This window comes from Adiantum capillus-veneris, chromosome 21 (genome assembly GCF_014529385.1).
Source record: "Adiantum capillus-veneris isolate H3 chromosome 21, ASM1452938v2, whole genome shotgun sequence".
NCBI lineage: Eukaryota > Viridiplantae > Streptophyta > Polypodiopsida > Polypodiales > Pteridaceae > Adiantum > Adiantum capillus-veneris.
In genome coordinates, this window is record NC_140951.1 from 38,292,345 (window position 1) to 38,364,433 (window position 72,089).

The 72,089-nt window shown below is 41.0% G+C and overlaps 1 protein-coding gene across 1 annotated transcript; it reads right to left on the minus strand.

Annotated features, from left to right (window-relative positions):
- Positions 1-25,923: 25,923 nt before the first annotated feature.
- On the minus strand, positions 25,924-54,242 carry LOC147430806 (uncharacterized). Its single transcript, XM_086493367.1, has 2 exons — positions 52,023-54,242; positions 25,924-26,834 (listed from the first exon to the last, which is right to left on the minus strand). The coding sequence occupies exons 1-2, from the start codon at positions 52,461-52,463 to the stop codon at positions 26,778-26,780; spliced, it is 498 nt and encodes a 165-aa protein (XP_086349493.1). The 5' UTR covers positions 52,464-54,242; the 3' UTR covers positions 25,924-26,777.
- Positions 54,243-72,089: the final 17,847 nt, after the last annotated feature.

The window sequence follows — 72,089 nt, forward strand, 5'->3', positions numbered from 1 at the left end:
GAACTTTTTCCTCGCTTTGCTATTTCGCCTACGGGGTGTCACTCGGTCGCGAGCCGCTTGGAAGGTTGAAACTTCCAATGCTTGTTTGTTACTAATGTTTGTTGTTTGTTGTGCAACAATCATTCCTATTCCTTTTGAAGATGGCAAGGACCAAGAAGAACAATCGTCACCCCGTCACCCCTTGCGCGATCTTTGTATGTGTGAACTTTTTCCTCGCTTTGCTATTTCGCCTACGGGGTGTCACTCGGTCGCGAGCCGCTTGGAAGGTGGAAACTTCCAATGCTTGTTTGTTACTAATGTTTGTTGTTTGTTGTGCAGCAATCATTCCTATTCCTTTTGAAGATGGCAAGGACCAAGAAGAACAATCGTCACCCTGTCACCCCTTGCGCGATCTTTGTATGTGTGAACTTTTTCCTCGCTTTGCTATTTCGCCTACGGGGTGTCACTCGGTCGCGAGCCGCTTGGAAGGTGGAAACTTCCAATGCTATGGTTATCCCGCACGGGGTGTCATAATAGGAAAAAAATGTTTGTTGTTTGTTACTAATGTTTGTTGTTTGTTGTGCAACAATCATTCCTATTCCTTTTGAAGATGGCAAGGACCAAGAAGACTGCAAGGAAAGTTGATGAGCCTCTATCCAAAGATGAAGAAGAGATTCCTAAGCCTAGCAAAGCTTCAGCTAGTACTTTACCAAACCAACCATCCACTTCTAAAGATCCTGGCAAACCAACCTCTGCTGGCACAAAGAAGACCAAATCTCAGAGGAAGGATTCTTCTCTACCCGACCCTAAAACAAGCAAAAGGAAAGATACACATTAGAGGAAAGCTTCCAAGCCTGTGCAGCTTAAGCCTCTCCTTACAAAGAGAAAGTTCAAGCAGGGGGTCAAATGTCTAAGAGAGATAAGGAAGGCCATAAAGGCCATCAATCTTGCAATTCCCAAACTGCCCTTCCAGAGACTGTGCAGACAAGTTGTAAAGGAGTATAAGATTTCCATGAGGTGGACTAGTACTGCATTGGCATGTATCCAGGAGGCTTCTGAGGACTTTATGATTGAGATTTTCCAAGATGCCTATATTTGTGCAGCTCATGCCCATAGGGTTACTCTGATGGACAAAGACATGATCACTCTTAGGAGGCTGACATACAGGTTTTCAAAAATTTTGGAGCCTGTCCCTATGCATGATATAAAGGCATTCAATATTCTCAACATTCCTCCATGGAGGAAGCCCAAGGAGCCTGAAGTAGGAGTTTTTGATATTACTGAAGAAGAGGAAAAGGAAAGGAAAAAGAGAGCCAAGTAAGACAAGGAAATTGCAGAGAGAAAGGAGCTTGACCTGTTGGAACCTCAGCCAGTGCCCCTCTTGAGGAGTGTAAATCCTACTGGTTTTGTTGTCACTCTATTCAGTGGGGAGGATCCTAGGGAGGATTACAATTCACTTGACTCTGAGACCTTGGAAATTCTCAAGGACTGGACCAAGGAGATGAATTCTCCACTCCTTATCACATGCCTTAGGTTGTTTTTGTTTTCCTTTGTATTTTTGTTTATAGCAAGAACTCTTTATATAACAAGAACTCTTTACCAGGTTAATGATGCATTCATATGAGCCAGACCTTCAACAAAAGGTGGAGATTTTAGACCCTGCTATCTCCCAATTTCTCAGGACAGAGACAAACATTAGAGAGCTCACAAAGTGGTTGACTCATGTGGACTTGGAAATCTGTGAATTTTTCTTGATTCCTTATCATGAGAGGTAAGTTTTCTACCTACACCTTGTGAAGAGAATTTGCTAATTCACGTTAGAAGGCTAACTGAGGCTTGTTTTTATAGCTCACATTGGAGTTTAATTGCAATTGATATTGTGAAAAGAAAATGCTACTTTGTCAATTCTCTTGCTGGAGTACATGGTCAAGCAAAATTGTAAGTATAGCAGCAGTCACATTTTGTAAACCATAAGCACATACTTTTAGTAAAGTAGAACTTCATTTATAAAGAATTTTGGATAGTGCTACTATAAGATTTATAGATGCTGAATGACATCCATTTTGTAGTGGTGAAGGTTGGAATTCTTTATGCTTTGTTCACTTCAATGGATTATCCTCAAAGATTTTTTCCCAAAAATACATGTAATGAATTGCATGTTCCAATCCAGCCTGAAAGCCATTCATGTGGATGGAGGGTATTGACAAATGCCAAGCTCCTCTTGGACTTCATATACTGCAATGACAATCAGGATATAGAAGTATAGCATATTTCATATTTGCCAGCTGTATTTTTTCTCATTTTATTGTTCCTAAAACTTGCTTTCTATTGCCTTGTATAGATCAACAGAGAGTGCTATGGTTGACAAGAGCAAGGATTATCAAGTATATGATTGAAGCAAATGGAGAACTGCAAGAGGTATTTGAAGATGATGATGTTGAAGAGAAGGGGAAAGCAAAGCTGGAAGATGAAGAAGAGAGTGGTGAGCAGGAAAAGGCAAGTGAAGAGATGGATGATAAGAGAAAGAGGAAGCAGCCTTCAAGCCCTCCAGTCAAGCCCACTTCAAAAAGAAAATCTCCCAGGACAAAAGAGCCCACTTCAAAAAGAAAATCTCCTGCAAAAGCACCAACCCCATTAAGGAAGTCCCCTAGGGACAGGAAAACTCCTGCCAAAAAACTATTCTAGCTTATTGTAGCCCACTTGTATCAAGCTTCTCAGTTCTCTATTGTATCCAATTGTCTATTCTATAGCCCACTTGTAACCAATTGGCCCTTGTATGGACCCTTGTATGTAAGTGCAAATATTTGAAATTGAATACTTGTTTTAAGACTCTGTTACAAAATCAAATCATTGGATGTTTGAAAAAGTTGCATTTCAATAACAAAATAAAGATCCTTTTAAATCATGTGATACAAAATAAGATCCTTGTAGGTCATGTGATACAAAATAAGATCCTCGCAGGGCATGTGTTACAAAATTGCCTTGAAGGATGTTTAAGGCACCAAATGTACAATGCCATCCAAGATGTCCTTGCACTGTAGCCTGTTTTCATTCCTTTTTGATACCTACAAAAACAGTCAAAGTTAAATAAAGAACCAATAAGAGAACAAGAGACTTTTAGGCATAATAGTTACCTTTCTACCATTTACTTGAAAGCAGAATGTTGTGGGCAGTTCAATTTCATCATTTTGCAGGTCCAATCTCAATTGTTGTAAGCTACACATGCCTCTTATCTTTACAATTGACAGATGCTCATTGTTTACCCATATATCAATGTCTTCTATTGGGCTGTCAATGAAGTCCTCCATGTCTTGATCAAGTGGAGTTAGCTGACCACCAACATAGTGCCATCTTCAGTAATAAAATGACATAATGAAGTTTTGTGTCCCTATCATGTATTTGCAAGCAATTGAGCCAGCTTGCACATAACAAGTGATTCCATTCACTGTTTTGGTGTTCCAACCCTCATCCACAAATTCAAGTACATTTGCTGAGTCTAAAGTCTTCACTGAAAACATTGTTCTAGATTTTCTGACTTCAGCATTAGAGAACAAGTCTATAGAAACTACAATGGCATGAATATAGAAATTCTACTCTGTCCATTTTGATCAGTCGTGTTGTAAGTGATAATGGCTTCAATAGAAGTTCTTGGCCGTTTTGATCGTGATGAAGATTCCATGGTGAAAAAAGAAATGAGCAGAGAAGTCTAGTCTGAGTTCAAGAGAAGAATAAGCAGAATGTGCAAAAAACGGTTCAAAACTGGAAAAGATCATGAGATATAATCCAAACGTTGTTTTATGATGGCAACGTGCAAAATGAAAACAATATAATATGAGAAGTACGTCTTTCTAAAAGCTACAGCTATTAAATGCCTTTGCACTTTTACTTGTTTACATTGCTATTTACCAGCTCATAGTTGCGGTAAAGATAGACTATTTGCTTTTTTTGTGAGTTTTCAAAAATAGAGGTTCCGTAACGGAAGCTCTTCAACCATTGGTTGAGACCACTCTCTCTCTACACGCTAAAAGGCACAAAAATGACCTCAAAATTCCCCTAATGCTTGTCCGTTTGCTTGTGGATGATACGGGGCTGATTTCCTATGGATTACCATGAATTCATCTAGAAGGATCTTTATCACTTCATTTATAAAATGTGTGCCTCGATCACTCACAATTTCTATTGGCAATCCATATCGTACAAAGACGTATTCATATAGAAATTGTGCCGTGGTCCTGGCATCTGCTTTTTGAGTTGCCTTTGCTTCGACCCACTTTGTTAGATAGTCTGTAGCCACAACGATGTATTGTGCATGAGTCTTATATGCAGGAGGTGAAATGGGTCAGACATAATCAATCCCCCATTTTGCAAAAGCTCTTGCCCCCATCATTGGTCTAAGCGGCATATCATCTCTTTTAAGTGGTACTTTGGTCCGCTGACAGTCATCGCACCGTTTAACGTATTCCTCAGCGTCCATATGTAATGTTGGCCACCATATTCTTGCGGCTAAGACAAGTTTTGCTGTCTTATCACCGGAGAAATGGCCTCCACCTACTCCTCCATGAGCTTGCTCTAGTATTATCACATACTCAGTCTCTGATGCGCAAATCCTAAGCTGGTTGTCTTTACCTCTCTTATAGAGTTGATCTCCTATTAAAGCGTAATCTCTAGCTTCTGTCTCTACAGATTTCTGACGAGCTTTTGACGTTCCTTCTGGGAAAGTTCTATTTGTGAGATATTCAACAATATACTGACTCCATTCTGGAGCGATCATTATCTGATATAATGTCGAATACTCTGCTGGCGGTTTTGATGAACATACAATACATACAGTGACATATTCATGTACGCTTTCTTTCATTCCTGGCCAATAGACTCCCAATTGTAACAAATTGCTATATGTCTTCCTTCTTGAACAATGAAATGCACATTCTTGAACATGTGCTTCGCGTAGATATATATTATATTCCTCAGGATTGATGCATAGTCGTAAAACATGATCATTTCCCAATTGATACAACCTTCCTGCAACCAATTGAAGATTCTTGGATTGCTGAATAGCAATATGTTTCTGGTTGTATTCTCTTCTATCAAACTCTCCTCCATAGGTTAATAGGTTAACGACATTTTGAGACCACTTCGGTATCATTTCTATGTTGAACAAGTACGCGTCTGGCATGTCGTCATCTACTCCTATAGGGTCTTCTCCATTCGTCAATCGCGAAAGATGATCAGCTCTAAGATGTGTTTTTCCTTTCTTTACTACTACCGTGAAGTCGAATTCCAGTAAGATAATGAACCATCTCACTATTCTCCCGGTATTGCATGGTTTATTCACTAGGTAGAGCAAGGCTTGGTGATCCGTAAAAAACACAAACTTGTTGGCTAGAAGATAATGCCGAAATTTCTTCACAGCATATATCATTCCTAATCCTTCTCGCTCTGTTGTGGTGTAATTCTTCTCTGCATTGTTGAGCTGTCGACTGGCATAACAGATAGGAAAATCCATGTTTCCTTCTTCTGGCTGAGCCAGAATGCATCCTATTGCATATGCCGAAGCATCTATATGCACATGGAATATCTTCTCCCAATCTGGTGATTTCAAGACTGGAGCAGTAATGAGTGCCTCTTTCAATTTCTTGAATGATTCCTCACACTCCTCTGTCCATTCAAAGTTCACTATTAGGCTGTAAAGTGGTTGGCCTATTATAGCGTACATGTAAATGAATCGTCTATAATATCCGCAATGTCCCATAAAGCTCTGTACTTGTTTCGCATTGGTTGGTCTAGGTATATCCACTATAACTTTTATCTTCTCTAAATCCGTGGATATTCCGTTTTGTGAGACAATATGTCCCAGAATTCTGCCCTGTCGGACCATAAACACACATTTCTCAGGATTGAGACAAATGCGATATGTCCTACATTTCTCAAATACTTTTCTTAGGTGTTCTAGATGCTCATCTCTCAGAAGAGAATGTACACATAAGTCATCCATGTATATTTCTAGAAACAACCTTAAGTATTCTTTGAAAGCATGCGTCATCAGCCTCTGGAAGGTTGCTGGAGCATTGGTTAGACCAAAAGGCATAACCCGATAAGCATAAATTCCCCACTCCGTTGCAAAAGCTGTTTTATGTTGATCTTCCAGTGCTATGGCTAGCTGGTTATATCCTGAAAAACCATCAAGAAAAGAGTATGTTGTTTTCCCTGATACACGCTCTAGAACATGATCAGTTATTGGCAGGGGATAATTGTCCCTGATTGTTGCAGCATTCACTTTCTTTAAGTTGACACACACTCGGAGTTTTCCGTTCTTCTTGGGTACTACCACAATCGGAGATACCCAATCGGTGTGTTCAATCTCGTATATGAATTCAGCTTCCATTAGCTTATCTATCTCTTCTTTGATTCGCTTAGCAAATGTATCATTATATGTGTATGGTCTCTGTCTGCTAGGCTTTGCGTCTTGTTTCAGTGGGATTGTGTGTTGGCATATCGATGGGTCAACTCCCTTTAAGTCCTTATAAGACCATGCAAACACATCCCTATACTCTCTGAGAAGACTCAAAAGTCTCTCTTCCTCGCCTGGAGACAAATCTGTGGCTATGTACACCGGTCTAGGTGTCTCACCTCGAGCTGCTAAATCAACTTTTTTTGCATCCTCCGGTCCGTCATAAGATTCGTTCTCCCTTCTCTCTCGAATAGGTTGGGTTAATACCACCTTCCTATCCTCTGTTGTGAATTTCCTATAGTGAGAGGGAACATCCATGTTCCCTTGATTTTGGCGTTTTCGTCCTCTCCACTCTCAATTTCTGTCGTCCAAACTTCTTTCAGAGTTTTCTTGAGCTCTCTGTACTTGTTTCTACATTCTAACTTGGACTCCGTGTGTTCTCTGTTGCGCTTGTTCTTTTCTGATTTTTCTGTTTCTGTTTTCGTTCCATTCCTTTGTACTTGATTTCTTGAGCCTTTTTTGTCGTTTCGTAAGCTCTTTTGATCATTGCCTCTCATCCTTCCAGAAATCTTGTCCTTAACACAATCTTCCGCCTTTACTAGCATTAGGAATTGATTTTTTCCTCTTATTCTAGGCATCGGATTGGTTCTAACCCCCTTTGTTTTTCTCTTTGCTCTATAGCGTTTCTGGCGTGGTTTAGTTTGGTTCGGAAAATCATAAAATCTGACATCCGTTATAGTTTCTTCGTTTCCGCTTGAACTGTCCGTTGACTCGTTGTCTGCTTCATTTCCCCACTCTGGATGATCGGGAATGTCGTGAAACACCTCTTCTTCATCTTCCTTTTCCAGTGTATCGTTCTTTTCAGTTTCTTTTTCGAGTACAGTTCTCAACATGAAGTACGGAACCACGTCGTACCCGTCCTTGTCGCAAAATTTTGTTGTGGGACCATCCGGAATTGCACAAACAACTAGGGTTGCTAGAATGTGTGTCCATTCTAATGGTTCAAGCGTGTCCTCTGGAAAGGGTTCTCCTACATAAGCTTCGTCTTCGATAGCCCTTTCTAAAACACATTCTTCTCGCCTCAGACTTCCACATTTCGAGGCTCCACACATCCATAACTCCTTGGGCTTACCTAACCAAGCTGAAAATTCGGATCCCGCCAAAGTAGCTGAATCAAACTCCTCTACCGGTGTTCGGTTCACATCTTTGTAGCTATGGTCTCTCAGGTTCACACGTGTAGTGGTTTCTATATTTCTCAGGTATATGTGATCGTAACCCCAATCTTGGACCATTTTCAACTGTCTCATGAATGGTCTTCCCAATATGATATCATAGTTATTCTCCTTGCCAAAATCGACAATAGCAAAAGTATGTTCGTATTCAATGCCGCAAGAAGTCACTACGACTTTCTTTAATAACCCCATAGGTTTCTCCATGTGTCCATCTGCTAATTGGAGTTTCAACCTAGTCTTCCTTATTGCTGGTTTCCCCCATTTTTTCCAGACTTCTTTTGTAGCAATGGCTACCCCAGCTCCGCTGTCTAGTATTGCCATCGTGTTCACTCCTTGGAATTCAACTGGTAAGGTTGTATTCCCCTCTTCACCTTCGCAATACTCTCCGACCTTGTTTAAGGGTACAGGCTTAGCATTCTTTTGTGGTTTGCTCAGCTCTTGTATACCCTCTTGCAGTCTCGATGTTGGGTCTTTTATCCCAAATTTCTCCAAGCATTTTCCTACAGTGGTCCACATATGTGGTCTTAGCCTCAAAAGCTCAGCTAGAGTGATAGTGCATGTCACTGGTGTTGACAAGATCTCTATCAATCCTTGCGAGTCCATGACTTTTTCTGATGAGATTCTTCGTGAGGGAAGTGCTCTAGTCTCGGATTTTGCTTCATACTCTCCTAAGTATGAAGGTAAGGTATTCAGTGAGTGAGGTTTGCTTTCCATTGTTCTAACAGAGCCCCCATCTCCACAGTAAGATTGCAGATCCAAGTCCACTTGAGATCCTGCCTCAAATTCCACTATGGGAGGATTCCTGATGTTCTTTTCCCAATTTGTCTGATTAGCTTGGCAACTTAGCTTGTTTGCAAAGTTTGCCTCTCTCACTTGTTTTCAAAATTCATTGTAATCCTCATGTCTTCCGTAAGACCTCTGTATGACTGGATGAAAACTCTCTATCTCCTGATCGGTTGTGTTCAATACTATGCGGTCATCCTTGTGCGTATTTTCAGGCTTTTGTGCACTGGGAGTCTTTTCAGCTACCCGTGAAACGACAGTCTCTTGCTGAATTGGGTTTTCCATTCCACAATTCATTGTTTCTTTTGGTGGTTCTAATAAGGCTTGTGCAGTCTCGATCATTCTCTGGCACATTTCAAGTCTCTGCTTTTCTAATTCCGCGTTTGGGTATGTCATCCACCTCTGTTCTTGTGTTTGGTTGTTCTTTAACCTAGCTTCGTAAGCTCTCATCAGTGCGTCCAATGGTTCGTGTACTTTGTCGACTAGCACTGATCCCCCTGAGCTTAAGCTCGTTGTTTCTTTGATACTCTTTTGTTTCGTTCTTTCAGGGCTCATCTCTCGTTTCCCATTTTGACTCTCAAGTTTTTATAATCTATCTTTAGTTCGCTTTAGTTCCTCAGCTAGAATAGCGTCTTCACGTTCTTTTCTCAACTTCATGCGTGCTTTTCTAGCTTTCCATGTGTTTCTCTGACTCCGCGGTCCTTGACTAACCACTTCAGCCGCTAACTTTCCATTCTCAGGTTCTCTAGTGGTTTTCTTAGCTTGAGCTCTAGTAACAACTTGCGTTGGTATCAGAGTTTCATTTTCAGACCCACTGCTGGTAGGAATAGTTTCTAGCATATTCAATGTCGTCTTTTGCACTTTGTTTGGATTCTTTGAACAATCCTCAATGAAGTGAGTAACCCCACACTCAGTGCAATAAGCGTTAATTCTAATGATTTCCGTATGTGGACAAACATTCATCAGATGGTCACCTCCACACTTGTAACAGGGTCCTAGTGCTGGTCTTGGTCCCATTTGATTCGTCCTTTGTGGATAGGATGTTCTTTGTCCTGTTAACCCTCCATGAGCTATGAACATCAATGTTCTTGCGTCCAAATTGTATCTCTCTTCATCAGAAGCACTTGTAACTGTTGGTATTCCAACATTCCCAATCATGCCCCATGGTTCTGGTTGTTTGGGTTCTTCTGGTGGGTAATACACAGTTGGAGACATGTGTGCAACAGATTCTTCATAATAGGCTTGAACAGGCACTATGGCTTGTTCTTCCTGATTCTCTAAGGTTGGTGCATATCTAATGCCCACTGGTCTTGCTCATGGTAAAGGTGGTTGTTGTCCCAATACTGGTTGCGGTCTTTCTATCCCCATAGGTCCTGGTACATTTCCCGTTGGGTATCGAGGTACTGGATGTACTTGAGGTGGTGCTAATTGAGCAGGAGGTGCATACTGACGCTCCCTTACATACCCTTTGTTGTAATAGCACTCCTCTGTTGGATGGTTTGTCCATTTTTGTTCAATAGCACACCATTTCAGTGGTTTTGGCAATGGTTTTTGGTATGGTGCCATCCTTTTTAGAGCCTCTTCTATCATTTGCTCTACATTTGGCATGGTTGTTGTTTGAACATTCTTTTTAGTGGTAGTCTCGCTCACTACGGAGGAAGAGCTACTGGATGCAAAATCTGTATCCGCTGACACCTCTCCATAAACCGTACAGTTATCCACTAAGTACAATGCCTCTCTCGTTACTTGCTCGAAACTTGTACAAGCTTTCAAGTGCAAGTCCTTCTTGAGAGTGTCGTTTCTCAGTCCCTCAATAAAGAGAACAGATAGTCTGTCATCTTGTGGTCGTTCACGTACTGGACATCTCTCAATGTATTGTTTGAAGCGAAGTGAAGCTTCCTTCACTTTTTCGTGTTCTCTCTGTTTAAAAGCATATATTTGTGAGACCGTATTGTGCTTAATCCCTCTTTTTGAGAATTCCTCAGCAAACTCTCTTAGCAAATGGTCAATGTCATGGAATCCCCCTATGTTCAGTGGTTGAAACCATGTCAATGCCGTACCTTCTAGAGTAAGACCAAATCCCTTGTATTGTGTATGGAAATCGGTTATCTGCTCAGCTCTTAAGACTTGCTTAAAGAGTGACACATGTGCATACGGATCTCCCGAACCACACTTGCTTGCTCCCCTTGTTTTGGTTGGTTATTCTGGAGATTCCTGCCCATTCTCAAATTCATCAATTCCCCTAAAGGACTTTAACTTTTCCGTCTCGGCAATTTGTTTTCCCAAGTTTTTGTGGTCAGAATTGATCCAAACTGACTGATACTTGGTCAATTGTTTAATCTTGTCAGTTGGACAACTTCTGTTTCATCAAGTGAGAATTTTGTTGCAGTTATGCTGAAAAAGACATTATACGCGTATGATGTCTTTTTTCACAGATTTGGACTATTTTGGTTATGCTCACTCTCAGTAGCCCCCTTATGCTCTTTCCACTCACAAAATTCAGTTTGAACTCTGTTTGAGCAAGTTATGGCTAATTTAGGCTTTTCTTGGCAATTTTCCGCTTTTGACTTGTTTTGGGTCAATTGTGATCCAAATGGGATGAAACTTGAAATATAACCTCTAGACAGCTATTACAATGGATCTGTGTTGGCAAAGTATCAAAATATGTCCAAAATTAGGTAAAAGACATCATACGCGTATGATGTCTTTTTCATCAATTTGGGTCAAGACTTGATATTTATGCTTTCTACAGTGTTTGTAACAATCTTGTCAGGTCAGATATCAAAAATAAGCAGTGGATGTGCTAAAAGACATTATACGCGTATGATGTCTTTTTTCACAGATTTGGACTATTCTTGGTTTTAAGCCTTCTCCAATGTTCATAATTGAGCTTCAAGTGTTTTTGTCAGGTTTGAATGTAAAAACAAGATCTGAATCCAAAATTTCCTATTCTTTGCGTTTCTTGGACTCCGACTTGTCTTTTTGGGTTTCTTTGAGTGTTAATGCTCTTGTTTTAAGTTGAAATAAGGGCATAACTCCCCTTTTGAACACTCTGGTAAAGTCAAAATTTCTGTTTTGGTCTCTGTTTGGTCATTTAGACATCATACGTGTATGATGTCTAAAGTTGCAAATTTCCAGTTTTTTGGCACAGAATCCTTCCTAAAGCTTTCTCAAATGCTCAGCAACTCCCAGATACACAGAAAATTTCTCTGACTTTTGTTTATTGCAAGTTTCACTACTAACTCGACGGTTTAGTGATCTAACATGCAATCAACCATATCAAGCAAATACTCCAATGATTACTAGCTCTAGATCAGGATCAAATGAAGTCCTACCTAAGCTATTCCTAATTATAAAATGGGTTTGGTAATTGTGATTTTAAAGAGATCCACTGCCACTCACGGACTAGCAAATTCTTCTTCTATCAACAACTACTCAACACCAACAAAACAACAAACAAATCTAAGCTAAACTAAAAATACTGTCAACACGGAAGACCCAGGAATACCCCACTTCTTAGTATCTCTCGAGATCTTCGGAGTCCACCACTCCTAGATCTTTTCTAACTAAAGTATACAAAGTAGTTTATACGACTCACCTCGTAGGATTAGTCTAAGGTCACCTACTTAGGGCTCTCGTCCCCGGCAACGGCGCCAAATGTTAAGGCGGTTACGCCGCTAGCGGAAGCTAAATAGCGAGAACTCAACCAACAACAGAATTTGTCAGACGAGGACAGAGCTTGACCCGCAGGCGCATGGAAACAACTAGGTGGGTGTCAAATCACCTACTCGACCTTCTAATGACAATCACTACTAAGGAAATCAAATCTAAGTTCTAAAATACGCAAGTGACTGAAATCCGTACTACGAACGAATGCTATACAAAACAGGATCTAGAATCATTGAATCGATCTCAAACTCAAGGGGAAGTCTATACACTAGGTAAGAACAACACCCTAAAGACTTGAACTGCAAAATCAACCTATAATCACTCCGTGCGGTAAACGCGTATGAAGACAGGCCGAAAAATACAGGTGACCGAAACTTGACCCCGATGGTAGTAATGCGTAGCTCTACTCGTTGTGGTTCTATAGATATGCTGCACGCTCCATTCCGACACACGAGTTGGAAGAAAACTCACACCGAAGCTCGTAGGAACTTACCACACATAGAAGCCGATAGCGCGCACTCTTGGTATCTGTGCGTAGCTCTCGCCGTTGCTAACACAATGACGGTGTCGCTTCTCCAATGGCGGCTCCGTAGCTCGCGTAGCAAGTAGATAAGACTCTCTCTCTCTCTCACTCTCTCTCAGACACAGTCACGACGCTCAAAAACTCACTTTGATTAATAATCTAAATCCCCCTTAGGTTACAAAAACTTTGGCTTATATACCTCAGCCTTGGAGGTGAGAACATCTCTAACTAATTACATCAGCAAGTGAAATTACTTCGGAATTACAAGCTGGAAACTCAATTGAGTCCCGTTACTTAATGAATGGCTCAAATCAAAATTAATGTCGGAAAGACATTTATTACAATCAATGGTTACAAAAATGATGAGTGTGAGCAAAAATGTGGGTGTGATCCTCTGCTGGCTCAACAAGTATTGGGATGTTTGCAATAGTAAGCTACTAGGTACTTGTAACTAAGCTCGGATGTAACCCTTTGTCCCTCAAGACTCGGCCTGAGCTCAAGGCTGATTTGCATATCTATTGGTGACTTTATAATACAATCACTCACAATTGTGAGTTTTGCAAGAAAAAAAAAAGGGTGCACTTCATTTATAAGACATTCTTATTTGAAACAAGGTGAAAATTCATTATGGCCTACATAAGGCTATGAGAAGAATTTAATAATAAAAGGTTTCTTTGTGAGAGAAAACAGGAAAGTGACACTAATTTTTTAAAACATTTGTTATCACAATAAAATATTATGTTTCTTAAAAAATAATAACAATAAACTATTTAAACTACAAAATATTCCAAAAGCAAAAAAAATTATGTTTGAAAAACCACTTGGAAGCATTGTAGCAAATTGAGAAGAAAAAAGAGGACGAGAAAGAGTGTACAATGCGATCCAATATTCAATGGCCCTCTTTAAAGTCGAGAGAGGTACACAGATTTCAACACCTCTCACAAACACCTAAAAAAAACATTAAGAAAGAAAGGTTTTTGCTATGTGACACTAATCTATAAACTTTATCCAATGGTCCACAATTGCACCAAAAATCCAACACTTTACTAAGGACTCCTTATGTAGTCCAATAACTTGTGATTTTGGAATAACTTGTGTCTAAGAGTGCACTTCATTTATAAGACATCCTTAATTGTGTGTGTGTGTGTGTGTGTGTGTGTGTGTGTGTGTGTGTGAGAGAGAGAGAGAGAGAGAGAGAGAGAGAGAGAGAGAGAGAGAGAGAAAGAGAATATCATACAAAAATACACAACTGAAAGGGTCACGACGGATTTCAAAAACAATAAGAAAGTGATAAATTTGTTAGGTTGAATTAAAATAGTATCAGTTTTGGGAAAGGATTGCCTCAGCTTAGTCTTGAGCCGATTGAAAATCGAGACTAGCTAGCTGCAAACCATGGTGAACGGAAGAAAAACCGATGAAATATGTGAGAAAGACGTCCAAAAACTTTGCAAATCTCAAAATTTTTGCTAGTATTTCCGGTTTTCTTCTTTGTGATGAGGAGGAAACTTGACCAACAGCCGCTTAATAAAAGAGACTTTCTCGAACGTTAACACTGATTTGAATCAAGTTATAGAATGCAAGAAATGTAAAACCATTGAAGTTGTGAAATGAAAGGTGAAATAAAAAGAATTAATTAATATATATGTGTGTGTAGAATTTATTAAAATTATGCAAAGTGAAGCTTTACTTTAGCATTCTAAAACAATAGAATGAAACAAGGTGAAGAATCACGGTGGCTTGCACAAGGTTAAATGATTGTGGAATGAAAATATTGAAGGTGTTGATAGGGAATCAAGATGTATGTAGAGGAGTGATCTGACCAATACATGAAATTTATTCCTGTTTCATAGGTGGAGATTGTGGAGGTAGTCCAGATGTGGTCCAAGGATGATCCATGGATAGTTGTAACATCTGTTATTAATTGTTTGATGCCCCATTTGTTTAGTGTGGAGGACAAAGAATTGTATGAATTGTTTTGAGCATCAATGTCAATGTTGAAGTCACCCAAGATAATGATTGGAATTGATGCCTCACAATTTTGGAGAATTAGAGATAATGCATCAACCAAATTTGATAGGGGTGTTGCAGGGGAACTATAAAGAGAAGCGACCTCAATGATTATGGTATTTGTGATCCTAATATTTGCATGCAATATCTCTACTCCTGGACGAGAGATATGGCTAGATTTCAAGTGGCAAAAATTTTGTCAATGGAGTAGCGAGACACCCATATTTACATTAAATTGGTGTTGCAAGTAGCCTGGTATGGCATGTGGCAAGTTAGTTGCTAGTCGTGTTTCTTGCAAGCAGAGCACGTGTGATGCCATTAGCGTGGAATTTTCCATAATTTTTTTAATGTGTTTATTAAAAGACACAACATTTAGAGATTGAATGATGATATGTGTGTTTGAGTAATCTTCCAATGTCTTTTGGGTGGAGATCCACTTGGCTTGTACTACTTGTAAGCTATTTAATTCTTCCAGCACGGTTTGGTCAACCTTGATATGGGAAGGTTGTATTCTTTCAAGTAGGTGAAGGTTTGAAGGGTCTCGGAACGTGATAGTGCTGTGTATGTAAGGCCATGTTCGTATGTGTTTGGGATTGAAAGCTAGTGTTTGCAATGTGAGGCCTCGTGAACAGTGAATTGTTCGTGCACTAGCTGGTTGTAGTGGGAATTTTGATCGTGACATTGTATTCAAGTAATTTTTACCAATTTGAAACTCACACACCACATGTTCTATTGGAGTCTATTCTCTTGGAATGCTGGATGAGTATAATGTTTGATTTTTGTAGCGTTTTTTCTTTCCAATGACTAGGTTTGCAATCAACCCAGAGTATTGTTTTTTTATTGTTTTTGTGAAATTCTTAGACTCACCTTCTACGCCATTAACCAATCCATCGAGAATGTCCAAGTTTCCTGCACATAGCTCGACAACCATGCCTGTTTTTAGGCTTAGATGGAGTGCAGCCCTCCAGTCAATTTGGGATGTGCTGGAATATTTATTGTTTTGTTGCATAAGGTGTTTCTTTTATTGATGGCAATGAAAGTGTGTGGTTCTCCCTCTATTTGGTTGAATACTTGGAGGTTGTGGGTGTCCTTGTCTTTATTGCAGTAAAATAGATGAGAAACTTGGTGGCTGTTTGGAACAGGTCTATAGTAGTTTTTGTTAAGGTATCCTAAATCAAGATCACTATGTTGCCCAACTTGAAGTCTATTAAGGATTTTTATGAATGTTGGATTGCTTTGTCGCATAGCTATTGTGAGTTCGTAGCACTTTGGATATGTATGCCAATATGAAGGGCACACAATTTCTAATAGTGTAAACTTTTTTGCAAAGATCCATGTATCCTTTACATGGCTCGCTTGGCATAGATCGCCACAAAGAATGACATCCAATCCACCAAATGGTTTATCATGGACTCGTTTGATTGCACTCAAGCGTGAATCAGCTATGGAGAACACGCTAGATCCACACTTCATAAAAAACTACAACTTTTAGATCTTTGTATATAAGGAGGAAAAGTGCATCCAATTTTTCGGCACTTAAACTTGTTTGTGAAGATGCAACTAGGGACAAGTGAAGAGCAGAGTGGATAGTTGTTCCACCGATATTGAAAGCTGCCTTTCCTGTGTAAGCCATTAGCAGTGCCGTTGGGAAATCTGGATTTGGTGGCATTTTATGGTTATAGAATCTTTGTAGTCCTTCTACTAGTAACAACAACGTGAACGTTTTTCCTGTTCCCTCTCCTCCTGTGAGGAACAAATGTACTGCTTTGTTAGGATGAATTCGTTTTTGGAGCATTACATCATCGAGTATGTGGCATTGTTGGGGGTTAACACTAGGTTGGTAACCTAACAGGACATAAAAGTGTCCTTTCAGGGTTTTGAAAAAAACCTCCAAAACCATAGTAGATCCACTCATTTTGTAAAATCCTTTCATGAGGTTATATTTCAAGGACTACTACACATGGAAAAAATAAGAAACTTGCGAAATTTCTCATCTTTTGGTCACACCAAGCCTCCAAAGTTGATGGACCAGTACATTTTCATCAAAACAGTCATTTCTTACGTTTTGTTGCATAAAAATAAGATTAGAGATTTTTGTAGGACTTGAGATAAATTCCCTAGTTAACTTCAATGGGTTGGTGATCAGAACATATGATTGCTTCTCACTCACTATTTTTTGTTTTGCCAAAAGAAATAGGTACAAAAAAGTTGATTTTTTATCATTCTGCAAACCTATCATGAAAGTTTCTATAGCCATGCTCAATACAAATAATATATGCATGTTTTCTTAGTTCCCTATTGTCCTTTAGGTTCATAATTAGACATGGAGCATGTCAAAAGAATAATACATCTCTTACCAAGGGGAATCTTGGGAACAAAGATGAAGTGCCAAATACAGCAAACATGAAAAAACTGGGTTCAACATTATGAGTTGTAGAATCCCATAGAAACTATTCAATATCTAGCCAAATTTGATCCTTATGACTAGATATGGTTACTACCTACAAAATGCTTGTAGTTGTCACAATAAAATAACAATATTGAAAAAGCTATACTAGATATACTAGAATGTTTCGTTTTCTTCTATAATTGAAAAAATCAACCATCGTTGTCTACTATGAAAAATAGGGTATTAGGTGCCCCAAAACTCAAGGAATATTAGCTTTATGTTACAATATGCAACATAGAAAATCAAAACTGCATTTGGATATCATGAAAGCCACCAAAAAAATCATAGAAGAGCTAAAATTGGCTAAAAAACAGGATTTGACAATTTTTGTAATTTGGTCATAACTTACAACTTTAACATTTATTTCTCCCTAGAAGCATCAGGACATGTTGAGGACTACTAAAGATAGTTCTCTAGCATTATAGACCTCACAAACATGAATTCTAGAGTGGTATAGTTGCAAAAAGTTGAAAAAAGCCAAAAACAGGACCCGTTTTTTCACATAGTTTAGGTTGTGAAATGTTGTGCAAGGACAAGGTTAAAGATGGAATTGATATTCCAAAAAAATGTCGAGTTTTTTTCAGCTCATGAGACAACTTTCTAGACAGATAGCACCTCAAAATCCATTTTGAAACTCTTGACATAATTCAAGGAAAATGGTCACTTAACAGGACATAAATGTGTCCTAGGACATAAAAGTGTCCCATTACCAACCTAGTGTTAAGTTTCTCAATGCTTGCATAGTAGTCATCATTTTTCATTGCGAGGTACTTAAATTTGTGCAAAAGCATTTGCGTTTTAGAGTGTTGTGGCATGTTTAAGTCATTGAGAATATCTACTTGATCTGATTCTTGTGGATCGTTATTTGTTGAGTTAGTTGTGGTTGGGGAGAGAATGTGTTGTTTTGTTAGTTTTTCTATTGGCGTGCTATCTTTATTGAACTTTTTTTCGTTTGGTTTTATGATTTGTGAATATTCATCATATGTGTTCCTCCATGAAGAATATTCTTTTAGACGTTGGTCCTCATTTGTGATCCAAGGGAGGCATAGCAAGCATTGTTCTCTGTAGTACTCTTTTGGGATTTTGAGAATATTATATTTTACAAATCGTATGGTCTTACCATTACTTAGTGTTTTGTATGTTTTTCCATCTTGTTTTATTGTTGATGCGTATTCAGCCAAGCATAGATGGTGGAGGCTTTTTGGCCTTTCAGAGTACTTATCAAAAATAGTTTGAAAGAATATGTCTTTGCTAGGTGGCTCAATTTTTTTCAAGGTGGATTTCTTTTAAGAACCAATGTACGTTGATCAGAAGAGTTAGTGTTTATGTACATGAAGTCACGAGTTGCACTATGGAGTGGCAACGATAGTGTTATATAAACTGCTTGTTGCGCACTAATTTGTTAAGTGTTTAAAATAGTGTTTCCTATCTTGCATAGTCTCTCAATAATTGTTGCATTATTAGCCACATATATGTTGAACTGGGATTTAATTGCTTGAATTAGTGCATTGTCCATTTTTGTCACGTATGATGTGTAGTAGCTTGTTGCACCATGTGCATCAAGACGAATTGAATGTCAGTATTTGCATCCCATATTGTTGCAATTGTAGCATTGAAATTGTTTGTGTACATGTGCTTTACATGTCGTTTTGAGAAGATTGTTCTAGTGCAGAGCGTATCACTTATTGCCAAAGTGTATTCTTCAAAAGATATTTGTAAGCTTTGTAACCATTTATCGAAAGGGATGTCTTATTTGAACTAACAATATCGAGGTTGTTTCTTTCAAAGGATTTTTGTTGCTAGATTGGTTTTGTTGATCATTGGAAGTGGGTCTTAAAATAATTGTGAAAGGCATGGGAAACCTTGGAAAATCAAAACGACAAGATTTTTCTTTTTCAAGGCAAGTTTTTTTGTGTTGATGTCGCTATATTTCTTGAAGCTCTAATGGGAGTTTAGAGCTATTTGTACTTATGTGTTTATCCACAATGTAGTGATGGTGCTATCCATGTCATGATTGAATAAAGGAGCCTCTTCAACCCCAGAAGTCCATGATCATGTTGACTACCACGGCTTTGAAACTCTGTGACAAAGAAGTAGTCGTTGATTTTTTCGTAGATAGTACTATCATTGAGTAGTAGTCTTTTCATGGATGTGAAGCGGTTAAGAAAAGCGAGATTTTGTTATTGGATCTGCGAGGATTAGACGTTTGTGGAAGGAGCTATCCCTTTTGTTGTGCTCTCGTTCAAGTGTGACTATTTGTTGCAATGCATCGAGAATGGGTTTCCACCTTTTTTCGGATGAAGAGAATGTAATGAAGAAAGTTGGTGGACCTAATGGTCAAATCATAGCAAAAACATTATTTTTTAATTTTCCTTTATAGTCAGGTGAAGTACAAAGCGCTTCAGAATCTCTATAGCCAAGTCGTGATGACAGCAGTTTTTCAATGTTTGTGTCTCAACAAACTTCCCCAGCGCACAATGTTGCTCTGTCAAGTTTTGCCTTGCGAAGACGTATCCAAATGGAGGATATTATTTTTTGTGTCATGATTTTCACAGACTTGAAGAAGAAGTTTTCAATATTGAGAGCAAAACATCTATCTTTGTGCATAAGCTCCCATTTAGCTATTGTTTGGTAATTTTTTGACAAGTGATGATGATACTTTCTAGGCTCTCCAAAGAAGATCGCAAGAAAGCTAAGCTCTTCAAAAAACTCATCAGGAAATAAGCCAAGTGGGGTGTTGCCCTCCGATGGTGCAACATGTAGAATTTTATCGTTGTAATCAACTACTTGTTCAACGGTAGTGATGTTGTGTAGCATAACATCAGTGTCAATATTGTCCTCATCCTCAATCTCATGCATGTTCTTTTGCAAGGAAACTGATGTTTTTGAGATTTTTTGCAAGTGTGTATGCCATTTATCATTTATTTTTATGTTCTCTTTTTTACATAGGGATGTATTAACAAGATCATGTGTGGCCTTTAATGTCAATAATGGTCTCATGAGTCCGGACAAGTAGCAATGCGTAAACTCCAACTTGCGTTTAATGCCTACCAACACTGAAGCCTCATCTTGGATAAACCGAGATAGAAATCATTGTGCTTTTTCAATGTTTGCGAGAACATTTAGAACACTCCCACATAAGCCATATTGGCCATCATATGTTAGTTCACAATTCTTTGTGAATGGTATACGAATAGAGACAAGCCGTGATTTGATAGATTTGAGTTGTGTGACTGGTTGGTAAAGGCTCATTAAAGACTAACATCTAAAAAATCTCGAAGGATAGCTTAGAATGGTTCATTTTGCGGTTGCATGTACGGCAATAGTATTTAGGATAGTCTCTCTTGCGTTTTTTATTTTTATTATGTGGGCATATTGGATGGCACATTTGTGTCACTTGCAAGCGAAAAAGCAAGCGTCCACATTTTTTGCACGGATAGATAGGCGTGTCATTTAGTGCCTTCATTATTTTTTTGATAGACTTAGATTTTTGATGTGGATGAACAAAAGGATCTTGGCTCGATGGGGCACTAAGAAACTCTGTAATTTATTTCTTTACTGTAAGTTTCTTAGTCGTTTTAATTTTGTTGTAATTGCAGAGTGTGTATGTTGACAAAGTGGTTGCTTTTCAAGAAATAAATTTGCGAATTGACTTGTTGATTTATTTATGTTCTCTCTCCATAAGTGCATTAACGTATTACAGTCTTCGGTTGTCCAATGAATGAGCTTATGTTGTGAATGCAAAGTTGTGAAAGCATAATATATTAAAGCCATAGTTGATGTATCTATAATTACAAGGCCTTTTTTAAAATGTGCAAGTGTCCAATTGTTTTTTTTTTCTTTCTCCGGTTGTAGCATTATGAAGGATGACAATAAGCGCTTATTTGAATTTGTGAGTAAAAATATTAATAACTTCCATTATTAGACTCATTGATGTACTACAAGTTTTGTACAAATCATTGAATGTCGCAATGCTTTTAGTTGATGAGTCTAGTCGTGATGCAAAGAACAATGGGCCAATAGGTTTTGTTATGAAATTTGTCGAGTAGTTCTCAAATAGGGCTTCCAAAATCAAAGTTGTAAATGCCTCGACACTTATGCCCATTTGCAATATATGATGTAGTACTAAAAATAGTTGTTGATTGAAAGGATTTGTTTGCATGAAGGCTATGTCAATGTTTATGTCACTTGGAATATTTAAATTAAGAGCATTTTCCATGATTATAAATCTCCTGTTTGTGTATGCGTATGCTTGATTGTTTGTATGTGCGTGCATGAGAGAGAGAGAGAGAGAGAGAGAGAGAGAGAGAGAGAGAGAGAGAGTTTTCTTCCTCTTATGTGTGTGTGTGTGCATGTGTGTGTGTGTGTGTGTATTTATGTGTGCGAGACAAGAACAAAATGTTACATGCCTAACGCAAGTATTTGTAACAATTTTTATCAAAGGCAGAGAGAGAGAGAGAGAGAGAGAGAGAGAGAGGAAATCATTTTTTGTTTTCAAGATGTTACAACAGTATTCATGAATGTAGAAATAGTGTGTTTTGTGTGTGCATGGCTTTAGATAAGAAGGTAGTCGTGTACTTAGAGATGAAGAGAGAGAGAGAGATCGAGTGCAATTCTTTGAAATCTCAATTGCAAGTACAAAGATTAAAATATTTAAACGCACAATCAAAAGTGTGCACATGTATGCTAGAAAGTAGTGAGCATGACAAGCACATAGGCCAGATTCAAACATATAGATATAACAAACATGCAAGTGAAGATAGATGTAGATGATATGCGGTAATCCAAAACACTAGGGTCCAGTCTCCTATGCCACTATGTGCCCACTTACATTAATTTTGAAATGACCAACACGTGAGCTTGCTGCCAGAGCATCTTGTGCCTCAGGAACGGAGTCAAGATAAATCTTGTTGAAGCTTCTATCCAATGCAAGTACCAAATCTACTGTTGCACCAACAAGCTGGACATCAAAAACTTTGTTGTCTTTATTTGTGATACGTGCTTCCAACTTTGCAGTCGTTCGTTATTATAGTGGTGGTGTTGTTACACAATCAACAACAAGGCCCTCCCCTAGTCCTATACACTTTTGTGGATCTACATTGCGTACAATGATTCTCCACTAACACATTGTTGATGTTCACAAAGCGCAAGGTACCTACAACCTAAACAAGTTCACTTTGTTAGAAAATGAGAGAAATGGTATGCAATGTATCACTTTTCTTTATGAAATGTCACCTCTCGGTTGTAGCCCAAGTTTTTGGTTTGAACTTCAAAGACACTAGCAAGATCTTGCCTGAGCCGTGCGCTACGAACTGGCACCAAAATTGTAATATCCAATACAAACAAAGTGTTGGGTTTATCGAGAAATGGGCCAATATTCCTTGCAACGCATATTACATGACCATTAATAACCATTTCCTCGAGAAATTCCTGACACTCATTCTTACGAGAGTTCACAAAACTTACCTGCAAGAGAGGATTCGAAACGTGGAGAAAATTAGAGGGAGCAACAAGCAATCAAAAAAGGTTTCAACTCAATAACAAAACAAAATGAGAAGAAGCTAGATAGAATCTTACAACTGCCCTATCTGATGGAATAGGACCATCAGCAACCAAAAGATCACCAACAGATCCACCAAATCTTGAATGTGAGTTGTGCTTTTGTAATATAACAAAAGCAAGAGTGGTTAGTTGAGGACGTCCGCTAGAAGTCTGCTGCACACTTACATTATCAAGAAATACACATATCTTGCATTTGGGAGAGAACATAAGAGAATAGGAAAAGGTTCTGCAGGATTCAACACAGTTGTGGCATCAATGTACAATGAGTACAATGCAAAGCCTCCATATGCCCTGTTTCTCTGCTTGACAACTAGACTATCAATAAGAACAAACAAACCTGGGTAAAGCTTATCAACATAGAGATCTATGCATGGGTCATTTACCACCACTGTAATAGTGTCATTGCATTCTATGTCAACTAAGTCAACTTTCAAGAAGTGATTGTATATTGATTGATCAAGTCCGATTTTGTAGGTTCCATACACATTCAATAACTTGCTCTCTATACAAAATCGTGGACTTGAATATGAGATATCAGCAATCAAGAGTTGTGGAAGAATATTTTCACCAAATGGAACAATATCAAGATTGCTACCTCTCTATCTAGTTGAGATGGTTCACCCACTTCATATTGACTAGAATGTTGGACCCTAAGATCAATTTCAATGGGGCTTGGATCATTCGCAATGTTTAGAGGTATACTGTCAATATGATCCGGGAGTATTGTGCCTTGTTGTGGTAGAGAAGGCTCAATATGCATGGATCTAGTATCATTCACTACATGAAGTGGAATAGGCAATTCAATATTCGTCTCCTTCTCGGCATTAATGGATTCTTCTACCACTCCCTTGGCTCTGAAACTCAAGCAAAAAACAATAAGCATACGCCTCTACAATCTCATGAAGCAAAACTAAAAACATAAAATGTAATATCAACATCAATATCTCACTTGCAAAGTTCATGGACTTATCCAAGTTGAATAATTTGCGTGAGACAACCTTGGAAGGCTTGTGAAGTTGGTCCTTTGACTTTTTTTGTGATGAGTGTGAAGTGAGAGAAATGGGAGAGTTAGCAACAGTCTTGCTACTTTGGTGTAGAGAGACTTCCGTGATTCTTAGGAGCTCGGCAGGACAAAAATTGTGAGGATTAAGCTCTTAAAAGGTCACGAAAGTGAAGCATAGAGCAACAAAACCACACCACAACTAGCAACAATCTATAGAATAGCAACAACCCAAACCATGCTATGGTGCCATCACCTCTTCAACAACAATCAAGTACGACATTGTGTCAACAAGGCCATGATAGCTTCAACCTCAACAATTTACTTTTGTTATGATTATAATAATCCTCAAGTTTTGTCAAAGTTGACTAGTAGTAGTTATGATTCGCATACTGACTTAATGAATAATAAGAGAGAGAGAGAGAGAGAGAGAGAGAGAGAGAGAGAGAGAGATTCTCTATAAAATTTGGAAAGAACCTTGGAATTTGAATAATATAAACTTAAAACTGCTTAAGCAAAATGGAGAGAGAGAGAGAGAGAGAGAGAGAGAGAGAGAGAGAGAGAGAGAGAGCGATTTGAGCATGGGTCTCCTCAAGCTACACAAAAACTACTATATGTACGTGTACGCGTGCAAACTGTGAATTTCAATTGAAGAGAGCGAAAGGGAGCTAGATAAAATTTGGAAAGAACCTTGGAATTTGAATAATATGAACTTAAAACTGGTTAAGCAAATTGGGGGGGGGGGGAGAGAGAGAGAGAGAGAGAGAGAGAGAGAGAGAGAGAGAGAGAGAGAGAGAGAGAGAGAGAGAGAGAGAGAGAGAGAGAGAGAGAGAGAGAGAGAGAGAGAGAGATTTGAGCATATGGGTCTCCTCAAGCTACAAAAAAACTGCTATATGTATGTGCGTGCGCAAACCATGAATTTCAATTGAAGAGAGCAAAAGGGAGCTAGATTCTACAAGCTGAGAACTTGAGGACACTATGCATACGCACTAGAAATTGGAATTGATCTCAATCACATCTAAACGCTCACACGTGCAACCCAGAAGCATTGTTTGCAAAAGCGACATCTGCAATAGTAGCAACAGTCCCACCCATGCTACAATACTAGTCGGCACAACAACATCCAACATAACATAGCTAGAATCAGTAGCTTCAGTTTCTATTGCTTGCACCTAGTATCCGACACAAAAGCGAAGAAAATGTAGCAAAGAGTAACCAACAACATCATTTTTAAATAGAGTAACTGGAGTCTTAATTCCACTTTCGACCAAAATAGCATAATCAATCCAACAAATACACAATAATACTCACAGTTTGTATCCCTTGCATCCAATATCCGCCACAAAAGCGAAGCAAACGTAAAAAAGATTAACCATTAGCATCATTTTTAAACACAGTAACTGGAGTTTTAATTCAAGTTTCGAACAAAGTAGCATAATCAATCCAACAAATACACAATAATACTCAATAATATTGTTCGACACTTTACAACAGCTGACCTTCTTTAAAGTCCATGCTCTCCGCGCCTATAGATTCATCGCTGCTCACATACCACTTCTCAGCACCGGGACCAAAAGGACCACCAACAGAGCGTTTAGAACCCATTGCAAAAAAAATATTACACACAACTCCTCAAGCTCTAAACTATGTATTCACATAAAAACAAAGGCATTTTTCCACTTATAAAGAGGTGATATACATATTCTTAAAGTCGGATCGATCAAGAATGTCAGATGCTTATCCATACAAAAAGAGCTACTCATTCATCCTAATGTCCGAATTCCCAAAGATACCTACACTACATATTGTGATAGCTCATTGAATGCATCTCAAAATTCCCCAAACTCTACCATCAGGTAGTACACAAAATGTCAATTTTTGAATGCATACAAAAGCCTTTTCCCAAATTCCCACTGCCACATCGTATCAGCATTGCTATTCTCATTGACTACATTCCAAAAGGCTCCAATCTATTTCTTTGCACTGTAGAAGAAATGTCAAATTGTGCATGCATACAAAAATAAAATTGATAGCATTGCCCAAATTCCCAATGCACACTATATCAATCTGATAATACTTTATTGTCTCATTTAATGCATACCATGGAAACTGAATACATCAGCATGACAATACTTCACTGGCTCATTTAATGCATACCAAAAGGTTAGAAACTTTGTGATTGCAATGTAGACGGCGATAGCAGACACCGACACAAGAACACACTGCACGAACACCAGCACACTTGCCTTCAACAGTTGGTCGACTAATTCACAAGACGACACTGCGACATTCACAGCTTTCCCAATTTTGCGCAAGTGACAATAGTCCATAAAACACCCGCAACAATGTTTCACAAATATCAATTTCACAAACATTTAACATTGCCTTTAGAATAGATTCGAAGAGGGAATTTTGGAAGAAGAGCAAAAACATAGGCATGGCAAAGTACGACAGAAATGGGAAAAATAAGTCTCGGCTTAACATCATGCCATTTTCAATTGCAAAACTGTCGGTTGAGGGAAGGGGGAAAGGAGGAATTCCACTTCAAAATAGAGAGGAATAGTGCAAAGCCCAGGAAAAACACTAATTTTCTAAATTTTTGTTTTTGCAACCTATGTGAGCAGTTGCTGTGCATGATAGCATGACAAATATGTTTAATGCACTCTGTGTGTGTGTGTGTGTGTGTGTGTGTGTGTGTGTGTGTGTGTGCACGCGCACCTACGGACAACATCATGATGTGCCTGCAAACCATAGCTTGAGGGGCAGATTGCCTAGCTTTGCATCATTGATGTGGTACCTACACACAACGTGAGATCATCACAAGTATCGACCTCGACCTGGGCCCTGTAGCCTCTGTAAATTGCATGATTGACTGCGTGGACAATCACCCACTCCTAGGCAGGTACGGTCGAACGCACGCGCGCACACACACACACACACACACACACACACACACACACACACACACACACACACACACACACACACACAAAACGATGCACTCACCCCGTACCTTTTTGTTGTAGTTGCTACGCCTGCAGTACCCGCATTTAAGGCATGCCGAATGTGGATGTGGTTGCCTCCATGCACCTGCTTACATTTGACGCACGTAGAGGCCTCCTCTAGTCCTGCATTCCGTGCCTATTTTCAATGCGATGTTGCACGCCATCGATAGGGACCTGGAAAGAGACCTAAAAGGTTTACAAAACCCTTCACTGCCACGCATCAAAAATCCATAGCTCTACAATGAAGGGCCAAAAAAATGCAATGATTATCCACCCACTTTCCTATGGCCTTCTGCAGGCCAAAAAAACATATATCTGTGTGTGTGTGTGTAAAATTTACTAAAATTATGCAAGGTGAAGCTCCACTTTAGCATTCTAAAACAATAGAATGCAAGAAAAGTAAAGACATGTCAGGATGTGGAATGAAAGGTAAGTCTCCATCATCGTGTACTGAAAACAATGAAAGTCTCCCTAACCCAACACAACACTAAGGGTTTCTTTTAGAAAGCCAAAAATGGTGTGATTGTTACCCAGAAGCTTCATCTTTTCCTACATTGAATTAAATGTTATTATAAAGATAAAACTTTGTGCTTATTATTTTAATGCCTCACATTGGCATCAATATGGAGACACCTTTTAAAAACACTAAAATGAAGATAAATCAATGTTGTATCTAATCCAATGGTGATAAAAACACTATAGTGCAAACAAAGGGATTTAATGTGATGGTGATTTTTTAATGGTGAGAGGTTTGCATACTCCATCACTTGTCAATTGCCTTCTTTATGCCAAAAATAAAACAAACTAGTGAAATAAATATTATGAATTCCTTAAATCAAAGGACCCTTTGTCAAGACGTTACATCATGGGATCAAACTCCTATGAATACACTTTTTAATCCAAAAAGTTTAATGCAACTTTAGAAAATATATACTATATATAATGGAGCTTAAAATTTTCAATGAAGAAGAGAGCCTCCATGTGCCACACTTGGTTCATTTCAAAGAAAGAATTTGGAAACATTTCATTTGAAATGAAAAACTGAAGGATAAGTACTTAGATGGTAGAAAATGAAAAGACTTTTTGACTGATGATGACCGATGGGGCAATGCAAAGTCAAAAGATTAGAACTCAATCTTGGCAATGTAAAGTCAAAAACTTATTACTCTATCTATATTTATAATATTTACAATTCTTGGGAAGGCCATGGAGTTTCACTTTAGTCTTCTTGAGCCTTGATGTTAAGACTTGTCTTGTCCATCAATCATTCTCAAAATCCTATTCTAATTCTATAATCCTACAAGGTACTTAGCAAGTACAATCTACTCCCAAGCTACCTCTACACAACAAAAGACGACACTCTTAAGCTATGCGGTTTTAAAGAGAAAGTTTAACTCTAGGTGATCCTAGAGGAAGTTAAAGGACAACTACACTAAACGCTCTTGTTTTTCCTAGTTTAGGTCTACTTGTCCCCAGCAACGGCGCCAAATGTGGATGGTTTCCTAACCTCACTCTTATCTTATTGCGAACATAGCGAGAACCACGAACATTAATGTCAATCCTTGGGACGAAGATGACTCGACTAGTGCATGGAGGCTAGAAGAGGGTGTCAATCTCTTGGAAAATAGTAGACAGCTCACATTTAACTCAAGCTACACTCAAATGACCTAAGTCATCAAAAGCTAGTCGCTAATCGGTAAGCAAACCATGATCGTTACAGCATCAAACGATATCCGAATGCTACGACACCTATAGAACAAGTATATAAGACCTAAGCACACATCCTTATGGTCTCAAATCTCACTTTTGATGAAGTGCAAAAAACACGATTATTAACAGCAGTGAGATTTTGACCTAGTCAATTTTGACCCAGTCAATTTTGACCCCGAATGTATCTAAATGCTTAGCAATGATGCCCCAATACCCCGCCTATGCTTACTTTGTGATTTCTTAGCTTAAATTCCTACTTATGATGAAATCAGGCCGCGGGTTGGCGACGCCAAAAGCTACAATTTACCATGATATGTTTACGTCAATGAGTAGATGTCTTACCCGTGGTTGCAACGCAATAGACAACACTGCAATGTGACAATGGACAAGAGAGATAGAAGCATGACAAGGAGACAAGTGAGCAGCGTAAACTCACACTGTGTATTTCCTATCCAAAAACTTGATAAGTTCTTTACAAAGTTGGCTTTTATACCTTAGCCAAGATTTAGAATGTGTAATGTCCTGGCGCCCAAGACCTTTGAGGCTCCATATTTTATTGTATCTGCAACCTAGGTACACTAACTAACCTATTCTTTACATCTTGAAACTCTTATTGAGCCCATGACACGTTACAATTATCACAATGGCTAAATAAATTGGGAAATTACAATACATGACCATTTTGGAAAAATGTGAAAAGTGTGTAACTCCAAATTTCACTGCTTCTTCATATTCATCTTCGATGTGCATTCATAAGGCTTCAATCTTTAGCAGCTCCTGTTAACTGATGTCGGATCAGCTAACAACATCCTCAATGAATGACCAAGTGATCCTGTCATAGGCCTTATCTAGATCTAGCTGTAGTAGGATACACTCTTGCTTAGTGGAAGCATCATATTCAATACTTACCATTGCTGCCAAACTATTATCATAGATGGACGTTCCCTTGATACAACCATGTTGGTGAAGTGTAAGGAATTTGTTCATGAGATGAGAAAGCCTGAGCGCTATGGTTTTAGCTAAAATTTTATAATAAGCAACTGACATCATCTTTATGGGATGCTTCAGATGGGAGTAGAAGACTTGTTTAAGCATAGGCTTTCTCTCTCTAGTGATCGACAATTTCTTCCTTCCTCTCTCCTAAAAGGGTGTCCCTCCAAAATGTGTTGATGATTCCCTCCCTCTCTCTCTCTACTATACCATCACTCACGTCTCTTCACTCCACCTTGCAAGTTGCTTCTCTTTCCTTAATGTCACTTTTCCCTCCCAAGAAGGTCCGTAGCATAAGTTTAAACTTCTTTTCCCTCCTCAAGCTTGTTAAATTCTCCTCAAGCTTGCTGCATTCTCCTCAAGCTGAATTTCTCCATTGCTCCATGAACCTCACAAGACACCTCTACCTAAAGATGAATATTTTTAGCAAATCCTTATGCTAGATATTCCCTCTTTCTTTCCTCAACAGGTTTCCTTCTTCTTCTTCTCCATTGAGCTCTCTAGAGTAGGTCTACTTCCCTCTCAAGCTTTGCACATTATCTTCCCCATTTAGCCAACTTGCAGGTGGAGCAGTATAGCAAGAAATGCCATTAACTATATTTGTGTACCATCAATAATCTTTCTCTTTATGGAGCCAAGAACATGGATGTGCATATATTAATCATAAGTGTTTGTGTGCAGGTTGTGCCACTATTCCCCATGGCATCATCTTACCTAGGAGTGTCATTAAATCCATTTCATGCAGCAATGTACAAGACAACAATGGATGTTGGGTGACAATGGAGTTCAAACAATTGAGCTGGGTGACAATGTAGCCCAACTCAAGAGGTGCACACAAGGTCTCAAGGAGACACATGTCTTTTTGAGCACACCATTGGAAGGGAAGAATCATGGAGTTCAAGAGAACCCAAGATGGAAAGCGGCTTGTAAAGGTGCAATATGTGTATTTTCTTTCACAACTAAAGCTAGAGACAACATTAGCTCCATTGAGGTTTTCTGCAAATTGTAATTTCACTCCTAGATCGTCTGTTTTGTATTTTTTCCATAAACGTTGCTTTGATGACTGTAAGATTTCCATTGCTTGTTCATGTTTGCAAATGTTTCTCCATTTGATTTTGTAGACTGGGAGCCAATAGAGTCCTTCACAAGAACTTTTGAGGCAATCAGCATTGACCCTCAAAAGTTGCTCTATGTTGGTAATCCATCCTCTGAGCGTTCCTCACGGGATATTTTTTTTTAAACCATACTTATGTCACGCCTAGGAGAAATGGGTATGGTAATATCTCTCCAGCTCACTCTCCAACCTTGCAGAGTTTGGAATGGCCTCGGTCAGATAGTGCCTTGATCGCAGCAACCAAGAGGAGAATCGTGGTAGATGTGCATGCATCAAAATGAAGTGCACCTATGGTTCCACAAAGAAACGACAACATGGTTTATGTCTCTTCATGTGTTTTTGTTAAATTTTTCAATTGCAGAGTGTTCATAGGACACCAACAATGTGCACTTGCAAAAAGGGAAGTGCGATCAACGACTTCCTTGTAGTTGGAGGGGAGACTAAGGTGGTCAACCACCAGGGAAATGGAATCAAATGCTCTGTAGTTGCTGAGAATGTGGTGTTTAGATACCATATCATGAAGCAAATATTTTCAATGGTTTTTTCCTACAGAAGATGCAAGCTTACGATGTGAGAATAGGAGGCACTAGACTCTGATGTTGCTGCTATAGAATCAGTTGATCTGCAAATATGCCTCCATGACAATGTAGTGCATGATATCTCAATGAATAGCGGGTGGTACCTCAATCATCTTCGCAAGTATCTTAATCTTATATATACCTTGCCCAAGCAATACCTCTTTGTGATCAACAAAAAAAATGTTTTTTCCAAAGAAGAGAAGAGTTTTCTGTGTGAGAATATTGCGTTTTTGTGATGTATTTTTGTGTAAAATCTTTAAACTGATGCATATTTTTCTCTTACTAATGCATATGGTGTTTTGAATCTCTTCTCTGTGCATGCTTGTTCATTCTCAGTTTGTTTAAGATTTCGATTTAAATGTACAATTTCTTTGATTTGGAGCATGAATGCTTTCAATGTTGGTGTCTTTCAATGACTTGTCGCGTGATTTTGTTAAAAAATGTAGTTTTAAGTTCATTTTTATTAATTTTAAAAAGTGACCTTGGGTATATAAGTGACTTTTTAGGTTTTAAACTTCATTTATCACTTTCACAAAACTCTAGCTCTAAGCTCTCTTTCCATCTTCTTCACAAATGAACTCATGGCAATGTCTTTTGATGCACTTCTTACACAACTAGAAAAACTAGGACTTGCAGATCGAGCACATGAATTAGTCAGTGTGTTCGAGGGGACAATCGACATGTAGGCCATGGACAACCTGCATGCAGTGGTATTCCAAATCTTTCTTGATTACATGGCGCAACACATGGAAGAATATGCCATAGTGTTCGAGGGATTCGACATGGTGTGGTTGCCAATGGATTTACTCAAACACCTCTATGGAGCCAACAAAACTTTCTCTTTTGCTTGTTGAGGTTAAAGGGCTCACTAAATGTGACAATAGGAAAGAGGATGAGGATGAACTCATAGACTTGGGCATGGGGTGCATAGGCACCCAATTCATTTCTTGGGACATGGTTCTGGTCTTTCTTGAGGGCATGGAGAAGGGAAAATAAAAGGAAAAGGCCAACCAAAAATTGCTTGTGATCATTGTGGAGGACTCAAATGAAGTTATCAAAGAGGTTGATGAGCAGACTGAAGCATCTAAGGCACTTTTCCTCTTGCAAGAGCCCATCTCCAATGAGGAGGAAGATTGGATGATAGAGGGAGATGAAGTGATGGAGCAAGTCCCTGACCTCCAAATTCTTAGTTTGCATGCAGCGGTGGTGGATGGTCAACACTATTGTTCCTTGACAACATTGCTAAAACACCAAGATTCAGAGAAGATGAGCCGCTCTTAGTGCTTGCTATATATGCATGCATGAAGGATCCCAATGGAAAGGAAGAGAAGGTCAAATTTCAAATTGACTTTGAAGACCAAAGTCTCCTAGCAAGCCTCTCTTTCCTCCCCAATGAAAACAAATAGAAGTTCATGGGGTGGCATGTACCCTTATGAAATTCAGATCATTGCCTCATTTTATGAAAGCATCCCAAAAAGCGCTTCCCATGCACATAAGGCACTGATTCCTATTGGTAGAGATGATTGCTCTAGCGTCGACCTTTCAAGAAAAACGCTTGAAGAGATGGATGAAGAAACTAAGGTAAACATTTTTTTAACTAAATTTTGATTGTCTATTGTTCCCTACAATAAGTGTTAAAGTCCTTTAAAATGTTTTACATATTGCATACCATGTTGATAAGTACACAATGCAAACCAGAGGTTCTCACAACATGTACATCGACAGGGATAGCTCCCTATGGTACTGCATTGAGTCACCTTGGGCCATCAATTCTTTGAGTTGCTTACACGAAGTTCTCCAAGCACGGTACTACGAAGCTGCTCAAGTGCAAAGCGTTAAGTGCCATCCTCACTGAAGATTCCCTCACGCTTAATGCTCACAAATGTATAGTGGTGGACAAGGAGAAACATTGTATGCCTTTATAGGTAAGAACCCTAGGTCAGTCCTCTCCCATTATGACTTAAGTCTAGGTCAAGGAGAGACAAACCCAAAAGAATATGAAAAATCCTTGGTCTCAGGTCAGTCATTTGCCCCATACCCACATATGTAATTTGCAAAAAAACTAATTAGCCATGATGTGTGAACATTCTGTACTTGTCTTTTTGTGTTCATATTGTCCAAATATTTCATTACCACAACGCATACATACTTTAAAAAATTTCAGCGGAGGTCTTTTGGAGGGCCTTTTGGTAGAGAGAGAAAAAAGAGCTCCTTCAATGAGAGAAGGGCCACCGTTACAAAGAAAAATAGGTTGATATTAACAAAAATCATTCAATATATATATATATTGTGAGAAGTGTATATAGTTCTTTACATATGTAGAGTAAGAAGTATATATATATATATATATATGTATATTTGTAAACCCATAAAAGAGAGAAGTAGCCCAAGGATGTACAGGCCATTTCACAAGAATTTAGAGTGCCCCTTGTGCGTCATTCGGCTAAAATCCCTTTATAATTATTATACAATGATATATATATATATATATATATATATATATATATATATATATATATATATATATAGTAAGAAGTATATATAGTTCTTTATATATATATATATATATAAACCCATAAAAGGAAGAAGTAACAAAACGGCGCGCAGAGGCCATTTCACAAAAAATTAGAGTGCCACTCGCACGCCGTTCTACTACAACCTCCTTTTAGAGATTTTTTGGTATTTTTTCCCTCTCCGGGTGTCAGAACAGGGCAAGTAGACAATCGATTTTTAGGTATTTGAGCTTTTTGAACACATTGGCGGTGGCCAAATCTTCAAATTATGACATTATTTGATAATTTTATAGGTTTTAAAATTTGAATGATGTAGAAAGCCATATTGAATGAGCGGCGCCGACCTCGTGAAAAAGACAATCACACTTAATGAAAAAGTGACTGTTTTCAAAAAATGCAAGAAAGTTAGGTTCACTTTTCAAAGAACCAAATTGTCTTTTTGGGCATCCTCAATAAGTGCAAAGGCATTTTAAGAAGATTTTCTAGAGAGAGAAATAGAATTTCTTAGAAGGACCTCTAAATGACCTCCGAAATCTTCTAATTTGAAACTGCCACCAACTAAGCACCTGGTGGTCGAGGAGACACCGCCGATAAATTTTTTACAAAGTCGAACAACAGGGGTAGCGTATGGATGTGCAGGATGCACACAGTACATGATGGTGCTCGACGGGGTTTGACAGTGAGAAAAAACCCCCTTTGTGTCGTCAGACAAACCCCGTCGAGCACCGCCGTGTGCATGGCACGCATGGGAATTTTTTACACCATCGGACCCCGCTAGGCATTGCCATGAGTCGTGGGCATCTAATTGCTTGGTTTCATAAAACATTCATTGACGGTGCCCCCCGGCTGTTGGGTGTTTGATTGGTGGAGGTGAGTTTAAATTTAAAACTTGAGAAATTCAAATACTAAAAGAATACAATGTACATAATCAATTGTTACAATTTCATCGAATGGTAGAAATTTGACTCACTGATATTATATAAAAAGAGTACAAATCTCATAAACAGAGGTTACATGGGACAAACTAATTCTTATGCATGCACCATACAAGAACTAATTCTTAGAGCTAAATCCAGATATTTTAGGATAAATCACTTTGCATGCACCATGCATGAAACGCCATCTTGGAACATCTGCACCAAAATGTCCTCGATGGCATCCTGTAGAGCCAATAAAGATGTGTGTTGTACACGAAATCATTATATTAATCCATTATCTCTCTCGGTTGCTTTTGGTATGATCAACTCAGTGCTCTTTTAATACTTTCGGATCTCCCGCAAAGTAGTTGTGTCTGGCTTCCACCTCCGTTTCTTCTGTGTTGTTGGTGGTGGTGGAGGAGCCGTCTGCCTAGCCCATTAAGAAGGGTCACTTTTGTACCTTTTTTCTCCTCTCCTCTTGGGGCCGTTGCCCTTCGAGTGTGAGGTTGTCCTTTTTCTTCTTTGCACATTGTTTTGCTCTTTGAGAAAATTTTGAAGGCCTAGAGCTCCCAACTTTCTCTTGTTGGGGGGCTTGAGATTTGTCCTCTGCCACTTTCCTCTCTTCCTTTCCCCGTGCTTGTAAATTAGCCAAGTGGGATCTCTCGAGATCAGCTCTCTACCACTCCTCTTTCTCCCTCTGTCTTCTCTTTTCTTCTTGCATTCTTTGTGCTTCTTTCTCAACTACCTCTTTCTTTTGCATCTCTTCATTTCTCTTTCGTCTCTTGGCTTCTCATGCTTCAAAAACAGGGTCACATGGTATTACTTTGATCACCCTTTGTTCGAATCGCAACCTAAATTTATGCAGTGTAGATGCAGGCAAGGGCTGCTCATTTAGTAGCGAACCCTAGTATTCTTCTTCACTTGGTCTTGTTTCTTGTGTGGCTTTGTTTAGAGATGAGATTGGTGGAGGATTCGACAGAGGTGTGAGGTTGGCATGAGTCATGATTAGAGATCATGTCATAATAATCAATATCTAATTCTCCTAAATGATTTTCTCATATTAAACTGATCATTTAATGTGGGGAAGTGCCAGGGGAGAAAAAGCTAGAATATTGGTTAAGCTAGCAGACCGGCCACAGTAGGGATCCAAAGGAGGGAAAATAGGGATCCAAAGGGGGGGCCATCTGCAAAAGAGCCATGTGCAACAATGCGCTAAAAAGACCCTAAGGTTCAGCCCATTAAGACTTCCAAAATGCTAAGGTTCCAAAATTCAAAGGTTGTGTCCAAAGGTCAACCCTAGGGAAAATTGGATGCTTTGTGTGTGCCCTAAAAGTCTTTGCACATCCCTACATGGGAGGGGGCGAGCCCTAAAGGCAGGGGATGAGAGAGAAAGCCACACACACACACACACACACACAGGCTCCCTTTACACAAAGGGAATGAGGGACACATGTCAGCTCCCTAGGCCAGATGCCCACAAGGTGTGCCCAATTTCTATTGGATGACCCTTGAAGTGGACCAATGAGAATTAAGCTAGAGTAAATCTAGTTTAATTAATTTAAAAACATTTAATAAAAGAAACCAATGAGATTTAAGTCTCCTAGAAGACTATTGGGCAGTCTCCCAAGGGGTCCAATGAGCATTCAGGAGCCCCATGGCTTGCCTGATTCCTATTGGCCAGGAGGCAAAGGGGTCCAATGAGAGTTTAGTTTAATTATTTAATTACCTAAAGCTCTCACAAAAGGGGAAAGGGGGACACATGTCAGAAGGCTATCACTTATGCTGCTTAATTGTAATTGGCTTGACTTGGGGAGGGCCAATGAGGCTTCAGCAAGAGCAATTAGCAAGAGGGCTCGCCCAAGAGAGAGAGAGGGGGCTGATTTTTGCAAGGCATTATCACACACACACTCACACAAGCTCAGGTGTGAAGAAAGAGAAGACTATCTCTTCCCAAGCTTTAATGGAGAACTCATCACCTACTCCAAGCTTGTGAGATAGAAGCCTACGTCAACACTCTCTTGGCATGTGGATGCAAATCCAACCAAGAGCCAAGCTTCAATGCATGATCATCTCCTCTACCAAGCTAATTACTAAGCTAAGCTATGCTACATATGAGTGATTATGTGAGGAGATGTACATCTTTCTCATAAGATACTCCTTCTTCCTCTTAATCTACTCTCATACCCTGCTAGCTCTCACCATCTGCGAAGGTGTGTGAGGTCTTGGGTCTGAGAACGGGGATAATTCAAGTTATGTTTGTTAAAGTGTTTTGCTTAGTGCATGAAGTTTCCATCTTCATTGCACTAGCTAGTCTTGAAGGAACACAAAGAATTGTATTGTACAATGTCTCTCTTGATGGGAGAAACCATAATACAAAGCCTTTTGGAGGGGGGACCGGCTCCATGAAAATCCGCTCCTCAACTGTTGTCAATAGCTTAATTGCTCTCTCTTTTGAAAGTATTGTCGATGCTATCTAACTAGGTGTTATGATTTTTGTTGCTCTCTCCACCCAAGCACTCTTGTAATTCTCATTAGGAATCTATTCTAATGAAATGCCCACTATGTTCATGCTAATTTCCGCTACACATAAGTTATTAGGCCATTAAATGTTACAGATCACCAAAAATCTATTGCATTAAGGTTTGATCATTTGGATTCAAAGGTTGGGGAGGATTTTGGGCATCTGGAGTGGATTGTAGTGTTGGTTATTCATATGTGATTGAGAATGTGGATTTGAAGTTGTAGATACTACATGATTTGTTGGCTGCGGATTCTCTATGGTGTGAGTGGTGGTGGTGACATTGATGTGCGTAGTGGTCTGCTCTTGCGTATTGTCCATGTGGTGCAAGATATGAGTGCGTGCTTGTTTGGGCTTGAGAGAATCTTCTAGGATGTGCAAACAAGAAATCAACTTCAAGCTGTGAGTTTTGAATTATATAGTACTTAAAGTTAAAATAAATAAATAAAAACTTAATAAAACTAATAAAAATCAGAAAAAACTCCAAAATAGATAAAACTTGACCCACGGGACCACTAACTGGGGCGTCAAAAAATCACTTGTCATTATAATGCATGTTTACAATAGAAATGGTTAGTGTAAGAAATTTTTATTTTTTCACCCACCGCCTGCCATTTCGTCACCTTGTCTCCAACCATCGTCGGAATCAATCTTTTGCATTCGAAGCATGATGTGATTGTGATCGCCTCATGCCAACTGCTTTCCCTGTTCTGCATTTTAAACTTCTTTACACTCTAGTTTTCTTCCTCTCTCCCCCCGCTAAAAATTTGTAGAACCAATTGAACATCTCGTGTAAGGCATGGCTCCTTTTCCTTCCACCTTCATGACGTGTATTTTTGAAATACACTGCTTTTGCTTGATAGTGTGAGTGCTCCACCCCTAGGATACTCCAGATACCCAATGAACCATAGGTGTTGAGAAAAAAATTCACTATGCACAAAAAGAATGTGCTGAAAAAAAACAAACTTTAGTTCAAACACAGATGCATTTTGACTATAGAGACCAAGTGTTCAACCCACCATGTAATTTGTTATGTGTGTCTCCGCAAGGCATCCACCATTTGAATTAAGAAACTATTGATTACAAAATTTAAGGTGGATTTTTCATCACAAATTAGCTTTTCCTTTTCAAGAAGACAAAAAATATCATCAACAGACTGCCACATGCGAGCATGCTTAATTCCTACGGTTGCTTCGTTACTATGTAGGTGGTAATGTCACATACATTTTTTCACAACTGAAATGATCATGTGTACTTCCAAATGCCTTCTTGTTCTTTGATAGCTCAATTGCACCACCATGTAGACAAACACTCAATATAATAGCCCTGTGTTCTCTTATACACTCTTCCCTTCTTTCTGTAGGCTCCATATTCCAAGCATAATTAATATGGAGCATTAGCGACTTGTCAAGAATTCATAGACGTGCATGAAAGGTGCACACGTGCTGTTAGCGGGTACGCCGCGACGGACGATGGAGCACAGCGAGAACACAGACCAACAAACTGTCAATCCGAGGACGTAGCTGACCCGACTAGGGCATGGAGGCAATCTCTGGGTTGTCAACCCTGAGCTAGACACGAACAACACTCTACAATCACTAATCCTACCACAGCACTACCATAAAGCAAAGAAACAGACAACGCATCCTACGAAACACTACAAGCTCGAAACAGTCTCAAATCATATCGGAATGACTCGAAATCGGAGGGTAAGACTCACAAGGACATATCCTATATGGCCAAACACCTAAACCCTAAAAACCATAACTGTAAGACCTCTAATCGTTGTCGTGATAGACTCAAAACAGCAATTTTCAAAGTGTCCGAAACTGATCTACAAAGACATCAACATGAAGAGCTTCTCGCCCTGATTCTAACGACTACTCGATCATTCAGAACGAATGTCGTTTGAGGTACTTACGACCAAATATAGCTCGTAGCAGGCGGGCTCGCGATGTGGTCCTCGGCTTGCATTGCTTGCGTCGACGTGAAGAGCTCCTCGATGCTAACACGCTCCTACTCTCATATCTGCAATGTGATTAGTGTGCGCGACGGTGTGTGTGCGTGAAGCTCACTACTGTGTGCTGCAAAACCCACGACTATATATTAATTGAGATAACGTAATGTGTTTTTTACAAAGCCTTAGGTTTTAGCTTATATACAAAGCCTTCAAACCTAATGTCCGGCCAAATGACCTGAATTGTCTCTAGGCTTCTACATAGCTTAATTACAAGAAATTGAGTTGGCTTTACTCATTACACAAGCATCTGTGGCCAAAATGCAAGTGCCGATTTAAAATATGAGGTTCCCGTAAACATTACAAAAGTGGCCGTAATGGCTCAAAATAATAATAACGGGATATTCAATGACGTCCATGAACTCGTATCTTCATGTTGCAGCATCCATCTTCATCTTCATTACTTCATCACCATCTTCATGTGGAATCTTTAGAATCTTTGAGGAATCTTTATGGAATCTTTGTGGAAACGTTGTTGAAAGGGCATCCTTTCAACACTCTCCCCCTCCGAATTCTTGTCGTCCCCGACAAGACCCTATGCCTTTGCTGGCCTTGACGAGTTCTTGATGTCCTGGTGTTGGTTGAAGTTGTTGTGGCAGCCTCTTCTGTAGTTGGTTGCTTTGCGTGATGTTAAAGCTGCCTTGAAGTTGTACCTGTAGTGTATCTGAAGCTTGGAACTCTCCCCCTCCTATTGGTTGTTGTATCTTGAATTGCATGAGGTTGTATCGACTTGTTGGTGCAGCAGTTCGTTGTCATTGTAGCTCGAGTTTGCTTTTCCTGTGGTTGTTATTTGGAATTCGTACCTGTAAGTTGACTTGAAGCTTTGTCAAGCTGTTATTTGGCCTCTCCCTTTTGACTTGGGGATATCGTGGTTCTTCTTGTTTTTGTTGTTATAAAAAATAAAAGAGTAAAAGTAAAATGTAGCGTATATACAAAATGAAGGTCTTGGATACCTAGATAAGACTAAAGGGAAAAACCCAGTGGGAAAAAATGTCTTTAGTCATAATTAAATGCGAGGCTATACGTACTTAGGTTCTGATGTTATAGAGTTATGCTGAGTTAAAGTACATATGGCCATATGGCTACTAGTATGGGCTTGATGTACATGGATAAGTGTTAGTAGCTTGAAGTCAGAGTCATTGTTGTTGAGCAAAGACTCATAAAACCTATTTCCGCTTGGTCATCGTCATTTGTTTGTGTAAGTGCATGGATGGAATAAAAAAGAGTGCCTAATGCATATGTCCAATGATGGGACATCTATATGCTTGCACAGAGTTATGTATGTTAAACACGATGCGGTGCGAGAGAAGAGTATTAATGGGTTCTTCATGGAGTTATTGTAGCGAGCAAAACATATAGCATGAGTGCTTCAAAAGCATTCACTACTCACAAGAAGGGTTTTTGCTGTCGAGGTTTCTCCACTCTTCCTCACTGTGTCAAGTGCGTGAGTGTGTTTTTTTTTTTTGGACCACTCCGCCTTCTCCACCTTATATATTATATGGACTTTGACTCTTATGCTCACCTCTTCCAGCATGACCGACATGACTTTATGTATGCTCAACTCTCCAGCTTGAGCTTATACCTATTAGCTAGACTCATAGACCACAGAAAAATATTAACTTGAAGCTTGGGTCTGACACTTCGCTCATTTAGTGGCTTAGCTGCCCGACTCTAGACTCTTATGCCATGTAAGTTTAATGGCGACTTGGACTTACCTGATCGCGGCCTGAAATCCAATTCCATATGCTTTTGATGTTTAGGCCTTTCTCGTTAGTTTATGTTTGAGATGCCATGTTGTCCAATGCATTCGCATATATCTGCTCTTCATTCCTTGGTAGCAAATTGTGGTCACTTGATGAGACATGTATTGATGTTGAAGCAATGGTTGATGAAGTCTTCTTCTTCCAGATAGTGTTCTTCAAAACTCTGACCTCCGCATTTACCGTTGCTTTCTTTTTGTTGTTAAGAGGCTGTAAAGGAGTTGTGTATCTTTCTTGTTGTTGAGCCTCACTCGTGGATTTTGGAACCCACATTGTTCTTGGGCCTGGTGTGATGTCCTTTGCCACTTGCCTTGTTTCTTCTTTGACTTGATGGTACCTTTTCTTTAATTTCCAAATATGGCTGTTACTTTTGTAAAAGCCATGCTCTTGTAGTAATTGATGAGGGATCCATCTATAGGTTGTAGTACTCTTGGGTGTAGCGGGTGGTTGCTCTTGATTTCTTGATGTTTCTTTCTTTTCGTGGGTGATTCCTTGATAAGCTACTACCTTAGGTAACTAGATTTGAAAGTTACCCTCATAGAATCCTTGTGCTTCGAGTAACTCGACTGGAATGAATCTTTGGACTTGCTTGGAGGTGATCTTCACTTGACTTTGTTGGGTAGTCTGGTAGAATTCTGATTTCATTACCCAGACTTGTCGTATGGTTTGTCCAGTGGAAGACCTTCTCTTTTGCTTTTTGTACCTGTCCTTTCTCTTGGTTGAGTTATGTGATTGACGTTGACGGCTTTGTTGATTCCTGACTGAGTGGTTGTCATGGGATGGATATCGCCAGGCTGTCATCTTGGGCTTGTTGACCCAAACATCTGAATTTCCTTTCTTGTAGCCTTGTGCAATAATTGACTCGCTTGATGTGATCCATCCTGTTACCTTTGCTTGTTGAGGTTGTTCCTGTGATTGTATCCAAATTGGATCATTAACTTTAATATGTGCCTTGGATACTAGCACTTGGTTGACCTATTTTGACTTCCTTTGGAGACTTTCGGGTGATGGAAACTTTGGTTGATAGACTTTTTGCTTGGGTTTCCATTGTTTTGTTGATGGTTTGGCTTTTGATGTAGAGGCTTTGTCTTGCACTTGCATTCGCTGGGCTAGAGACTGTGGGCTTCCTTTAGATTTGTCTTTTTCAATAGCCAAGAATCTTTGAACTGTTGTAGGCTTGACCTCTGTTGCCACTTGATAGCTTGTCGTGATGACCATTGTTGAAGATTCAGGCTCGTTTTCAAAGACTTGTGCCCATGGCTTGGACAAAATCAAGTGTGTTCCCATTTGTCGAGAATCTACCACCAAGAATTTTTCTTTGACATTCTGTGAGTGTAGTTGGAGAGTAGCTTCTGCAATCCCCATACTTATAACAGCTACTTCATGTGAGAGATTTACCTTTATCTGAATATCATAAAGCTTTGGCTTACCTAGAAGTAACCACATGCCATATGACATGACATTAGTCGTGGAATTTGTATTAATTTTTGCCATAAAATTCATCTTGACTCCGTCTTGTGCACTTAGCAAAAAGTTGATCTTCTTTGGTATTAGATTGCAAGTGTTCTCTTGAGTGACTTGAGCAATCTTTCGCCTGGACTCCTTGTCGTCTTCTTCTTCATTGTTCACACTTGTGACTTCGTCTGTGTGTTCTACCTCCAGCTTGACCACCATTTCCTCTGATATGTCTTTTTGAGAGACAAAATCAGCATTTGGTTCCTGTAGAGTCATAGGCTCTTCTTCCTCGACTTCAGCTGTTGAAATGTCACCAATAGTGTCTGAACTTACTGTCACTTGCTGTACCTCTTCTTTGATTGATTCCAAGTATTCATATTGCTCGTTTGTAGGCGCTGGACCTGAAGCATCTTCTTTGGATCTTAGCCCTCCTTCCTGCAACTTTGCTTCGTTGACTTGTGGCTCCTCCTTTGTACTATGCATTCGAGTTGGACAGTTTGTAATGAAGTGTGTTATCGCACACTGATCGCAAAGAGCACCTATTTCTATATGACCAATATTCGGGCTAGGTATCTGGTTTTGTTTTTTCCCCATAGTTGATAACCCTGTTTCGAACTCATACTCAGATTCGTCATCTGTCTCACCCATAACCCTTAGCATGTAGTAGGGGACTATGTCATACCCATTCTCATCGCAAAATTTTGTTGGTGTGGTCTCATTAACACAGGCATCCAAAGTAGCCAATATCTGAGTCCACTCTAGCGGTTCTAATGCCTCTTCCGGAAAAGGTTCTCTTATGTAAGCATCATCTTCTAAGACCCTCTCTAAGGAATTCTCATTTCTCCCAAAGTCACTACACTCCAATGCTCCGCACATCCAGATTTCTTTCTTTTTGCCTATCCACGGATGGTCTGTTGATCCACTTTGTGTTGCAGAATCAAAATCTTCCACGGGCGTTCTAGTTACATCTTGGTAACTATGATTTCTCATATTTACATGTGTTGTGGTTTCAGCATATCTCAAGTATAGATAATCATAACCCCAATCTTGTACCATCTTGAGTTGCCTCATGAATGGTCTTCCAAGGATGATTTCATAGTTATTTTTCTTGCCAAAGTCAACTATGGCAAAAGTATGCGCATACTCTATACCACAAGAAGACACCACTATCGCTTCTAGCAATCCCATGGGTCTTTCCACATGCCCATCCGCTAACTTTAATTTTATGCTGGTTGTTCTAAAGGCGGGCCTACCCCATTTCTCCCATATTCATTTTGTTGCTATGGCAATTCTTGCTCCGCTGTCAAGTATAGCTTTCGTTTCAATCCCATTGTATTCGACAGGCAAAGTGGCATTACCATCTTCTCCTTCATACTACTCTCCTACTTTGTTCAGAGGTACCGGTCTTACATTGGATCTAGGCTTCTCGATCCCATCTAGCTCTTTTTCCAAGAACCTTAACGGGCTTTTGATCCCAATTTTTTCCAAGCATTTTCCTATATCCGTCCACATACTTGGCCTGATTTTCAAAAGTTCTGCCAACGTAATTGTGCACTTCACTGGCGCGGATAGCAAGTCACTCAAAATTTTTGTGTCCAATTCTTTTGTCCCCCCTAGCCTGTGTGATGGAACTCTCACAATCTCAGACTTTGCCTCAAAATCTCCCATGTACTGTGGCAAAGTTCTTAACGATGCAGGTCTATTGTCTTCGGAGGCTACCGATCCTACATCACCATAATATGACCTCGCATCAACACTCATTTGTGGTCTATCTAATGTGATTTCAGGAAATGGTGCTGGTCCAGCATCCTCTTCTCTTTTTTGGGCATCTCGGACAGCCTTCCATAACTCCTCTGGCCACTGCTCCTCAACTATAGGAACATAACGTGGGAAATCCCTCATTGATTCATCTGTTGTATTTTGGACTACCCTCGAGTCTTGCGACCTTGGCAGTGGTTCTTCCCTATGATCCACCTCTTCTCTAGGCAATTCGTCTACTTTAATGCTCTCATCTTTGTGCACTAGGGTGACTATCCTATCCTTCAATTCTGGTGGAGGTGGTTCTAGCAATGCTTGAGCAGTTTCAATGAGCTGCTCACACATTTCTAGCCTCTGCTTCTCTAGTTTAGGATAAGGATAAGTCATCCATCTTTGTTCTAAGGTCTGTCTATTTGCCAATCTAGCCTCATAAGCCTGTAAAATCACGTCTAAAGGCTCATTCACTTTGTCCACTAGGAGAGATCCTCCTGAACTAGCACTCTTGGGTGCTTCAGCTAGTTTAAGGGTTTCAACTTCCCTTTGCTATGTCTGTTGCTCTTGAGTTGTTTCCAACTCAGCTGTAACAGCATTTTCTTCTCCTTTCTCCCTTTCTAGTCTCACTTTCATTCTAGTCCTCCTTGCTCGTCTAGAGTTTCTACGGCTTTTGGAACTCTTACTAGTCTCTCCATCTGTAGGCTTCTGCTCTTGCACTTTTGCTTGTGCTCTTGTGACAACGTTTACTGGAGCAACTTGCTTAATTGCATCTTCTTGTTGTTTAAGCACTTGTTCTTTTGCAATTGTTTCTTGCTCTGTTGTTGTCGTCGTCTCTCCTTTTGTTGCGGCTCGTTCTTTCTCTGATTTGATGGTAGAAGGAAACGTAACACGTGGTTGCATCTTACCTTTCTTTCTTGGATTCTTAGGACAATCCAAAATCATATGTGTGATTGCACACTCATTACAATATACATTTATCATGATATCATGGTGTGGACAATCCTTAATCAAGTGATCACTACTACCACATTTGTCACATGGACGTATTGGTTGTTGTGGCAATACTTGATATTGACCTTGAAGTGGCCCCTGATCTACCACATATCTTTCTATTTGAAGCTCATGACTCACACATGCATTTCTAGCAGCTATGGGTCTTTCACTTAAGAACACTTGTTCCGCTACAGGATGATATCTAGGCGGTTGAGACATAACATGCTCAAACCCTGGTGGAGTCTTAGCACTAGGTTGGTAACCTAACAGGACATAAAAGTGTCCTTTCAGGGTTTTGAAAAAAACCTCCAAAACCATAGTAGATCCACTCATTTTGTAAAATCCCTTCATAAGGTTATAGTTCAAGGCCTACTACACATGGAAAAAATAAGAAACTTGTAAAATTTCTCATCTTTTGGTGACACCAAGCCTCCAAAGTTGATGGACCAGTACATTTTCATCAAAACAGTCATTTCTTACGTTTTGTTGCATAAAAATAAGATTAAGGATTTTTGTAGGACTTGAGATAAATTCCCTAGTTAACTTCAATGGGTTGGTGATCAGAACATATGATTGCTTCTCACTCACTATTTTTTGTTTTGCCAAAAGAAATAGGTACAAAAAAGTTGAATTTTTACCATTCTGCAAACCTATCATCAAAGTTTCTATAGCCACGCTCAATACAAATAATATATGGATGTTTTCTTAGTTCCCTATTGTCCTTTAGGTTCATAAGGAGCCATGGAGCATGTCAAAAGAATAATACATCTCTTACCAAGGGGAATCTTGGGGACAAAGATGGAGTGCTAAATACAGCAAACATGAAAAAACTGGGTTCAACATTATGAGTTGTAGAATCCCATAGAAACTATTCAATATCTAGCCAAATTTGATCCTTATGACTAGATATGGTTACTACCTACAAAATGCATGTAGTTATCACAAGAAACTAACAATATTGAAAAAGCTATACTTGATATACAAAATGTTTCGTTTTCTTCTATAATTGAAAAAATCAACCATCGTTGCCTACTATGCAAAATAGGGTATAAGGTGCCCCAAAACTCAAGGAATATTAGCTTTATGTTACAATATGAGACATAGAAAATCAAAATTGCATTTGGATATCATGAAAGCCACCAAAAAAAACATAGAAGAGCTAAAATTGGCTGAAAAATAGGATTTGACAATTTTTGTAATTTGGTCATAACTTACAACTTTAACATTTATTTCTCCCTAGAAGCATCAGGACATGTTGAGTACTACTAAAGATAGTTCTCTAGAATTATAGACCTCACAAACATGAATTCTAGAGTGCTATAGTTGCAAAAAGTTGAAAAAAGCCTAAAACAGGACCCGTTTTTTCACACAGTTTAGGTTCTGAAATGTTGTGCAAGGACAAGGTTAAAGATGGAATTGATATTCCAAAAAAATGTCGAATTTTTTTCAGCTCATGAGACAACTTTCTAGACAGATAGCACCTCAAAATCCATTTTGAAACTCTTGACATAATTCAAGGAAAATGGTCACTTAACAGGACATAAAAGTGTCCCTTTACCAACCTAGTGTTACGTCTATAGTCAGGACAATGTTGCGTCGGATGGTCCCCTCCACATGTCATGCATCTTTGTTGTTGAGGAATTCTATAGGCTGGTACTCTGTCAGAGTGGTTGATGCGTTGCATCACATTCTCTATGCTTTGCTCCTCAACATTTATTTGGTTTTGTCCTAGATTCCCTCTTTGATCCTCAAGATCAGCGGTTTTCTTTTTCTCACTCACATCATTCATCTTCTTCTGACCATCTTCATAGAATTTGCAATTGTCAACTAGGTCAACTGCCGCTTTGGTCACTTCCTCTAAGGTTTGGTATCTTTTCATGTATAGGTCCTTTTGGAGATTCTCATTCCTAAGCCCTCTGATGAAGCATAGGATCTGACGTTCTGGCGTGGGTAACTCTTGGGTAGGACATCTAGCAACATATTGCTTGAAACGCGGTATTGCATGTCGCAATGTTTCTGTTTCGCCTTGTTTAAATTCCTGAATCTTAGGAAGGGTGTTATGTTTTATGCCCCTCTTGGTGAATTCTTGAACAAATTCATCCAACATTTTCTCAATGGTTGTGAACTCTCTCCGGTTCAATAGTTCAAACCATGCTTGTGCATTGTCCTCCAATGTAAGTCCAAAACCCTCATACTGCGTGTGGAATTCCTCTACTCGTTCTGCTCGTAGGACTTGCTTGAAAGCCGAGACATGGGCGTATGGGTCTCCTATGCCATTGTACTTTCTATTTACCCATTTTCTTAGCTGAGATGGTCTTATACTTTGGGGTGCAAAGTATGGAACCATACTCCTCTCTGGTATCGTTTCATCTCTCGTTATCGCTAGGAGGAAATCCAGGTCGTGGTCCTCTCTTTGGAATTCTCTTAGAGGTTCCTGTGTTTGGTGGATGTATCTGAGGTCCTTCATTGACCAAATATCCACTCATCTCTAATTTGGTTCGCGGATTTGTGCTTTCTACAGCTCTATATTCTCGTCCATACTTGTCAACAAATAAAGATGTCCATTGTCGGTTGGCCTCGTATGTATAGACATATAAGAGCTTGTATTCTGTCAGCTTATCCGGGTAAGGCTCTAAGCAACTGTAAAGATTGAATTGATTTCCATTAATATACCTATATAGTCCTTCACTTTCATGGTTATACGTCCAAAATCTCTCCACAAAATTGGTCTTTATGTATTGTAGGTTTGGAAGATCTATTCTGGGCGGGTGCTCATCTATCCCTGCAATCCATGTGCTTGTATAAGCTGAGTCTGAGTCTGAGTCTGATGTAGACATGACTTCTAGGCTTAATATATCTAGCTTGCTGTAGTAATACCTCTCTCAGTGTGTTCAAGTGTTTTGGTCAGGGAAAATCCAAAACTATGTCCAAAACCATGAGCATTTTCTCACAATTCTCTCAAAATTGTCGGTTTTAGACACCCCTGACTTCCGGATGCATTTTGAGGCCTTAAACAGCGTTTTTTTGAAAACTGATCAAAATGTAAGATAAAAACGTAAAAAAGCGTGCGAAACGACTCCAAGTATAGAGAAACAAAACAGGGTAGGCAAGATTGGGACGTTGAAGAACCTTAGAGTAGATAAGGATACACGGGGAGGTCAAGGGGTGATTAGGGTGAAAAAAGTGTGGGACCCCAAATGCGTTTCATTCATATTGAGCTCATCAGTGGTGTGGGTTTTCATATACAAATGAAGGAGGTGAATGGGGATTTATAGAGGGGCAGCTTGAGGTGGATTTTGGGGGGAAAAAACAAGGGAGTTAATGGTAGTGTACAAATGTACATAGGGAAAGAGTTAGGGTGGAAGAGTTAGGGACAAGTGAGTTAATGGTAGTGTACAAAAGTACCAAGGGCAAGAGTTAGGGTAGACAAGTTGTACCCAATAGAGTTATGTATTTTGAAGCTGATGGTGATTTGATAACCAAGTTAGTGGGGAGATAGGGTGGTGAACAGAAGAGGTCCAGCTTTAGGGGAAAATAGGGGGGAGGAGGGTGGCATCCATTTTATATTTTTATGGAGCTAGTAGACCAATTTATATTTTTCATGGGGCTAGTAGATCAAAGGTGTATTGGTAGGCGGAGTTTGGCTTATGATTTAACAAGGGGTGTAGAGAGAGAGGTATTAGTGGGGTTTAGTTAACTGAGGTAGGGCCCCCAATATAGGGGAGAGAAGAGTGGTGTTACGGGGGGGGGGGGGGGGGGGGGGAAGAAGGTAAAATAATGGAAGTAAAGAGCGCCTGAGGGGGGAAGGTGTGAACAAGATAAGGGATAAGGGATAAAATAGAAGGGCCCAACTACTAAAGTCCACTTCTTAAAGGGTAGGGGTATCCAAACAATGGATATTTCCAAATATTTATTTGTAAAGGTGTGTGGCAACCTAAAAAGGAAAACGAGTAGCCCATACAAAGTTTTATGCGAGTCTTTCGGGGTGGTGTAAGGTATGTACAAGTAGGCTATGGAGGTTGGGCCCAGAGGTCTAGCAGATGGTGGGTCTAGGTAGAAGCAAGAGTGAGGGTTGTATTGGCAAGCCGAAGCGATAGGGTTGCTGATACAAAGGGAGGGCGATAGCCTTCTTGTGGAAGGAGTGAAAGGTAACTTGAAGGTTATGGGGGGTGGTTTTTTAAATGGAAGTGTGGGCTCCATGAGGGAGGTGCGATTCTGATAGGTGACTTTTTTGAATACATAACGAAGAAAACCTTGTGGATATCCTTTTGCCCTAAGGTGTTGGTAGAAAAGATTGCGGATAGCAATGAAACCTTCCAAGGAGCTTTCTCTAATGATAAATCTTTTGAGTTCCGCAATAATGAAAGCCACTTTTAAGTGTGTAGGATGCCATGAGATCCATGGGATGTAGTTATAAGCATTTAAGGGTTTTTGATGGCAGCGACAATCCAAAAGGCTTGACGAGGGAAACTTTGTTCCTTTAAAAAATCCAATGTCGAGGATAGTGGCATGGTTGGGAGAGATGTGGCTAGAGATTTTAATGTGATCTTGAAGCGGTTTTCCATAATCCTTCAAACAAGAGGTCAGGGATGCCTTAGAACCAATCCATAGCCCAAAGGCATCATCTACATATCGTTTGAAGTAGAGGAGGTTAGGACTTCTGAAAAGGGAAGAAGAGGCTTCCAAATGGCATTGGAAGAGGCATGCATACACTACGGCAAAATTGGAGCCCATAGCGGTTCCTTTGACTTGGTTCCAAAATTTTCCTTTGAAAGTAATGTAGTGGTGCGACAAGATGAGCGCCGCAAGAGAGAGGATAAAGTGTGTTTTGAGAGGGTCAAAATGGGTAGAAATGGAGGCTTTGAGAGCTGCAAGGCCATGGTTGATTGGGATACTAGGGTAGAGGGCCTCAACATCAAAGGTGAAGAGTAGGGTATTGGGGGGGAGGGGGAGTTTGTTAAGGTCCTTGATGAGGGTGAGAGAGTTTTTAAGATTTTGTTTAAAGGTGAGGAGGATAGGAAAAAGTTGGAAGTGAAGCCAAATGGAAGCTTTTTAAAAAATATAGCCCTTATACGAGCAAATAGGCCGTGAGACAAGGGAGGGTTTGTGCAATTTAGGGATGAAATAAATGGGGCAAGGTTTAAGTTTCTTGCTAAGGGGCGAGAGAATGAAGTTACGATCTAAAGTCGGTAGTGTTGAAAGTTTGGATGGTAATGGAGGAGAGGAGGGAAGCAATAAAGGGAAAGGGGATGGAGAGGCAAGGCTCGTAGGTGGACGTATCGTTGAGGTGAGAGAGGGCGTTATTTTCATACCAATCCAAAGGTAGTATGGCCAAGCCTAAGTTTTTGTCGGCAGGTTTTATGATAATGGAAGGATCCAATTTGAGGCTGGTTAAGGCTTGAGTGACAAAACGGGGAGGTTTAGAGGGTGGAAAGAAATTAGAGTTCAAAATAAGGTTAAGGTTAATATGGTTAGTGAGTAAGATTTGCTTGAGAGCTGCGTTTTGCAAAGGGGGCGTCCAAAGGGGATTTGGTATCTTGAAAGGAGAGGGTGGTAGAGTTGGATGATTCTTGAAGAAAAACTTTAGTTTGAAATCTCTTGACATTTTGGTATGAGCGTTAAGAAGAGAAGCGGGTGAAGGGTTTGAAGGGGGGGGAATGTATTTTAAACCTAAAGCTAAGCATCGCTTTTCAGGGAGGAAGAGTGTTTTAGATGAAAAGTTATGCACTTTAAAGTTGGAAACACCGAGCTCCACAGCGAAGGATTTAAGTTTACCAAACAAGAGAAGCTTGTAGTGTTGAGGATTTACAAGGGGTAGCCAATACTTCCTTCTCAATCTTCCTTTGTGGATTGGGAGCTCGAGGTAATCTTTGTCAAGTGGTGATGCAGCAACGGTGTTGGAGATCCAAAATACGCGGGAGGAGGGGGGGCTTGGAGAAGGAAAGGTGCACCCATGTAGTGGGGTGCTTAAGCCCTAATCCCTCCTCCCTCTTCCTTTTCCCGAGTGTTTTGCATTGTAGTGGGAGGTGTTCTTTGGAAAAAAAGTTTTCTTGTGGGAAGAGGAAGCGGGAGAAGAAATATTGGGGTGGGAAATGGTAGGGTGCGGGGGGCTAATGGGTTTAAGAGGCTAGAGCGGATTAGAAAGTAAATTGCGGTGGTAGGTGTAGTGGGGTTTTTTTACATAAGGGGGTGAAGCTTGGTGGGGAGATTCTAAAGTTCGTTTATAGGTTGGGCCTTGAGATGGTTTAGGAGCTATAGATTGCGGCTCCAACGGAGAAGGTTGAGGATAGGTAGAGGGTCTGGGGGATTGGAAGGGTTTTTTGGAAGGGGGTTTGAAGGTTTTTTGAGGGGAAAGGAAGGGTTTTTTGGGAGGGGGATAGGGTTTACATGGGGAAGAGGAGGGGGGGAAATGCGGTTTAGTGTGGCTTGCATTAAAGCGCCTATTGGTGTTATTTGAACCCAAGTGATCCGCCACCACTTGCTCCACGAGTTCTTTTATAGTTTGTTCTTTGGGAAGGGAAATGACTTCCTCTTCCAATGCATTGATAGATCTTTTACGTGCAAGTATGGCATCTTCCTCCTTGGTAGAGGTTAGATGGGCATTCAAGATGTAGGTTTGGATTTCAAAGAGGAAGAGGTTGAGAGAAGAGGTTTTCCATTCTTTAAGTTTAAGACTCCAATCATGTTTTGATAGTTTTGGAATGGAGATCAAGAGAAGCCTATTGTTAAGATCATTGAGACGTTCTTCAACGAGTGCATGGTAACCATCAAGATAAGATTGGAGGTTTTTTATGAGTAGAGTTTGTGCTTGGATGAGAGCTTGTGTGGAATCAAGTTGGAAACGTATAGTGAGCGAAGTGAGTTTGGCATTGAGAAGAGCTAGGGCTTGGGAATCATCAATGGTAAGCTTGGGAGGCTTGATACAAAGGCTATTGGGAGCTTTTTGGTTACGGAGTAACTCATTGACATGTGCCAAGAAACTTTTAGCTCTTTTTAATTTACCATGTAGTTTTTTGAATTCCAAAATAGAATTGGAGAGAATCACCTCAAAATCCGCCGGCTTCTTGAGTTGTGGTAGCGATGCCAAATTGGTGGAGGGGTAAATTGAAGAGGAAACCTGTCGCTTTCCGAAGGTAAGAGGTGTGTCGATGGTGGAGGATGAAGTTATATTAAAGCGGTTGTGGGTTAGATCATTTTTGGCAAGCACCGAGGAGAAGTCAAAAGAATCTTCGAGGAGTTTTTCCAATTCCTCCGTGATGTGCTCGTAATGATTCAAAGCATGCGGGTTGTCTGGTAATGTGACGATGCTACCGGTGGGTGCGTGCGTCGAAGGCATAAGTGTGGGTGCGGTTTCAGCCAAAAGAACCGTGGTGGCCGAGACAAAACCGGGGAGAGAGGGTGCAGGGGGTGCCGCCAAGCCGGTTGAAGCCGAATCCAAAGCGAGGGTTGTCGGTGGTAGTAATTGCAGAGTAGTAAGGTTATCCATGGAGGGGTAAGTGATAAAGTGTTGTTGATGAGGTGGGTTAGGTTAAGAAATGTGGGCCAAAGTGGGAAAGGGTGCAAAGTGATGTGTACGATCGATTAGCCTATACGATGCAAGTTTACCTAGAATCAAGCTAAGTCCACCGGTTAAATTAGAGGCATTGAAGCTTTATTGGAGTACCCTTTATTGGAGTAGGTGACTTTAGGTGAGAGGGGAATAGATCCATCAGGTTGAGTTAAGGTGAAAGGTTAGCCCTGATATGTAAAGGTTTGCCATAGCCGAAGGAGAACCTTGTTGAAGGGATTCCCGAAGTAAGTGTTGGAAAAGCAAGCTACGTCGAAGGACATCCCAACGCATGTTGCAAAGAAGACGTTGACCCGGAGCCAAGATTTCTGCTAAGATTGAAGCAGAGGGATGGCTGGATAATTGTATAAAGGCCAGTGTTGTGTTGTTGCTGGCAGTCCTCCGCTTTCCGTGTGTAAGCACAGTTGGCGCACTTCAGCAAACAGAGTTAGCTGGTGTGGCTAAGGTAAGCCAGGATGTGCTCCAATAGCTCTGGAGTTTGCGAAGTAGATGTTGCTTCATAGACGAAGGCGAAGGTCCGAGATGGAGCTGCTCCGTGGCCAGTCTCCTGGTGAGCGAGCTGTAGCGAGAATGTGGGGTTTGGTGAGCATAAAAAACGGGGCTTCACAAGGCGGTCAGTGGAGTATAAGCAGGAAAGAAGTTGGGGAGATATTGAAGGAAAGAAGGTGGGGAGATGTGCTCAGCAGGGTGTCGAGGGTAGGAATCGGAGAAAAGGGCTGAGTGCCAGGAGTGGAGAACCATTATCTAGGGGGTTTGATGTAAAGGTGGCAAGCCTGCGGGGCAGAAAACGCGAGGCAAGCGGGGAGAATTGTTGAAGCAGGAGCGTGAGGGAAAGGTGGTGTGACCAAGAGTAGAAGGGAAATGAGCTAAGGTGGTTTCGATAAGCATTAAGGTGAGCAAGAACCAAGTATGGCTAGAAAATAATAGGAGAGTGCCGGAGGTAGGCAGGAGCGAAAGGGGTTGAGTGGCGTGCAGAGGACACACGCTTAGGAGTGTTGAAGCAGGTGGAAGCAATGGCAAGCAGATGGCACTGGGCAGGGAGGGGGTTGAGCCTGTCGTTAGGGAGGACGACGAGCCAAAGACTGGCCGAGGCGGGGAACACTGCAGTTGCAGATATCGAAAGACCCGAAGCACGTAAAGTCACGATTTGACCCGTGCTTTTAATAAATTGAAGTACCACTAACACAAGCCTTTAAGTTTTTTTAAGTTGTCTTCAAAATAGAGGGGCCTCGTGAATAGAATTGAATAGAGTGTTAAGTGTTTGATGGTAAGAAAAAAGGGTGTACGAAGCATATGGGGCCTCGTGAACAAAATTGAACAAAGTGTTAAGTGTTTGATGGTAACCAAAAGGGTGTACGAAGCATGAGGGGAGAACCGGAAAAAAGGGGTGTACGAAGCATGAGGGGAGAACCGGAAAAAAGGCGGGTTGATTGAGAAAAGCTTGACGATGATTCAAGTTTATGGTGCATTAGCGCGGAAGGGAGAGTGAGAGCAGGAGATATATATGCGGAGTGTGCATCGCTTATGCATTCAAAAAACAAACTGTAAGATAAAAACGTTAAAAAGCGTGCGAAATGACTCCAAGTATAGAGAGACAAAAACGGGTAGGCAAGATTGGGATGTTGAAGAACCTTAGGGTAGATAAGGATACACGGGGAGGTCAAGGGATGATTAGGGTAAAAAAAGGGTGGGACTCCAAACGCGTTTCGCTCATCAGTGGTGTGGGTTTTCATATACAAATGAAGGAGGTGAATGGGGATTTATAGAGGGGCAGCTTGAGGTGGATTTTGGGGGGAAAAAACAAGGGAGTTAATGGTAGTGTACAAATGTACATAGGGAAAGAGTTAGGGTGGAAGAGTTAGGGACACGTGAGTTAATGGTAGTGTACAAAAGTACCAAGGGAAAGAGTTAGGGTAGACAAGTTGTACCCAATAGAGTTATGTATTTTGAAGCTGATGGTGATTTGATAACCAAGTTAGTGGGGAGATAGGGTGGTGAACAGAAGAGGTCCAGCTTTAGGGGAAAATAGGGGGGAGGAGGGTGGCATCCATTTTATATTTTTATGGAGCTAGTAGACCAATTTATATTTTTCATAGGGCTAGAAGATCAAAGGTGTATTGGTAGGCGGAGTTTGGCTTATGATTTAACAAGGGGTGTAGAGAGAGAGGTATTAGTGGGGTTTAGTTAACTGAGGTAGGGCCCCCAATATAGGGGAGAGAAGAGTGGTGTTACGGGGGGGGGAAGAAGGTAAAATAATGGAATTAAAGAGCGCCTGAGGGGGGAAGGTGTGAACAAGATAAGGGATAAGGGATAAAATAGAAGGGCCCAACTACTAAAGTCCACTTCTTAAAGGGTAAGGGTATCCAAACAATGGAGATTTCCAAATATTTATTTGTAAAGGTGTGTGGCAGCATAAAAAGGAAAACGAGTAGCCCATACAAAGATTTATGAAAGTCTTTCGGGGTGGTGTAAGGTATGTACAAGTAGGCTATGGAGGTTGGGCCCAGAGGTCCAGCAGATGGTGGGTCTAGGTAGAAGCAAGAGTGAGGGGTTGTATTGGCAAGCCGAAGAGATAGGGTTGCTGATACAAAGGGAGGGCGATAGCCTTCTTGTGGAAGGAGTGAAAGGTTATGGGGGGTGGTTTTTTAAATCGAAGAGTGGGCTCCATGAGGGAGGTGCGATTCTGATAGGTGACTTTTTTGAATACATAACGAAGAAAACCTTGTGGATATCCTTTTGCCCTAGGGCGTTGGTAGAAAAGATTGCGGATAGCAATGAAACCTTCCAAGGAGCTTTCTCTAATGATAAATCTTTTGAGTTCCGCAATAATGAAAGCCACTTTTAAGTGTGTAGGGTGCCATGAGATCCATGGGATGTAGTTATAAGCATTTAAGGGTTTTTGATGGCAGCGACAATCCAAAAGGCTTGACGAGGCAAACTTTGTTCCTTTAAAAAATCCAATGTCGAGGATAGTGGCATGGTTGGGAGAGATGTGGCTAGAGATTTAAATGTGATCTTGAATCGGTTTTCCATAATCCTTCAAACAAGAGGTCAGGGATGCCTTAGAACCAATCCATAGCCCAAAGGCATCATCTGGGTTTTTCAGCTGGTTTAAGCGTTTCAACTTTCCTTTGCTGTGTCTGTTGCTCTTGAGTTGTTTCCAACTCAGCTGTAACAGCCTTTTCTTCTCCTTTCTCCCTTTCTAGTCTCACTTTCATTCTAGTCCTCCTTGCTCGTCTAGAGTTTCTATGGCTTTTGGAACTCTTACTAGTCTCTCCATGTGTAGGCTTCTGCTCTTGCACTTTTGCTTGTGCTCTTGTGACAACGTTTACTGGAGCAACTTGCTTAATTACATCTTCTTGTTGTTTAAGCACCTGTTCTTTTGCAATTGTTTCTTGCTCTGTTGTTGTCGTCGTCTCTCCTTTTGTTGCGGCTCGTTCTTTCTCTGATTTGATGGTAGAAGGAAAGGTAACATGTGGTTGCATTTTACCTTTCTTTCTTGGATTCTTAGGACAATCCAAAATCATATGTGTGATTGCACACTCATTACAATATACATTTATCATGATATCAAGGTGTGGACAATCCTTAATCAAGTGATCACTACTACCACATTTGTCACATGGATGTCTTGGTTGTTGTGGCAATACTTGATATTGACCTTGAAGTGGCCCCTGATCAACCACATATCTTTCTATTTGAAGCTCATGACTCACACATGCATTTCTAGCAGCTATGGGTCTTTCACTTAAGAACACTTGTTCCGCTACAGGATGATATCTAGGCGGTTGAGACATAACATGCTCAAACCCTGGTGGAGTCTTAGGTCTATAGTCAGGACAATGTTGCGTCGGATGGTCCCCTCCACATGTCATGCACCTTCGTTGTTGAGGAATTCTATAGGCTGGTACTCTGTCAGAGTGGTTGATGCATTGCATCACATTCTCTATGATTGGCTCCTCAACATTTACTTGGTTTTGTCCCAGATTCCCTCTTTGATCCTCAAGATCAGCCGTTTTCTTTTTCTCACTCGCATCATTCATCTTCTTCTGACTATCTTCATAGAATTTGCAATTGTCAACTAGGTCAACTGCCGCTTTGGTCACCTCCTCTAAGGTTTGGTATCTTTTCACGTATAGGTCCTTTTGGAGATTCTCATTCCTAAGCCCTCTGATGAAGCATAGGATCTGACGTTCTGGTGTGGGTAACTCTTGGGTAGGACATCTAGCAACATATTGCTTGAAACGCAGTATTGCATGTCGCAATGTTTCTGTTTCGCCTTGTTTAAATTTCTAAATCTTAGGAAGGGTGTTATGTTTTATGCCCCTCTTGGTGAAGTCTTGAACAAATTTATCCAACATTTTCTCAATGGTTGTGAACTCTCTCCGGTTCAATAGTTCAAACCATGCTTGTGCATTGTCCTCCAATGTAAGTCCAAAACCCTCATACTACGTGTGGAAGTCCTCTACTCGTTCTGCTAGTAGGACTTTCTTGAAAGCCGAGACATGGGCGTATGGGTCTCCTATGCCATTGTACTTTCAATTTACCCATTTTCTTAGTTGAGATGGTCTTATACTTTGGGGTGCAAAGTATGGAACCATACTCCTCTCTGGTATTGTTTCATCTCTCGTTATCGCTCTAGGAGGAAATCAAGGTGGTGGTCCCCTCTTTGGAATTCTCTTAGAAATTCCTGTGTTTGGTGGATGTATCTGAGGTCCTCCGTTGACCAAATATCCAATCATCTCTAATTTAGTTCGCGGATTTGTGCTTTCTACAGCTCTATATTCTCGTCCATACTTGTCAACAAATAAAGATGTCCATTGTCGGTCGACCTCGTACGTATAGACATATAAGAGCTTGTATTCTGTCAGCTCATCTGGGTAAGGCTCTAAGCAACTGTAAAGGTTGAATTGATTTCCATTAATATACCTATATAGTCCTTCACTTTCATGGTTATACGTCCAAACTCTCTCCACAAAATTGGTCTTTATGTATTGTAGGTTTGGAAGATCTATTCTGGGCGGGTGCTCATCTATCCCTGCAATCCATGTGCTTGTATAAGCAGAGTTTGAGTCTGAGTCTGATGTAGACATGACTTCTAGGCTTAATATATCTAGCTTGCTGTAGTAATACCTCTCTCAGTGTGTTCAAGTGTTTTGGTCAGGGAAAATCCAAAACTATGTCCAAAACCGTGAGCGTTTTCTCACAATTCTCTCAAATTGTCGGTTTTAGACACCCCTGACTTCCGGATGCATTTTGAGGCCTCAAACAACATTTTTCTGAAAACTGGCCAAAATGTAAAATAAAAACGTAAAAAAGCGTGCAAAACAACTCCAAGTATAGAGAGACAAACACGGGTAGGCAAGATTGGGAAGTTGAAGAACCTTAGAGTAGATAAGGATACACGGGGAGGTCAAGGGGTGATTAGGGTAAAAATGAAGTTGCGGAGCGGAGCGTGGGTCGACTCTCTCTCACACACACACACACACACACACAGTGAGCTTACACAGTACAGTACGCAGAGATTGTTAGAAGGGTTATCTCCCAATTCCTTAGTATTCACAAAGTATAAGTTAGTATATGCAAAGAGTCAGAGGAAAGTGAGTTAGGCGGGCGGCCAGCCATATCCACATAAGAGGCCACTTGGGCTTTAATCCCAACAACCTCTCACTTAAAGTCCAATGTGGCACTTTAAGTAACTGTAAATCTATGAACATAAATGTACAAAGATTTACATGGCTGCCATCTATCCAATGCCCAATAACTCACGACAATGCACAAAGCCCTCTCCTGGAAGTCCCTTTGTGAGTAGATCAGCAGGATTGTCCTTGGTGTGGATCTTCAGCAGTTGTATCTGCTTGTCTTTAAGTACTTCCCTAATGAAGTGATATTTCACATCAATATGCTTAGTCTTCGAATGGAACACTGGATTCTTTGCCAATTGTATAGCACTTTGACTATCACAATATAACTCTGGCATATCTGCATTGATTCCCAAGTCTGCAACCAATCTACCAAGCCAAATAGCTTCTTTGCATGCCTCATTTGCTGCAACATACTCAGCTTCTGTAGTAGACTGCGTAACACAATCTTGTAATCGAGATCACCATGATATGGCACCTCCAGCCAATGTAAAGACATAGCCTGATGTAGATCTCCTCTTATCCAAGTCTCCTGCATAATCTGAGTCAGTGTATCCTCTGACACTCAAATCCTGACTACCATAGCATATGCGCATACTCTTTGTATGTTTTAAGTATCTCATGATACCTTTCACTGCCTCCCAATGTTTCTTGCCGGGATTTGACATATATCTGCTAACCACTCCCACTGCAAATGCAATATCCGGACGTGTAGCAATCATTGCATACATCAAACTACCCACTGCAGACGCATATGGAATCTTATCCATTTCAGCCTTTTCTTCCTCAGACACAGGACAATCTTGTTTGCTAAGTTTCACATATGGTGGCAATGGAACACTCAATGCCTTTCCCTTCTCCATATTGAAACGTTGCAAAACCTTGTCAATATACTCTGTTTGAGATAACCAAATCAACTTCTTTGATCTGTCTCTCTCAATGCGCATACCAAGTATATGACTTGCCTCACCCATGTCTTTCAAGTCATACCAAGTATATGACTTGCCTCACCCATGTCTTTCATGTCAAACGATTTTGCCATCTTTGACTTCAAAGTTGAAATTTCTTCCAAGTGTTTGCCAGCAATCAACATGTCATCCACATACAAAATAAGGATCAGCCAACTGCCATCCTTAGCCTCATTTGTATATAGACAGTGATCGAACTCACTACGTTTGTAGCCTTGAGAAAGCATAAACTGGTGGAACTTATGGTACCATGCCCTCGGTGATTGTTTTAAGCCATAAAGACTCTTTAACAACTGGCATACCAAATGTTCCATGCCTTTCTCAACAAACCCTTCTGGCTGCTGCATGTAAATTTCCACATCTAAATCACCATGCAAGAACACTGTCTTGACATCCATTTGGTGCAACACCAAATCCAATATAGCAACCAATGCAAGAAAGCATCTCAATGTAGTCATCTTGACCACTGGAGAGAAGACTTCATCAAAGTCAATGCCTTGTTCTTGCTTAAAGCCCTTGGCAACAAGCCTTGCTTTGTACTTTGGCTGACTATCATGAGCGGTGATCTTATACCTGTAAACCCATTTACAAGGTAGAGCCTTTTTGCCCTGTGGTAATTTAACCAACTTCCATGTCTGGTTTTTATGCAGAGCTGTCATCTCTGACTGCATGGCCAACTACCATTTTTTCGAGTCAACCACTTGTAATGCTTCCTTGTAACAAGATGGTTCTCCGCAATCTGTGAGCATGACATAATTTAGAGATGGAACATAACAATCAGGTGGTTTGGAGACACGCTCAGAACGTCTCACCACAACTGATTCTGCCTCTCTAGCCACTATAGGCTGTTCCTGAGCCTGACCATGCTGTCTTGATGTGCTAGCACTAGGTCCATCTTCCCTGAAGACAACTCTTCTGATCTCCTCTGTCTTCTCTGGCTTAGCGTGAAACTTGGCTTCATTGAAATGCACATCATTGCTACGAATAAGCTTTCTGGACTCAGGATCCCAAAGCCGGTAACCCATCTCGCCCGATTCTCCGTAGCCAAGAAATATACACTTCTTGCTCTTTGGTTCTAACTTATTTCTGAACTCCTTAGGAATATGGCTATAAGCTTCACAACCAAAGACTCTGAGATGCTTATACGAAGGTGCCTTGCCTGTCCATAGCATCTCGGCCACTGCACTCTTATCCAGAACCCTACTAGGAGACCTGTTGATCAAATGGACTGCTGTAGCCACTGCTTCTGCCCAAAATCCATCAGGCAACTCAGCATTTGACAACATGCTTCTGACCTTCTCTTGTATGGTCCTATTCATACGTTCTGCAACCCCATTCTGTGAAGGATTATATGGTGCAGTAAGTTCCCACTTAATCCCTTTTGCTTCACAAAAGTCTTGAAAAGCTTTGAAAACGTACTCTCTACCATTGTCAGTTCTCAAGCACTTCAGCTTCTGACCACTCTGATTCTCCACCAGCTGCAAGAATGTCTTAAAGACCTTGAGCACCTCATCCTTGTGCTTCAAGAAGTAAACACATACTTTGTGAGAATAGTCATCTATGAATGTACAAAAATACGCTGCTCCCCCTAGTGACAAACTAGGCATTGGTCCGCATAGTTCACTGTGTACAAGAGCTAACCGTTCGTCCCTACGATTCCTCTTTGATCTGTGCGGTTCCTGTGTTTGCTTACCATAAACACAATGCTCACAAAACTCGAAATCTTGAAATGAAAAGCCAGGAAAATAACCATAATGAGAAAGTATTTCCATTCTTCTTTTTGACATATGTCCCAACCTACGATGCCACAGTGACTGAATCTGAGGGGGTATTGGTTCTAGTCTCCATTGTCTCGACTGAATCTGAATCATCCTCGAGGTCATTCATATACACGGGGTCATCTCCTGTTCCTATGTTTGTTTTGGAACTTGGCTTTGAACTTTCCGTATTCTGCGACTTCTTCCTTCGTGTCTTCTTTTTCTTTGCTTGGATAACTGACGCGGTATCTCTCTCTTCGAGGATATGGCCTGGCCCTTGAAGCATGGACCGTGTAATCGCATAAGCGGGTGCGACGGGTGGTATTGGTGATGTCACAGTAGCAATTTCGACCAAATTCAGGGGTGTGATTTTAGGCGCATTTGGGTTATAGGGGCATTGGGCAATCAAGTGATCTATGCCACAACGATTACATGTGAGTATTGGCATTGCAGACGTGCTCCCTTGATTCATTTGCATCTGTGCAGCATTCTTTTGCAGCCTAATAGGGCACTCCGCTACTCGATGTGGTCCACCACACTCGTAGCATTGAAGAGGTGGCCTCCTAGCCTGGGTGTTGATATTTTGACCTCTGGATGCGAGAGCAGCAGCTTGATAAACCGGCTTGACTTGTCCCCAACAATCTTCCATGTAGTAAATAGGACACTCTTCCAATGTATCAAGTCCGTAGGCAATACTAGTGTCTATTTCCTCCTCACAACCATCTGCATAAGCATTTGATGGCTCGCAACCCACTTGGTTCATAGGGGCGACTCTTGGATGCGGGGGCTGCGGTCCCAGCACAGGAGGTGGTAACGGTGTAGCTTGTACAACATTTTGAGGTCTAGGGACCATGTGTTGCGGTAGTTGCTCAACAGGTGGAGTAGGCATCAATACAGGAGCTCGAGGTGCATCCGTCCAAGCTACAGGTGGTCTATTTGCCATCATACGTTTGATCATTAAACAATCCTTAGCTTGGTGACCATACCTACCACATGCGTTGCAAGTTCCATTAAATTTTACTCTAAACGTAGGGCACTCACTAGTGCTATGTGGACCTAAGCAAATGGAACACCATTGTTGCTCCCTTCTTGGATACATGTGACTATTTTGAGGGGGTCGATTATCCTTAAGAGACTCTTGGATTGCCTTGGTGAGGTCTGTCAAGAATGTCTCAAATACCTTTGGCTCATTGGCAATGGGCTTTGCAGTCATGGGTTCATACTCAATGGCTTGTGAGCTAGTGGATCTCGTGTCAGTAGACACCCTCATGCCTGCTATCATCAAGTTGTCCTCTAATTGGATTGCATTGACAGTGACATCTTCCCAGGTTGTGATACCTCTAATCACTAGTCCATTATAGATTCCTTCATTCCTCAACCCTCGAATGAATCGATCAAGCAGTTGGTTATTGTTGAAGCGCTCATTTACAGGGCAACGAGAGTTTAAGTGCTTTAGACGACTAATGAAGTCCCTTACTGACTCTCCTTCCTTACGTTCGGCCTTCTGTAGCTGAGATGCTACACCCCAAAGCACACCTTCTCGTATGTACTCCTTTAGAAACAACCTTCGAAGGGTAGGGTAGATTGTTTTCTCGTCCACCCTTAGGGTCCTATACCAATCTCCAGCCTTCCCACTTAATGTCAAGCTTAAGGCATTGCACTTATGTAGTTCGTTGCGTTCCCCTAAGGAATCACATACTTGTTCAAACACTTCAATGTGTTTCCTAGCATCTTCGTCCCCATTGAATTTTTGCGTGAGTTTGGCAATTTGTACTGCCTTACTTCTAGGCTCTCTATCAGATGCATGATGCATATTTTCCGCAATAGATCGACCTATGGTTTGAGCAAACACTGCCAAGTCACCTATGTGAGGAGGCAGGGCCGGTGGAGGTACTCTTGGAATCATATGTGGGAGAGGGACGGGTGTCGGTCTTGGCATATGTGTAGATGATGCAGGATATGGAACATAACCGGGCATAGGTCCACTCGGATAAGGGCTAGGAAGCGGCACTCGAGGAGCATAAGCAAGTGGTACAATTGGAGGTGTGGGGGCCATGTGTGCATAAGGGGCTAGAGGCACATATGGTCGAGGCCCCATATTAGGTACTACGACACTAGGTAGTGGCACTGCGCTAACCGTAGATGTCATCGGTACATTCTCTGTCAGGCTTATCCCTGGAGTGAGCACTGTGTTTTCCTTGATAGAGGGTTGAGCCAAGTTAGGGAAGCTAAAGTTTTCGCTCGGAGGCTCAGATTGCATAGAGACCCCAGGTGAAATGACGTAAGATGGGTCCATGGGGCTCATTAGAGGAGTCTCCATTTGTGATAGAGTAGGCTGTTGAGCCTTGCTCGTATCCAGAAATCTCATGGGGCCAATTGAGAGTATATTTACCCCTCGGTTTTGCCTTTCTGATTGAATAATGCCATGGATAACATTACAGATCATTTTCTGTTGATCTTCGATGCTCGTGGCACTAGAGGTGGATTGTACAATCTCTATCCATCCTACATGGTAGGCGTGGCCAGAGTGTAGATCCGTCAACACCTCAGTGTGGAGGTCGTATGTCCAATGATCATTAATGAACAATCCTTCTAGAGTCGACGTGTTAACGGTTTCTTGTGAGGTAGAAGCAATGTTGCTCCCCATGGTTTTACTTGCCACCAACGGTACTCTAGAGGGAACTTCTGAAGGAGGCAGCTCAACAGGGCCTTCTTGGTAAGAAGTTGGCAGGATATCCACATGGACACTCTTTGGGGGTGTGGGGTCCACATGCGATGTGAAAGGAGATTCCACTTCCCCACCCCCTTCGCGTGCTTCATCTGCATCAAGTTCCGAGCGAGTAGCTCTACCTAATGTTTCCATGAAACGGCTAAACATACTAGTACTAGGCGGTGGAGCTTCGGGAGGTGCATGGCCTTCTCTCTCAGTGTTTTGGGTAGGGTATGCTTCCATGATTTCTGAGTCGGAGGAGGAATCACTAGCGGCTATTTTAGGGTCTTGGGTGGTGCTACCTTGTGTCCCCGCTGAGGGTCTAGAGCTTATCGTGGATGGGTAATGGGTATCCGTATGAACAGAGGCACCCTCAATATGCTCGTGTTCTAGCACCCGCCCAGAGCGTAAGTGCATGTGCTTTTGATACCCTAAGGTGTCAAAAAGCTGCTCTAGGAGGCCTTGTGACTAGTTTTTAGCGTGTTTTTTGTTTGTTTTTTTGCTAGATTTTTTAGAGCGTGTCGTGGAATGGGCCGTGTGATAGCTCAAAACGAGCGTATCGGTCAGAGGGTCGTGCCGTGCTTTACAGCCCTCCGTTTGGTCACTCTATGCCCTCGGAATCCCTAAAACTGTCAATTTCCAGTAGGGAACTAGGCCCAAACTAGAAGGTCTAAGGGTGCAAGTGGGAAGAGAAAGAAGGAGAGTGGAGGACTTGTCCCACATGCTCTCATTCTCTCTTGAGGGAGTAGGGTATATATATAAGAGTGAGTCTAGTATATATCATAAGCCTGAGGCCTGAGGCCTGGGCCTGGGCCTGGGCTTGGGCTTGGGCTTGGGAAAATGATCCCGATCCCGATCTATCTTTTATACAAACCAACCCGTCCGTTTTAAGAGTCACGTTTTTCCGTTTTAAGAGTCACGTTTTTTATTTTCGAAAAATTTCGCCACCCACTCGCTCGCGTTTTTAATTTCCGAATTTTTTTCCTTTTAATTTTTTATTTTTTTTTTCAAAATATTTTTATTTTTATTTTTTTTCTCAAAAAACTTTTTTTTTCAAAAATTTTTTTTTTTTTTTTTTTTGTTGATGCAGAAAAACGCAGAAATTGAAAAAAATGCAGAAAAACGCGCAGAAATTGCAGAAATTGCAGAAAAAACGCAAAAATTGCAGCAAATTGACAGAAATGCAGAAAATTGCAGAAATTGAAAACGCCGAACTTGAAAATGCAGAAACTGCAGAAATTGAAAAAACGCAGACAATAGCAGAAATTGAAACTTGACAGCAATTGCAAAAAACGCAAAAAACAGAAATCTTCCACACACTCCTTCCCTGCCTTTCCTATGATAGAAATTGCACCACAAGGAAGCGTAAAGTGCTAACCGAGCTTAGTGTAGGGCATATCCCCGGCAGCGGCGCCAAAAATGTGCGCTCCTTGCCGCACTGTCGAAGCAAGGGACTTGCCCATACACCGTATGCGAGCCACAAACGGCTCCAAGCACACAACAAGCCTAAACTAGCAAGCTCAAGAAAACAAAGGGTGTGTCACTCACCGCTCTACGCTCGCCTTCGTGGTGGATTCCTCGCTGCGATGAAGAAGAAGCTGCAGTCGTGCCGCGCTCAACCGCTTCGCCGCCGTCGTGCCTTCGTAATGCTCGATCGCACACACACTCTCCCTCTCTCTCTCTCTCTCACACACACACACACAAGGAGGTGAAGAAGAAGAAGATGGAGATGGAGCAAGAGCACTCTTCAATTGCACAAATGAGAGAATGAGTAAAAATTAGGTTTAGTTGGCTTTTATAGGAGCTCACCCCATTCACACTTGGGCGCCCATGCTTAACCAACTAATCCCTTGAATGTCCAAGTTAAAGTGCGCCTCTCATCGACGATCACTCTACCTTTCCCTATTGGACCGACAAGCCCGGTACCTGACTCTATCGAATACATAATACACGTCCATCGTAGGTGATGGGGTGTCCGTGTGCCATGAGGGTTAACATGCCCCCCTTCCTGATGTAGATTCCGTCCTCGGAAGCTATTGAGTTGAAGCTGGGTCGTCGAGGTGGAAGAGCATTTGAGATGAATGTCCTTAGCCTTCTTCAGTCACTGCAAAATCACACAACATTGGCACAGTAATTGCATTCTCTTAAAAAGCATATGCAGTTTTAGGTAGACACATTGATTGGAAAAAGAATTTCAAACAATTTGTTAGCAATGAACATTAAATTGCAATGTAATCAAATGCATAAACAGATGTAAAGGCAAAAAATTAAACAAGTCTGGGGTCGCTAATTTGACGGTCGAAAAGCACTAGAGATCGAATATTAATACCATGGGTAAGCTTCTTAATTTTCTGTGGTCAATTAAGTTGTTTAATCGCGAGAGCCAAGTATTCATGTTCGAGGGCTGACTAGAGGCTATACCTAGAAGACTTTGTAGTTAAGCTACCATAAAAGGAATTTCTCATGAAATCATCGCCTGACTGATTACTTTTTCTTTGACCCCCCAAGGTCTTTTCACAGTGATTCAATTATGATGTGTGTGCTTATTTTGTATGCCTTGGGTTTTTTGCTTTTCAAGGAAAAGCGCCCACACTGGGAACCTCTAGGGCTCTAGTACCATAGGCAATACATGTGAGTGAAGTACCAAATCAAGCTAAGATTTCTCTTCCAGCTTAAAATTTTACATTGTGGCACTTTGATTTTTTGTTTGTTCATTTTCAGCATTTTAATTTTGTAACTTTGGGAGGTCATATAACATTGTTACATTCCCCAGGCTCATCACATTAGTAAACTCCCTTTATAATACTTAAGCTAAAGGTCAATAGGGTTAAGCCCACTAGAAAGCCCTAGTACATTTCATACAATGTTGCCTAAATCGGATTAAGAACCTAAGTAACCATTGTTTATTAGGAAGGCATTCCCCATGGTATTAAGAGAAGATCTCTAACACCTAACTTGGTCAAACTAGCTTAGTCGGACTGCTTGATTTTTAAACCTAGACAAGTGATTATGACAAAACATTACATTGAATTAAATGTTTGATACTAAGCCAATGCGCTGAATATTATGCTACCAATCACAATCAAAGCAGACAATCATAGATGCAAAAAAGATAAGGGCAATGCTAATGGACAAGAAACACCTGTTTGTGTTGATGGTCGCGCTTGATTTGAAGAGTGAGTCGAGATAAAGATTCCATGAAGGTCCAAATCCTATCAATAGCAACACGCTCCTGTACACACTAGGAAACAAAAACAATACCTCTAGGAGGCACATCAGTGGGAAAAGAGAATCTTTCTAATCTCTCAACTCTAAAACAAAAACACTCCCATCGTACTAATCTTACCTACCCTCCATCACTCAAGTGATGAGGATCAAAGGTGTTTTATGGCATAGGTTTCTGTTTCACTGTACCAGATGTGACATGTGTAGGTCTGAGTCAATGTTTTGACTTTAATGTGCATACTCGTTTGCTAATTGCTCTTGCTCTTTTTTTTTTTTTTGTGAGTATAAAGCTTTATATGTACATTCCCTAAGATTGGAATTGAGAGGTCAAGGAAAAAGGTTGAGAGGGAAACAAATGAATGATGACTGTCAGCAAACACTCCCCCCTTCCTTGGGTAGATCATACCGTTTGAAATGAGCTTGTCACCCTTTGAAACCAATTGTTCCAGTTGGTAATAGGTGAGGATTTTTGCCAGTAGTTTTCTATTACCCTAGGTGCCTTGTCAAGCTGCAAGGGTGGTAAGGTACTCTCCCAGGATCGAACTTGAAGTGGTTCATCAGGTGATTCTTGAACACTGGGAGGTGTGGATTCTTTTGTAGCTTCATGGAGGTCCACTACTATAGATGGAGGCTGTGTAGAAGCTTTTACCTCTATGGATGTATTACATGAGGAGCTAGACTCTTCATGGGACTCCCCCCTTCCTGAGCTAGGTGGAACAAATCGTTCTTTCTTTGGTACCCAAACTAGCTCGGGACTAGGTGTGTAGCATTCTGTGATTTTTTTCTTTCCACGATCATTGATTCGTTTTGGAGCTACGGCATTGGGCTCACTTGGGTCAGGTGATAGGTAAGAGCACAATCTACGTTTTGGCACCCAGATTTGATCATTTCCTTGATAGTAGCCTTGGGCTTCCAATAGTCGTTTAGGGATCCATCGCAACATTTTCTTACTTTTCTTGGAGCGAGTGGTACGTTTCTTACAAGGCTTCTGTTTTTTAGCACTAGCTATGGTCGCTAAAGAAGTTTTAGGGACCCACTTGTATGTTTTCTTTGTTACCTTAGGATGAGTCTTGTCGGAAGCGATATGCATTGCTTGTAGCATATTTAAGGGTATAGGCATTTCATCCCCCTCAGGTGTTACCCAGGTCGTCCCCCTATTTCCCCAAGTGTCTATGGTTGATGCTAGGTGGACCCAGTCTACATTGTCCGACTCAGTCATCCCAGGTAGGATATCCATATAAGGAGAATCTTGGCCAATGTCTGTATCCTTCTTACAAGTGTAACAATATTGTAGTGGGGCCGAGTGAACTGTGGTGTCAGAGCGATGATCAATAATGGTTTTACTCCCTAAGGGGTGTACCTTACCAGTCACCAAATCCACTCTAAGGACAGAGTCTTGGAATTGCAAATAGACATGATTTTTAGACCAATCGTGAACCATTTGTGCTTCCCTCATGAATGGTCGTCCTAAAATCATTTCATATGACATAAGGTGTTTAGAGAAATCCATTACAATGAACGTATGTCGCACCTTGTATCCTAGAACTTTGATCTTAAGATCCTTGAGCATCCCCATAGGTTTGGCTATGGTACCATTTGCCATCTTTACCACAATGTTAGTAACACTGAGGCGGGGTTTTCCCATGGATTCCCAACAATCTTTTGTAACGATGCTAACTCCCGCACCACCATCAAGAATTCCCTTTATAGTTAATCCCTTGGTAGTGATGGGTAGGGTCGCATTAGACTCGTCGCCTTCAAAATACTGCCCTAATTCGTTAATGGGTACCTCGATCACAGACTCGTGTCCATCTAAGTCAAGTGATTGCACATGATTTTCCTCATCAATCATAATCGAGTCAGGCCTATTTGGTTGCGCAAACTGCGGTAATCCCGTTCGTAGCTCTCCGTTAAGGAATGCTCGAAGTGCAAGGAATAACTCAGGATCTCCATACAGCTTTGCTATGATCGTGGTTCGGACCTCAGAAGACATGAAGTCCACTAGTTTGGCAACATTCATTGGCGTTTTGCAGGGTGTAGGTCCTTGACTAGGAACTGGTGAGGATGGAATCTCATATTCCTCAATGGGATCAGGTATTCCTTCGTTAAACATCCTTTCCAACAAGAAGGGTGTATGCTCACTTTCTGATGTCCTGTCCTCACTCCCTTCTTGGATGATACTAGATATGGCTAACGGTCTATGGTTCATGTGAGGTGGATGAACTTGCGTGGGAAACACTGTGTCATGAATTTTGACCTGCATGGGTTCTGGTTCTAGTTTTCTTTGAGTCTCCTCCACTAAACCTCTTAGATGTTTCACCTGCTTAATCTCGTCTACAGGGTTTGGGTACGTCCCAATATTCTTTTTACGATTCTTCCCTTTTTGCCCCTGCGGTTTATCTTGGGGGTCTTGGATTGGATTTGGAAACACTTGTGGTGTTTTCAGAGGCTCTTTATGGTTTTCTCTCATTCGGTTTTCATTTGGTTCCATGTTACGGTTTTCTTTGTCGGTCTTTCCCTTTGTGGTATTGGTTCTAGTCTCCATTGTCTCGACTGAATCTGAATCATCCTCGAGGTCATTCATATACACGGGGTCATCTCCTGTTCCTATGTTTGTTTTGGAACTTGGCTTTGAACTTTCCGTATTCTGCGACTTCTTCCTTCGTGTCTTCTTTTTCTTTGCTTGGATAACTGACGCGGTATCTCTCTCTTCGAGGATATGGCCTGGCCCTTGAAGCATGGACCGTGTAATCGCATAAGCGGGTGCGACGGGTGGTATTGGTGATGTCACAGTAGCAATTTCGACCAAATTCAGGGGTGTGATTTTAGGCGCATTTGGGTTATAGGGGCATTGGGCAATCAAGTGATCTATGCCACAACGATTACATGTGAGTATTGGCATTGCAGACGTGCTCCCTTGATTCATTTGCATCTGTGCAGCATTCTTTTGCAGCCTAATAGGGCACTCCGCTACTCGATGTGGTCCACCACACTCGTAGCATTGAAGAGGTGGCCTCCTAGCCTGGGTGTTGATATTTTGACCTCTGGATGCGAGAGCAGCAGCTTGATAAACCGGCTTGACTTGTCCCCAACAATCTTCCATGTAGTAAATAGGACACTCTTCCAATGTATCAAGTCCGTAGGCAATACTAGTGTCTATTTCCTCCTCACAACCATCTGCATAAGCATTTGATGGCTCGCAACCCACTTGGTTCATAGGGGCGACTCTTGGATGCGGGGGCTGCGGTCCCAGCACAGGAGGTGGTAACGGTGTAGCTTGTACAACATTTTGAGGTCTAGGGACCATGTGTTGCGGTAGTTGCTCAACAGGTGGAGTAGGCATCAATACAGGAGCTCGAGGTGCATCCGTCCAAGCTACAGGTGGTCTATTTGCCATCATACGTTTGATCATTAAACAATCCTTAGCTTGGTGACCATACCTACCACATGCGTTGCAAGTTCCATTAAATTTTACTCTAAACGTAGGGCACTCACTAGTGCTATGTGGACCTAAGCAAATGGAACACCATTGTTGCTCCCTTCTTGGATACATGTGACTATTTTGAGGGGGTCGATTATCCTTAAGAGACTCTTGGATTGCCTTGGTGAGGTCTGTCAAGAATGTCTCAAATACCTTTGGCTCATTGGCAATGGGCTTTGCAGTCATGGGTTCATACTCAATGGCTTGTGAGCTAGTGGATCTCGTGTCAGTAGACACCCTCATGCCTGCTATCATCAAGTTGTCCTCTAATTGGATTGCATTGACAGTGACATCTTCCCAGGTTGTGATACCTCTAATCACTAGTCCATTATAGATTCCTTCATTCCTCAACCCTCGAATGAATCGATCAAGCAGTTGGTTATTGTTGAAGCGCTCATTTACAGGGCAACGAGAGTTTAAGTGCTTTAGACGACTAATGAAGTCCCTTACTGACTCTCCTTCCTTACGTTCGGCCTTCTGTAGCTGAGATGCTACACCCCAAAGCACACCTTCTCGTATGTACTCCTTTAGAAACAACCTTCGAAGGGTAGGGTAGATTGTTTTCTCGTCCACCCTTAGGGTCCTATACCAATCTCCAGCCTTCCCACTTAATGTCAAGCTTAAGGCATTGCACTTATGTAGTTCGTTGCGTTCCCCTAAGGAATCACATACTTGTTCAAACACTTCAATGTGTTTCCTAGCATCTTCGTCCCCATTGAATTTTTGCGTGAGTTTGGCAATTTGTACTGCCTTACTTCTAGGCTCTCTATCAGATGCATGATGCATATTTTCCGCAATAGATCGACCTATGGTTTGAGCAAACACTGCCAAGTCACCTATGTGAGGAGGCAGGGCCGGTGGAGGTACTCTTGGAATCATATGTGGGAGAGGGACGGGTGTCGGTCTTGGCATATGTGTAGATGATGCAGGATATGGAACATAACCGGGCATAGGTCCACTCGGATAAGGGCTAGGAAGCGGCACTCGAGGAGCATAAGCAAGTGGTACAATTGGAGGTGTGGGGGCCATGTGTGCATAAGGGGCTAGAGGCACATATGGTCGAGGCCCCATATTAGGTACTACGACACTAGGTAGTGGCATTGCGCTAACCGTAGATGTCATCGGTACATTCTCTGTCAGGCTTATCCCTGGAGTGAGCACTGTGTTTTCCTTGATAGAGGGTTGAGCCAAGTTAGGGAAGCTAAAGTTTTCGCTCGGAGGCTCAGATTGCATAGAGACCCCAGGTGAAATGACGTAAGATGGGTCCATGGGGCTCATTAGAGGAGTCTCCATTTGTGATAGAGTAGGCTGTTGAGCCTTGCTCGTATCCAGAAATCTCATGGGGCCAATTGAGAGTATATTTACCCCTCGGTTTTGCCTTTCTGATTGAATAATGCCATGGATAACATTACAGATCATTTTCTGTTGATCTTCGATGCTCGTGGCACTAGAGGTGGATTGTACAATCTCTATCCATCCTACATGGTAGGCGTGGCCAGAGTGTAGATCCGTCAACACCTCAGTGTGGAGGTCGTATGTCCAATGATCATTAATGAACAATCCTTCTAGAGTCGACGTGTTAACGGTTTCTTGTGAGGTAGAAGCAATGTTGCTCCCCATGGTTTTACTTGCCACCAACGGTACTCTAGAGGGAACTTCTGAAGGAGGCAGCTCAACAGGGCCTTCTTGGTAAGAAGTTGGCAGGATATCCACATGGACACTCTTTGGGGGTGTGGGGTCCACATGCGATGTGAAAGGAGAT

Excerpts from the sequence above, each read along its gene's own strand:
- LOC147430806 (XM_086493367.1), bottom strand. The coding sequence starts at position 52,463 with ATGGATAACCTTACTACTCTGCAATTACTACCACCGACAACCCTCGCT. Across the intron at positions 26,835-52,022 it reads AGAAGCCGGCGGATTTTGAG|GTCCCTATCGATGGCGTGCA; the intron begins GTGATTCTCTCC and ends GTCTCTTTCCAG.